The sequence below is a fragment of the Gadus macrocephalus genome, chromosome 10 (genome assembly GCF_031168955.1).
Source record: "Gadus macrocephalus chromosome 10, ASM3116895v1".
NCBI classification, from domain to species: Eukaryota; Metazoa; Chordata; class Actinopteri; order Gadiformes; family Gadidae; genus Gadus; species Gadus macrocephalus.
In genome coordinates, this window is record NC_082391.1 from 11019423 (window position 1) to 11091511 (window position 72089).

At 44.3% G+C, this 72089-nt stretch overlaps 1 protein-coding gene and 3 long non-coding RNA genes across 9 annotated transcripts; 2 read left to right on the forward strand and 2 right to left on the reverse strand.

Moving 5' to 3' along the window:
• The first annotated feature begins 7607 nt into the window (after window positions 1-7607).
• LOC132466306 (C-type lectin domain family 4 member M-like) lies at window positions 7608-39497 on the forward strand. Of its 5 annotated transcripts, none has more exons than XM_060063462.1 (7): window positions 7608-8616; window positions 9320-9484; window positions 12307-12405; window positions 13571-14755; window positions 15787-15929; window positions 16740-16843; window positions 38630-39497. In XM_060063462.1, exons 2-7 carry the CDS (start codon window positions 9430-9432, stop codon window positions 38775-38777), a joined length of 1734 nt encoding a protein of 577 aa, XP_059919445.1. In that variant the 5' UTR covers window positions 7608-8616; window positions 9320-9429; the 3' UTR covers window positions 38778-39497. The 5 variants fall into 5 exon arrangements, with proteins under 5 accessions (XP_059919445.1, XP_059919444.1, XP_059919446.1 ...); XM_060063461.1 differs by having other exon boundaries at window positions 7609-8571; XM_060063463.1 differs by lacking the exon at window positions 38630-39497 and adding an exon at window positions 17979-19411 and having other exon boundaries at window positions 7611-8616.
• A 2055-nt stretch (window positions 39498-41552) lies between these two features.
• On the forward strand, window positions 41553-42742 carry LOC132466348 (uncharacterized). The gene is made up of 2 exons (XR_009527838.1): window positions 41553-41797; window positions 42116-42742. It is a non-coding gene; the product is annotated as an uncharacterized LOC132466348 (long non-coding RNA).
• Window positions 42743-44332: 1590 nt separating this feature from the next.
• On the reverse strand, window positions 44333-51041 carry LOC132466349 (uncharacterized). The gene is made up of 3 exons (XR_009527839.1): window positions 49627-51041; window positions 45097-45175; window positions 44333-44484 (listed from the first exon to the last, which is right to left on the reverse strand). It is a non-coding gene; the product is annotated as an uncharacterized LOC132466349 (long non-coding RNA).
• A 5911-nt stretch (window positions 51042-56952) lies between these two features.
• Window positions 56953-58266, reverse strand: LOC132466346 (uncharacterized). 2 transcript variants are annotated; one of them, XR_009527835.1, is made up of 3 exons: window positions 57881-58266; window positions 57718-57796; window positions 56953-57104 (listed from the first exon to the last, which is right to left on the reverse strand). It is a non-coding gene; the product is annotated as an uncharacterized LOC132466346 (long non-coding RNA). The 2 variants fall into 2 exon arrangements; XR_009527836.1 differs by having other exon boundaries at window positions 57718-57799.
• Between the last annotated feature and the right edge of the window lie 13823 nt (window positions 58267-72089).

The following is a 72089-nucleotide window of genomic DNA, read 5'->3' on the forward strand; positions in this document are numbered from 1 at the left end:
TCATAATAAAGAAAACGTGAATAACGACAACAGAAGCACACACCCTTGATAAGGTATATGATCCCGGCTATGTCCCAGACGACCAGGGCCCAGTTTCCCGATAACGATGGATCTTCGCTCGTACGATCATTCTCACGATGGATCTTGCGAACAATCGTTAATTTCTTTGGAGCGTTTCCCGAAACTCCTCTTAACATGAACGCGCATTCGCTGCACTCACGATGTTCGTAGGAATGTACCTGTCCACTGACATGGTGCTGAAACGGGCTATGACGCAGGGGGAAACGCAGGAATGTCGCAGGAAAATGGGGTTAAAAAGGGTTAAAATATCTCCCCATCAAGGCCAACCGCAGAGTAGCCTACGAAAAGAATAGAGTGCAATGATATGAATGCTAAAGATATTAAAACAACATTGATCAGGCCTAGGCCGACATATATATCAGTCCTAATCCTGAACGCACTGTGCATACATTTATTCACGGCATTTCCCCCCCTGAAATAATTCCACGTTACAAAAATCCAAAATAGCTTGTGTGACAACTACATTTATCTTAATGTGCTGATTTCTGAAACATACTTTGCGCAGCAAGAGAGCCGACTTTATCTGATTCCGCATAAGGTTTCATTGATTGGCTCTCTAGTATAGAATATTTGTAGACATTAAAAATGCAACGTTCCATTCATTCATTATCGTTCAAACACGGCTATTGCTGCTTAGGAGAGCTTGGTCTAGATCCTGCCCATATTGTTGGGCAGGATAGGCTATAGGCAGGGTTCGAGTTATGATTCCATCTCTGTGGGGGTCTCTTAAAGTTGTTGACGGTGGGGGGAGACCGTACCGGCCTTGCGCTGAATTTTGACGGGGGGGGGGGGGGGGGATATAGGACGTAAATATGGGCTATTATGACAAAGCTCTTCTCAATGCCGTGGAACGCTCCGTTCACTTGCATGGGCCCTTCTAAACAACGCCAGCTTCTTCGGTTGCTAAGCAACGTCAACGTCTTTGGCTAACTATTTCTCTGCTGATCAACCCTACGTATGGTAACAAATAAATTGTAAAAAGACACCTTGTGAAGTTATCTTTTCGTTTGGCAAGTAGCCCCTCATTATCGAAAATAAGCCCCTTCAGGTCGAAGCACCTCCGTTTCGCGTCGTTGTCCGGTTCGCCCTGTCTGGGCTTATTTTCCCGATATTGACCGATGTTGCCGCATTTTATCATCCCACTTAACGTCAATATTACTCTGCATGTGGAAGGGAAAATAGTGTGGTGAGCAGTGCGGAAAGGACGAGACGGGAGCCAAGGTTAAGCGATGACGCAACTCTCGTGCCCCATACACCGCACGACTACGAGAGCTGCCTTTATTTAACACCACCACATAACAGAAAACACGGCACACCTGACCAACACACACAACACTCTCACTAATGGTCCCGATCACACTACACATCACAATTAACACACAAACAATAAAGACCCCAAAGCCGTTAACCCAACTTAACCTAATAACAGAACAAGTTATCCAAACGCAATAAAACCCCTTTTCCCCAAACAACATGAATACCCAGACTCCCCGGGGGGTAGGAGTCGCCACACAGCCCCCACCTTAGGGGTCAGACGTCCCGACGACCCCAACACCCAATGCACAGTCCCGAGTGTTCAGGGGGCCGGCGCCGCCGCCTTGGCCCCTGCCAGTAGCGGCCCCGTTGCAGTGCAGCCTTCCCCTTGGGTTGGGACGCCCGTCTCCAATAGTCTGTAGAGGTCCTGGGGGTGTGGTCGGGGACCACCTCCATCGGGGCCCCCACCAGGTTCCGCTGTAGGGGGCCTCTGGAGCGCCATTCGGGCACCCCATCCTCCGCCGCCCTCCTACGTCATGGCCTTCCGACGGCCACGCCGGCGGCTGCGACGAGGATGAGTGGCACGCTGCCCCGTCCACCCGCAGTCCTCGACCAGCCCCAGCTGCCGACACTGCCCACGGGAAGCCTCAGCCATCTCGGTGGCGGGAAGGGTGGCCGTCTGGATCCGGCCCTTCCGCTGCCTGGACTTGTCCCCCAATTTCTTGGTGCCGGGGGGGATGGCTGCCCCAGCCGTGTCCACGGATGAACCACCGCGACGGCGGCAGAGCTCCACCTCAGCCCGTTCGGCCTGGTCCAGAGCCGCATCATGGGTCTGAGGCACGGTGAGGCGGACATGCTGCCCAAGACACTCCGGCTGCAGTCCCCGCAAGAAGGCGTGGAGCGCCAGGGCCTCCCGTGTAGCCGCGGAGAATTCCGTGTAGCCTCGTCGGGTCAAGAGCTGGACGTCCGCAGCGTAGACCCCCAGGCTCTCCTCCTCCCTGCGGCGGTGAGAAGGTATGCAGAACGAGCCCCTCCCTCTTCTTTGCTTGACCACAAAGTTTGAAGGCTGTCTAACCAATCAGAGCTGCAGTGCCTCCATGTTTCGCTGTAACATAAAGCTGTGTTGTCTTTACTAGTTTCACTACAATGTAATGACCACCATTAGCTAGTGGAAAAATACATTTGTGTCTAGTACAGTGATATATTTGTATATGTTAGGCTATATATTGAGATGGCAGTGTGCGAAATACCCGACAATATTCGGGGATGTCCTCATCCCCAGATTGTTCTCGATATGCAGTAGCCAGCTAGGCCATAACATTACATAACATGAACATGAACTGAATAAATGCCAGGTAGGCCTCTATAGCATATCGGAGACGGGCACACAATCAGTGCATTTGCAAATGAGAGCATGCCGTATGACCGATCTTGTGACATCTGGTCGGAGAGAGTCGTTTGTGTGTGTGTGTTTGTGTGTGTAGAGCAAGTTGTTGAAGGAAGTGTTTCTACTTGACGTTACAATATTTCATGGATGCAAGCAAGCCAAGACGATCAATCTATATCTATAGCCTACATGACAACACACACACACACACACACACACGCACACACTTTAAACACACTGGTAAAGCAATAGGAGCCTGCATTGGCTAAAGTTGTTGGGATGCACGTTATTTTATAACAGGGAGGGGCAAAGTAGTGCATTACAATGCAAACACGACAATAATTGGCACCGTTCTTGCGCACTCAGAAGAACATGAACTGAATAAATGCCAGGTATATAGCATATCGGAGACGGGCACACAATCAGTGCATTTGCTAATGAGAGCCTGCAGTATGACCGATCTTGTGACATTATTCACCACGGCAGGTGCGCTCTCTCTCTCGCACATTCACACAATCACTCCAACTTCTCCAACTCCAAGGCAAGGCTGTTTCACTGAGACCACAACTAACCAGCCTACATATCCACAACAATGCACAACAATCAGTTCATTGCGTCTATCTTCTGTTTGGCGCACATGGCTAATTTGCATACTTGCACAGGACTGTCGGCTCCGCTTGTCAAAAAAATAGAACGTATTTGTGAATAAATGCTTTGAATTCTGAATGGTGGACTTGGTGAGCTTAAATAGGCTACATTTAAGTGACATTTAGTGAGATGGCCTAAAACGGAATACAAATGAATTATTCTAGGACAAAGGCTTTCAGGATCAATTCAGAGGTTCAACTGTTCGGGATTCATTTTGCTTAGCCAAGTGATCAGCTGTAGATTCCACACACTGTTAAAAATACTTCACTACAAGTAGGCTATAAGTCCTCCAAATAATTCAGCAGAATTGCATTACTGCCACAAGCATAGGCAGCAGTAGTCATTATGCGCTAAAATGGTCCCTGCCAGGGTTTTTCTATTCTGATGTTTGTGGATGAATCTTTCAGCTACAGATTGTTACATTTCCTTGCGATTGTTTGCTAGTTTAACTATACAGCAATACATCAAATAATGTAAGATGATGTGTCCGTTGCGTGGCTGTCATGTGAAACATGAAAAAAAAAAAAACCTGTAATCAGCGTGACTATGACTTTCCCAGCCGATCCAGGGGGGCTCTTCGCATAATTTATAGAACACTGGCCGGGACCATTTGAGAACACTGGCCGGGACCATTTTAGCGCATAATGGCGGCTGCCTATTATGCTTATGGCAGTAATGCAATTCTGCTGAATTATTTGGAGGACTTATAGCCTACTTGTAGTGAAGTATTTTTAACAGTGTGTGGAATCTACAGCTGATCACTTTCACTGGCAAAATGAATCCCGAACAGTTGATCCTGAAAGCCTATGTCCTAGAATAATTCATTTGTATTCCGTTTTAGGCCATCTCACTAAAGGTCACTTAAATGTAGCCTATTTAAGCTCACCAAGTCCAGTATTCAGAATTCAAAGCATTTATTCACAAATACGTTCTATTTTTTTGACAAGCGGAGCCGACAGTCCTGTGCAAGTATGCAAATTAGCCATGTGCGCCAAACAGAAGATAGACGCAATGAACTGATTGTTGTGGTTGTGGTTGTTTGTGGACTTAGTGAAACAGCCTTGCCTTGGAGTTGGAGAAGTTGGAGTGATTGTGTGAATGTGCGAGAGAGAGCGCACCAGCCGTGGTGATGTTTTGCTTGTTGTGGGCTTATATGTGATCAATGATGTATGTATCTGTCTGATCGGATTAGCTGTAGATGGATGGTTAAATAATGTCACAAGATCGGTCATACTGCAGGCTCTCATTTGCAAATGCACTGATTGTGTGCCCGTCTCCGATATGCTATATACCTGGCATTTATTCAGTTCATGTTCATGTTATGTAATGTTATGGCCTAGCTGGCTACTGCATATCGAGAACAATCTGGGGATGAGGACATCCCCGAATATTGTCGGGTATTTCGCACACTGCCATCTCAATATATAGCCTAACATATACAAATATATCACTGTACTAGACACAAATGTATTTTTCCACTAGCTAATGGTGGTCATTACATTGTAGTGAAACTAGTAAAGACAACACAGCTTTATGTTACAGCGAAACATGGAGGCACTGCAGCTCTGATTGGTTAGACAGCCTTCAAACTTAGTGGTCAAGCAAAGAAGAGGGAGGGGCTCGTTCTGCATACCTAATAGCCGGAGTGAATAACTAATAGCCGGAGTGAATGACTAATAGCCGGAGTGAATGACTAATAGCCGGAGTGAATGACTAATAGCCGCGGCTATTAGTCATTCAAAACCGTACGGAATCCGTACGGAATTCTTGCCAAACCGTACGGAATCCGTACGGAATCCGTACGGAATCCGTACGGTTTTGCACTTTTACCGCGCCATTCTAGGGCCGGATTGTGGCCTTCTTGGCTTTCCATACTCCAGTGCTCGGATCAGGGCCTGAAAGTCTCGCTGGTCCGCTTGGTCCAGGTCGAGCAGCACCCGTGCTGCCGTCCCCTCCAACGCCAGAGCAAGGTGGACAACCGCCTCCTCGGCACCCCAGCCGTTGTGCCACGCAGCAAGCCGGAACTGGGCCAGGTATGGTTCCAACTGCGTTACCCCGGAGAACTTCGGTAGCCGAACCACTGTTCTTGCCACCTGGGGGCGGTGGGCAGCTGCTGGTTCTCCGGCCCTTCCGGTCGTGTCCACAGGGGGGGCGCTGCGCTCCCATAGCGCAGGGTGCGTCGTTGTCCATGGGCTCGACCGTGAAGCTCATGTCCCTCTGCGCATGCGCAAGCTACATCCCACTTCTGACACCAATGTGGCGAGCAGTGCGGGAAGGACGAGACGGGAGCCCAGGTTAAGCGATGACGCAACTCTCGTGCCCCATACACCGCACGACTACGAGAGCTGCCTGTATTTAACACCACTACATTACAGAAAACACGGCACACCTGACCAACACACACAGCACTCTCACTAATGGTCCCGATCACACTACACAATTAACACACAAACAATAAAGACACCAAACCCGTTAACCCCACTTAACCTAATAACAGAACAAGTTATCCAAAGGCAATAAAACCCCTTTTCCCCAAACAACATGAATACCCAGAATCCCCGGGGGGTAGGAGTCGCCACAATAGCGTTATTTGTAATTACAATATTATGCTGCTGTATTTTCAGAAACCCCCACAGATATTTGAGTTTGCTGCTTTCATGGGACCTCTCTCTATGGGAGCTCAGCTCCCACTGGCTCCCACCTAACTCGAACCCTGGCTAGGTCTTTTTACACTGCTGAGCCGGTTCGGTCGCAGCTTGGCACGCCCGGGGATTTCACCTTCTTATCTCAAGTTTCCTGTGTAAAACCGAGGGGGTAAAATCCCCCGTTCGTCACAGCGCGGAGTCTCTCTCTGACCTTTTTAGAATAATTTGTATTATTGCATACTCCCGAATGTTTTAATTTTTTTATGAATAAAGACACCCGCATGCAATAATGAGTTCAATCTAGGCTAACGATGCTCTTAGCGTCCTACGAGTACCCTGGAGCACTCGTTAGCTACAAGCGTTTTCACGAAGTTCGTTACCAACGATGCTTTCGGTAAACTGTTTGAAAACTGTACGATGCTGGTACGACGCACTTCACGATCCACTTAGGCTAACGATGCTTTCGGGAAACTGGGCCCAGGTTGGTTCATCCATAACATATAGCGAAATGTTGGAAATAACACCTCGTATCAGTAGGAGAGGCACTGGCCTGTTTCTAGACTAAGAAATGTGAACACAGAAAGACACTAAAATACACCAACATTCTACATTCTATGAGCTGAATTGGTTCAAGCCTTGTTAAGTTACACGAGCTGAGATAATCGGCTCTATGAACTGAAGCAATAGACTGAAGTTCACAACAGTTCAAAGCCTTAGCTTTGCAGACAACCATCACCTGTCCAGCATCGGGGTCATCTTTAGCAGTGCTTTACAGCCCATAATCAATAATCCTCAAGAAAAACCCATCCCAATATTTATCAACAGAAAATAGTCCCCGACCTGCGGGGAAGGGGAGGGGTTCTAACATCGGAGGACAACATCGGCAAAGATCTGCGGAGGCGCGGAGTGGATGCTCCGTTGTTCAGTTATCCAGCACCTCTCTCCCCTCTCAGTTTGCTGGAGCCTGGTGGAGCAGCGCACTGGTGGCTGGTGTAGCTCGGTGGGATTTGCGTGTGTTTGTGTCTGTGTGTTTTTTTTTTTGTCTGGGTGCGTGCGTGTGCCTGTGTGCATGCGGATGTGTGTGTGTGTGCATATGTTTGTGTGAGTGTGGGTGTGTGTGCCTACGTGCGTCCGTTTGTATTTGTGTGTGTTTGTGGCTGGGGGAGCCCCCCCTCAGCCTCCACCAGCCTTCCATCTTACTGCCCAGTCGGCCCCTGACAGAGGGTAGCCATGTTCGGGCCCTTGACGTCACCCCACCCCCGTCAGTTTCCACGGTGACGGATTCTATACTCCTACCCAGGCTGCTTTTCGACTGAGACACATTGAACATGAACACCAAACACACACACCAAACTCCACCACACGCACACACACTTCCCTCTTCCTTTGAACCGTGTTCCTCCCCAGTCTCCCAGTAGGAACCCTTGAGCAGCAAAGGCTCAGAAAGCTGCAGCATGGAAGAGAAGAGTGTGAGAAACCCTGAGAGGAAGAGGCCTGTGTAACTAGACTGTTTACTTAGTATAACTAGACTATATGTAGATTAGTCTAACTAGACTGTTAATTAGTATAAATAGACTGCTCACTTGGTATAACTAGACCATGCGTAGCTTAGTATAACTAGACTGTGTAGCTTAGTATAACTTGACTTTGTGACCTAGTATATCGAGACTTTATATCTTAGTGTAACTAGACTGTGTAACATGGTATAGACTATGTTACACTCTGGATTCAGAATACAGAATCATCCCAGCGCCTCGAACGCAGTGAGGGTTAGGGTCATCTGCACACTGCGCTCTCAGTCTCTGAGTCCGCCAGCTTGCCCAGTGGCGTGTAAACACACAATCCAAACTTGAGCATCTTTACGTTTGTGGCCGCTATTTGAGAAAGCTCTCTATCTAGGGCATTTTGGAAGGGTGGACCTGGACTGGACAGAGCTAAGATACAGCTGTGGGAGCTGCTTGACACTTGTATGGAATATAATAAAGGTCAATCCATGGGTCTCTGTTTAATGCGTCTAAACCGCCTAGTTCAACAAGATGAACCTAGGGTCTTCACTAACCCACCAAATCCTTGGTAGCGAATGTTGGCATCCCCGATTCATGACTGTGGAGGATGTGTGTAGAACCCAAATTATGTTCATTTCATTTTACAGACCTTGTTTTGTTTCTGTGTGTCATTGTAATGTAATTGCAGAGTGAACTGCCGAACTGGGCTGTGACGCGGCCACAGGTAAGACAAGCCGTAGAGCGGGAGTAGATGGAAAGTCTAACCCCTTTCGATAACAAATACCTCACATACTATCTCTTTGCTGCATAACCATGTGATGCTTTGTCTGCAAAAAGGATCCCTGGTGTCTGCTAATGACCTCTATAATTCTTAACTCAGGACTTAAGGGGGCTGACTTGTGACTTATTGTGAAACTGGAAGCAGTTTTGAAGCCCTAGCTTTAGGGAACTGATGGTCTTCAAAGCCGTGGGTTTGGATGGGGTGTCGTAGTTGTTCGGTCCATGGGGACGGAGATGAGTGTGTGGTCCGTCTCTACCTTCAGCCTCCAGAGTGAGTACCCTTACATTATAGAGAATCCTTTGAAAACGTCACACCGTAAGTATTAACGGGGGTACTATGTTTTGGTTGTAATTAAATCGATTTGATCCATAGATCGAATGTATATATTAATGTGTGATATGAATACAATAGAATGGACCAAGGCTGTGTTTTATTTAATAATCCTCCAAGAATTAAAACTATAGGCTTTATAATATTAATAATAAATTCAATTTATAGAATTTATTCTCTTTGGTAAGAATAAATATTATAAATCTAAATATTTCTCGCGCTTTTTTTCTGGAAACTCAAAGTGCTTACAGTGAAGGGGGTGGCCGCACAAACCACCACCAGTGTATAGCACCGACTTGGTTGATGCACGGCAGCCCATCGGTGCCAGAAAGCTCACCACACCCCATCTTGGGGAGGAGAGTGACGGAATTAATTAGTCAGCCAATTATACAGGGCCAGATTAAATTAGCCAAGGTTTTACCTCTCCTCCGAAGGACGGCACCTTCCACAGAACAGTGTCCCTGTCACTGCACTGGGGCATCGGGGATTGATGTTTCTGGCCAGAAGGAAGAGTGCCAACGCCATCACCCGACACCACTTCCAGCAGCAACTCAGTGTTTCCAGTTGGTCTCCCATCCAGTACTAACCAAGCCCACACCTGCTTAGCTTCAGAGATTCAGCTAAGGCAGGGTTGCCCTTGGTCTGGCTGCTGGCTTATAACACCAGCCTGCAACCCTATGACCTCCAGGAGACCTCATCTAGAGAACCTCCAGACAAGTCCTCCAGAACCTCCAGCAGCATCTAGAGAACCTCCAGAAGAAGTCCTCTAGCTGAAGGTGTCGGACTGCGGCAGAAGGAATGCAGCGGATGGACATGGATAAAGACGGGATCCGAAACCTCATGGTTCCTCATGGTAACTCACCCTTCTACACTTCACCTACTGCTGCACACACTGGAGAGGAGCTTCTTCTCCCTCGACCAAAAGGTTCTGAGTGGGATTCCCAATGTCCTCAGTCTACTTGCAATCATCCTTAATGACCAGGAGTCTGCTGAATGTCCGGTAGTGGGCTGTATCTGGGCAGCATGACAATAATAACAATAATAATAATAATTAATGCTGTGTTTTGTTTTGCAGCATCTTGTCAGTTACTGTGAGGGACCGGCGTGGTCGCCCCACGTATCTGGGATACGGCCAACTGGGAATTCCGAGTGTGGGCAAAAATGAGGGCAACGGACAGAGGACTAAGAAAAAAGTGAAGTTTTAATGTCTCCAAAACATTCACACAAAAATATAGCAACGTTCCAAACGAAAAGGAAATGACTGCATCGGTCAGCAAACAAAACTAAGATACATAACATAGGATATCATAACCTTTCGTACTGGCCTCACGTCAAGCCAGCACCACCTTCAGCCTCTCTAACACCAAATGAGCAGCCCTTAAATAGGGAAACGCCAATTGGCCCAATCAAGGCCGTATGGGCCAGACCATTAGTAGGGGGGGGGGGGAACATTCTTCACCTAAAGCTATTTTACTATAACTATACTGCCCCCTACCGGGACGGAAGACTAACTTCCACCAGCCCAATCTAATATATATATACACAAACACACAATATAATAATAACAATAGCTCCAATGCGAGACAGTGAGAAGGGGGAGGATTTCACCTTCTCACATTTCCCACCACCTCTGGAGTTTCGCCAACAGGATGGCGAGACAAAAAGTCTGCCACAGTATTCTGCCTTCCCGCCCGGTACTGCACCGTGAAATGAAATGGCTGCAGTGCCAAGAACCAGCGGGTGATGCGAGCATTCGAGTCCTTCATGCTACCCAGCCACTGTGAGGCGCGGTGATCCACAACGAAGGGGTCACGACCCCTGTCTCCCCCTTAGCAGCCTCTGTTACACAATCACAGAAAAGGCCGCTTTACCAAGGGGATCAGTGGCCTGACCCATGTTCATCGCCACGTAGGCGCTGCGTGCTTTGCCGGCGAGGTAGGGTACTATAAAGACGGCCCAATCCTCTCTTGGCCAGCCAAAGCCATTGCTAACCTCACAAATGTCATGAGGTACTGCTCAAATGTCCTTATCCTCTTCCAGCCTGGGAATGGCCGCCCTGGGCCAGGTCACGGGCGCTACTGGTGCAGGTGCTGGTGCAGGTGCTGGTGCATGTGCCGGAGCTGGTGCTGGATCTGGTGCTGGATCTGGTGCAGGTGAAGGCCTCCCGCTCCAAGAGCCTACGCACCGCGGCAAGGTCAGACCCCTCAAGCGGGCCTCCGCTGGATGCCTGGTCCTCACCATGGCCGCATCCTCCATCTCCAGTAGACCCCCTCGGGACAGCCTCTGCTCCATTCGCCACCAGATTCGTCCTCGTCCTAGCTGTCCACCGAGTCCCCGTCTTCCCCCTCGTCTCTCCAGTTTCTCTGATGGCGTCGAAAAAAAGATCCCACCACTGCCACCAAATGTGAGGGACCGGCGTGGTCGCCCCACGTATCTGGGATACGGCCAACTGGGAATTCCGAGTGTGGGCAAAAATGAGGGCAACGGACAGAGGACTAAGAAAAAAGTGAAGTTTTAATGTCTCCAAAACATTCACACAAAAATATAGCAACGTTCCAAACGAAAAGGAAATGACTGCATCGGTCAGCAAACAAAACTAAGATACATAACATAGGATATCATAACCTTTCGTACTGGCCTCACGTCAAGCCAGCACCACCTTCAGCCTCTCTAACACCAAATGAGCAGCCCTTAAATAGGGAAACGCCAATTGGCCCAATCAAGGCCGTATGGGCCAGACCATTAGTAGGGGGGGGGGGAACATTCTTCACCTAAAGCTATTTTACTATAACTATACTGCCCCCTACCGGGACGGAAGACTAACTTCCACCAGCCCAATCTAATATATATATACACAAACACACAATATAATAATAACAATAGCTCCAATGCGAGACAGTGAGAAGGGGGAGGATTTCACCTTCTCACAGTTACGAACAGCTATATATAATTAAATATTTGATTTGAAAATATAATTCACTTGGATGTTTCAGGGTACATGCATCAGAAAGGAATGTTTGGTTGAGTTCTACACCATCGCACCGAAACCCCTCCTCCACCCACCGAAACCCCTCCTCCACCTCAACCTAACCCCTCCTACACCCATCCGAACCCCTACCCCACCTCACCCAAACCCCTCCTCCACCTCACTAAAACCCCTCCTCCACCCACCCCAACTCACCGTTTCCTCCAACCCCCCCTCCTCCCCCAGTCATCCTCTCCTCCACCTCACCTTCCTCCACCCATCCCAATGCCAGCTCACCTTAGCCCCTCCTCCATCCTCCCCAGCACACCCTCTCCTCCCCCCATTCCAACTCACCTTCTCCAACTCGACCTACTCCATCCTCCCCCACTCACCCTCTCCTCCAACTCATCCTCCCCCACCCACCCCAACCCACCCTTTCCTCCACCGGCCTCCCAAACTCACCTATCCTCCTCCACCGTCCCCAATTCACCCTCTCCTCCATCTCCCCCACCTCCACCTACCCCTCTTTCGACTTCCCCAACTCACCCAACCTCTCCTCCACCCTTCCCAAATCACTCATCCTCCTCCACCCACCCCAACTCACCATATCCTCCACCCAACCTAGCTCACCCCAACCCTTTCCTCCACCTCGCCCCAAACCGTGATGCCATGCTAGGCTAACAAGCTACCTCCGGGCCGCTCTGTTCCAGGGGGGGTGAAGGAAGGGTGCCGGCCCTCCAGGTGTCTGACCGCTGGGCTGCTGCTGCTGTGTGCCTCATCCCTGGCTGGAAACGTAACTCAGTTTTACTGTGAGTAATGTCTGCATGATGTCTGGTGCTCCTGGAACATGTAGAGCAGGTCTTGGTCATCGATCGTAGATATATATACTTACTAGATATCACATTCGGCTTCTAAGCATGCGTCAACAATGCCGTCATCTTGCTGCGGGGTAACCACCCACCTGCATGAATGTACTTCCAACGGGAAAGAGGTCCTTTTCCAGTCAAAATGACTCCAACGCAGGCTGGTTACACCACGGCAAGATGGCGGTGGATAGGCACACGTCCACTGAACAGCGCAGCTCAGGCGATATCTAGTCAGGTCATCGATAACCACACTGGGATTATAAAGTCATTTATAACATCAATAAAACTCAGGACCCACCACATCGCCCCCTAGTGCCGTATTTCTTTATGTAATAGATGGCCACTAGGGGTGAAACTGTTCGGTACGATATCTCACTGTGGGGTCACAGTTAAAACGAAATAAATGCCTTTGCATTTAGACATTTTTATATAGAACTTCTATTTGTTCTTAACAGTAAAAAATATAAATAGCTTGGCTTCCAGTCTCACTTGACCTTATGTCGATATTTATCTCCAATTAATTCCAATATACACACCAATGGTTTATTAAATCATCTAATAATCAAATTACAAAACCGTTAAAGATGTGACCACATTTAGGGGTCAGGCATGCACTGTGGACCATTAAAGCATGCATCATCTTTAAGTCTGTCCCGCTCAGCCTTCTTGTAATCAGAGAATACCGATTCATACACTGGGAAAAGAATCAAGGCTGGCAACATAAACTGTAAAAACATCACAGAAAATAGAAGCATTCAGGTCATCGGTCTAGGACTTCTCCGGTCGGATTCTGAATAATGACTTCAATGTTCCAACATGTGGTTCGCTTGTTGGAGCGTTGCAGCAGCTTGATGTTGTCCGAATGTACTTATTGTTAGTTGCTTTGAATAAAAGCCTCTGCTAAATGTAAATGTATTAGAAAATGGCAGAATGTGACCCTTCAATGCTTGTGCGTATAAAATAAAATAAAACATTAAAGTAAACCGGCACATAGCTGACAAACCAAAGACCCGTATTACTGTCAGGACTATTAAAGGACCGATAATAATATTGTATGATAATAATAAATAGTAAATAGTAATAAAGACACTATTCATTCTGCTCTCAGATCGAGGTGGTGTGGTCCAGAGGCTTCACCAACTACAGGAGAGATACAGGAACCTGACGAGGAACAGCACGGGTCTGCACGATAGATACCAGACTCTGGCTGCCGAGAGAGCCAGTCTTCAACAAAGTTACCACGCTTTGACCCAAGAGAGAGACCAGCTACAGGGACAGGCTAGCACCCTTACCTCAGAGAGAGACCAGCTACAAGTCCAGTTTGGCATCCTTACTAAAGAGAGAGACCAGCTGCAAGGCCGGTTTAGCACCCTTACTAAAGAGAGAGACCAGCTACAGGGCAGATTTGGCACCCTTACTATAGAGAGAGACCTGCTACAGGGCCGGTTTAGCACCCTTACTAAAGAGAGAGGCCAGCTGCAGGAACAAAGTAGCACCCTTACCAAAGAGAGAGACCAGCTACAGGGCCGGTTTAGCACCCTTACTAAAGAGAGAGACCAGCTGCATGGCCGGTTTAGCACCCTCACTAAAGAGAGAGACCAGTTACAGGGACAGGCTAGCACCCTTACCAAAGAGAGAGACCATCTACAGGGCCGGTTTAGCACCCTTACCAAAGAGAGCGACCAGCTTCAGGGCCAGGCTAGCACCCTTACCAAAGAGAGAGACCAGCTACAGGGACAGGCTAGCACCCTTACCAAAGAGAGAGACCAGCTACAGGGCCAATTTGGCACCCTTACTATAGAGAGAGACCAATTACAGGGACAGGCTAGCACCCTTACCAAAGAGAGAGACCAGCTACAGGGCCGGTTTAGCACCCTTACCAAAGAGAGAGACCAGCTACAGGGCCAGGCTAGCACCCTTACCAAAGAGAGAGACCTTCTACAGGTCCAGGCTAGCACCCTTACCAAAGAGAGAGACCAGCTTCAGGGCCAGGCTAGCACCCTTACCAAAGAGAGAGAACAGCTACAGGGACAGGCTAGCACCCTTGCCAAAGAGAGAGACCAGTTACAGGGACAGGCTAGCACCCTTACCAAAGAGAGTGACCAGCTACAGGGCCGGTTTAGCACCCTTACCAAAGAGAGAGACCAGCTACAGGGCCAGGCTAGCACCCTTACCAAAGAGAAAGACCAGCTACAGGGCCGGTTAAGCACCCTTACCAAAGAGAGAGACCAGCTACAGGACTCAAGTTCCAAACTCAAGAAGGAGGTCAAAACCCTGAGTGATACAGTTGAATGTAAGTGGAGTTGTTTTTGTTACTTATACACGGTATATACATATTATTACTATTATTGACATATCATTTGTTTATCTTTGTGGTAGCAGCAAAGAATAACAACATATTTAGGAGGTAATATAGATCAATATCTACATCTTTGTAGATTCCGAGATGCCAAGCTGGCTGACCTAAAGTTTCTGTCACAATCAAATTAAATTTTTTGTTAAAACCCTAATATATATATATATATATATATATATATATATATATAAATATCGCGCGATTAACACAATACTTTTTTTTTTTTTCTTTGGCTCAAAACAAAGAAGCAGTAGCCTGACTGCTATGTTCAAGGCAGTATGTTTGTATGTTCATCGTTTAATTGCACTATAGGCTTTTTTTTTGTATCGTCTTGATACATCGTTTTGATCAGTATATGCCAATGTTGTTATCAATAAAAAAACATTTGCACAAGGCAAGCCGATGCACTTCTCCATGTTGATAAAAGCATTAAAATGAGAACAATTAATGGGACAAAGAAATCAAGGGATATTTAGCATAGAAAAAACATTTGTGATTAATCGCGATTGCTCGCGATTAATCGTGAGTTAACTATGACATTAATGCGATTAATTACTTTAATCACTTAACAGCACTAATATATATATATATATATATATATATATATATATATATATATATATATATATATATATACATAAACAGCCACTACACTACATTGCTATAGGTAAAATAAAACTGATAGTACCTCTTGGTATAACTTGGTATCCTTTAGACAATTTTACTGATAAATGTGTGCTATCAAGTTTCTCTTTCTCTATAGTTCCCCTATTTTCCCAGCGGGCGTGGTGTTGATGGACAGAGACCGCTGGTAGTCTGGTCTATCCTACGTACATCTGGTGGACACCCGTGTGATTCCACTAGAGGGGAGTTCGTGGCATGGCTCATGATGCCTCATCAACATCACGCCTGCTGGTCAAACAGGGAGCCCTTAATGGTTGTTTTTATAACCCTGTATCTATTTGCAGCCCGGAAGTGTCCTCCGGGATGGATTAAGTTCCAGTGCAGTTGTTACAGAGTCTATACTACTAAGAGGACCTGGGAGGACAGCCGCCAGTACTGCAAGAGCCAACAGGCTGACCTGGTGATCATCAACAGCAGAGAGGAGCAGGTGAGGAGGAACCAACCGGGGCGCACTACTCCTAACATCTAAAGGGGCTCCTGTTGGGCGAGGGGGAAAGACCTTCCAATATGATCTGTCTCATATAGTTTACAATCGGTGCCGTCAACCAAATGTTTCAGTAATTAGCACTGTGTAGCATCTTATCCTAGCTATCGTAGTTGTATACGGGGAATGGGTTATCCTAGCGATTTTTAGTGCTTTGCACTTGCTTATATGAACATCCTTACTGTAACGACAACCATATTTTGTCCTCCTTCTGCTGAGAAATGTACTTATTATTACAAGTCACTTTGGATAAAAGCGTCTGCTAACAGCGACCACGGGAGCACCAGTATGACCAGTGCACCAGGGACTCCTGTGGATGCACTGGGAGACTCTCCTCTCTGGTGCACACCTCGCCCTGTTGCCTCGTTAGTGTGCTGTCTGTTCGCGTGTTATTTCTTCTTTTCTTCATTTATTGCAAAAACAACTCGTCAAAATAAAAAAAATTCAGCCAGCCGGTGAATAGCAGTAATAGGGGCAAGTCATTTGTTACAGCTAAATAAGCTACACCTACTAATGCAGATTGTATTTGAAAGCTTCATGTGATTATTATAATCTCCTAGCCACTAACCCAACTCGAAAATCATTGTGTGAAATCAGTGGGCTCGCCTGCCTCGTCATCATCTTCATGAAGTCATCTATTTATCACCTGATGTCCCAGAATCCTGAATCAAGATGAAAATGAGAAAGTGGAAGTATAATTCAACCAAGCTCTTACACTCTTTCTAATTTCTTCCCACAAAAATATCTTTGAAGACATTTGTCAACACACAGCTCCCGAAAGCGACGCCGAGCTGGATGGGTTTGAGGGAAATCCAACGGGTTTGGACCTGGGTGGACGGAACCATCCCCACCACAACGTGAGTTAACCTTGGGTCATCTCCCTCCCTGCTAGTCGTCTATCCCATCGTTGAGGCTGTTGGAGTCTGGGGGCACCAGGGGGGCTCAATTGGTAGAGCGCGTACCATTAAGTTAACTTTTATTGTCCCTTTTTGGGGGAATTCTTTCTCTGCTTTTGACCCATCCGTGAGCAGGTGAACACATACACACTTGCATATACAAACACAGAGGAGTGACCTTGTCAGAGGTCCACACACATTGGGGCACATTGGCACACCTGGAGCAGTGGGCAGCCGCAGTGCAGCACCCGGGGAGCAGGTGGGGGTTTCAGATGCCATACTCACGGGCACCTCATCCAGGAACCTCATCCGGGCACCTCATCCATGGTTGAGGACGTGGGAGAGTGTTTCAAACCTATAGCCTGGCTCTGCCCGCCTAAGTACTTACACTCAATTGTAATTTCCCTTCAGTACTACTTCTGGGTCTGTGGTATGTTAGTGGGTTTTCTCCGTCCAAACTTTGTGGGTCCAATCAGCAAACAGAGGGAGTGGCTGAGGAAAATGAAGTTAAACTGAAGTTAAACTAAGCTCTCGTTGACTGACATCTTCACGCACGGTGTTTGGTTAGTTTACAGCCTGCGCGCAACGTGATTCCCGGCCAAACGTTAGCGATTGGTTATGGCAAGTAGGCCATGGAATTCTAAGCCCATTATGGCTTAGTACTGATCACAGCGAACCGGGTCGGATTCCTGCCCATAGTCCTTTGCTGCATGTCCTCCCCTTTATCTCCTATACCTTCCTCTCTATCTCACTCTATCATAAAAGTAAAAAAAATAATAAAAATGCAAAACTGTTGGGGTCTGATCTACTCTGGAAGTGAGCAGAAGCGATCCCAGTGCCCCCACTGTGCCCTGGACAAACCCCACCCGATGGCTCCCTGTAGCGGCCCGCATCAATTGAACCGTCAAGCTCGTCTGTTTTTGAATTGTAAAATAGTTCTGCTTAATTTGTGTGTTGGGAATACAGGACCACACTTATATGCTAAGCCGATTTATTTGACCATGTTTAGTAGCATTCTCAGCCTCATGTGTGCCTTGATGACTAGATGTAAAGTGTTAGACGAAATACTTTTTTTGCTTTGGATCCTCTGCTTCAGGTATTGGGGGACGGACCAGCCCAACAACTTCGGTGGCGGGCAGGACTGTGTCTGGTACTTCCAAGGCGAAACAATTGGATGCCCTGGCGGAGCATGGAACGACATTGGATGTCAATCGTTAAACAGCTGCATTTGTGAAAAGTAGAGAGTAAATGTGTTTGATATAGGGATGGATGTGTCTATCATCAAGGGATGTTAGGATGTTGCTAGGGGATTGTCCGGATGTACCTGCTGATGTCTGGATCTGTCTTGTGTTGTATACCGGGAATGGGTTAACCTAGCGATTGTTAGTTGACTATACTGTCACTCGCCTGCCTCTTCTGATCACTTGTGTTCTGTGATTGCACTGTGATTATTCATTGCCTGAGGGATATCTGTAGAATGTGCCATCTGTGAAATTTATATGCAATGATTTGGGTGATTACACATTAGGAATATTTATGTAACAAAACATGTTGCTTCATCGTTAACATAAAGGATTCATTATTCAAGCCTACGATGACTTCCTCAGATCAGATATTGTGTGTAACACAACCATAACAAACCAGGGTTGACTGTGTGGGGGAAACCTTTTCATTCATCTTTTATTTTCATTAGCAGCGGATATCAATACTAATGTCAATAGAATCAGGTGATATTTCGTCCATTATCTCAACATTAGCCTCATATGGGCTGATTTGGCTCAAGCCTTGTTGGTTCAAGTCACTCTGGATGAGAGCATCGGCTCTATGAACTGAAGCAATAGACGGAAGTTCACAACAGTTTGAAGCCTTAGCCTTGCAGACAACAATCACCTGTTAGAGATGTGGTCATCTTTAGCAGTGCTTTATAGTCGATAATCAACAATCCCCAAGAAAAACCCATCCCAATATTCATCAACAGAAAATAGCAAACATTTTGTGATATTAGGTCTTTTAAACTGTGAATATGTGTCGACCTGTGGGGAAGGGGAGGGGTTCTAACATCGCAGGAGCGCCTTCCCTTGGGTTCCACAACCATCCCATCATCAGGAAGATGACTCCACCTCACGGCTGGTTCCACTTGACTGGTCGTTCTGGGTGTCGCATGGCTGGACCACTTAACCACTCCATCAAAAGTTGGAAAAAAGGTTCAGAAGTCTCCATCGATTTGGAACAGTGAACAAAGACCCACGAGTCGGCCTGTGTCAAAACAAATCTTTATTGATCTCCTTTCAGAGGCATAATAGCTGTGCTGCCCTTGATATGTGTGGAGTATATCTTGGCTTTACGCTAAACACCTTCTGTTCATCACAACTCTGAAGAGAGTTGTCAGTTCTCCACAGGTTTAATGATTAGAAAAGGGTGAAACTGAGAATAATCAGAAAGAATAATCAGATAATATTCAATGTAGGTATGATTTAAACACACTGTAAACACACTTGTCATTAATTAAATTACTTATATTTAGATCCTTTTAACACACTTATTTCTAAACATGTATTATGTAATAAACCATTTATCAAAGGTTATACTTTTAAACTGTCACTCACCATAATGGGTAACCCTTCCTTTTACAGTCCCCTAATTACTAGGTATTTACCCGGTACATACATGGTAAATCATAGTGTATTACTGGGTAATTGCCACTGGTAATAAGAAGGTAAATACAGAGGTAGTTACCCGGTAAATACATGGTAAATCATAGTGTATTACTGGGTAATTACCACTGGTAATAAGAAGGTAAATACAGAGGAATTATCCAGTAAATTATAGTGTATTACTGTGTAATTACCACTGGTAATAAGAAGGTAAATACAGAGGAATTACAGCTGAAGTACTAAGTAAAACCTCCACTATTACCCATCCACTCAACTAAGTAGCGTGTAGTTGTAACTGTTTTAGGTTGGTAATAACTCCGATATTGTGTACTTCCTAGGAAATTAGGCAACCAATTCTTATAAACACCTATTATCCAAGGTTTATGTTGGTAACAGCCCAAATTTAATGAAGCACTATCTAGAAATTAGCATAGTGCTTTCCAATAAAATACTATTTCTTAGTTATTATTCATAGCTACACCCATTTAGAAAGGGTTTATTCGATTTACCACTATGGAATTACTTACCTGGTAACAACCCTCTGCAGGAACAGTTTTCCTCTAGTGTCATGGTACATCTTCTTAAATACTGGGTACAAAGCCGTTTGTTTCCATGGTATTACCAGGTTCTTACCATATAATTTATAAGATTCCATTATCCATGCAGTCAACACAAACATGTACCATGTACGTTCTGCGACGTTACCAAGTAAAACACGACAACTTACCCAGTAATTATGCTGAAACTGTACTGTAAAAGGAAGCCTCGTTTGTTTCCATGGTATTACCAGGTTCTTACCATATAATTTGTAATACATTATTCCCTTTTCCATGCAGTCAACACAAACTTGTACCATGTACGTTCTGTGACGTTACCAAGTAAAACACGACAATTTACCCAGTAATTAAGCTGAAACTGTACTGTAAAAGGAAGCCTCGTTTGTTTCCATGGTATTACCAGGTTCTTACCATATAATTTGTAATACATTATTCCCTTTTCCATGCAGTCAACACAAACTTGTACCATGTACGTTCTGTGACGTTACCAAGTAAAACACGACAATTTACCCAGTAATTAAGCTGAAACTGTACTGTAAAAGGAAGCCTCGTTTGTTTCCATGGTATTACCAGGTTCTTACCATATAATTTGTAATACATTATTCCCTTTTCCATGCAGTCAACACAAACTTGTACCATGTACGTTCTGCGACGTTACCAAGTAAAACACGACAATTTACCCAGTAATTAAGCTGAAACTGTACTGTAAAAGGAAGCCTCGTTTGTTTCCATGGTATTACCAGGTTCTTACCATATAATTTGTAATACATTATTCCCTTTTCCATGCAGTCAACACAAACTTGTACCATGTACGTTCTGCGACGTTACCAAGTAAAACACGACAATTTACCCAGTAATTAAGCTGAAACTGTACTGTAAAAGGAAGCCTTGTTTATTTCCATGGTATTACCAGGTTCTTACCATATAATTTGTAATACATTATTCCCTTTTCCATGCAGTCAACACAAACTTGTACCATGTACATTCTGCGACGTTACCAAGTAAAACACGACAATTTACCCAGTAAGTAAGCTGAAACTGTACTGTAAAAGGAAGCCTAGTTTGTTTCCATGGTATTACCAGGCTCTTACCATATAAGTTGTAACTGGTTATTCCCTTTTCCATGCAATCAACACAAACCATATATGTTCTGCAACATCGTTCACCAGTAGTTAAGCACTTTAATTGTTGTTATAAAACCCCAAACCACTGTTGATGAAAGGCATATTAGAATTAAACAAAATCAAAGGCTTATCTTTCAAACAATGCATATCTCACAAACAGGCACTGAACACTGAAGAAATCGGACAAAAAAAAGAGCCGTCCACATCAACTCAATTTAAATGTTACTGAGGGTGTTTTCATAAAACACATGACATTGTTATGGCAAGTGACCACATGGAAGACTGCTTCAACCTCTTCAATTTGAATAAGCGGTGAATGCCATGCAGCAATCTGCCTATGGGAGCATCTTTGTGGTCATTCGCAAACCAATGAGTCCACTCGATGAATGAGAGATGACTCTTTAGTGTCTTCTCTGTGAGGTATCCCTGCAGTCTCCACATCTGGGATTTGAAGGCTGAACAAGACCTGACCAGGTACCTCCAAATCTCCCCTTCCATACTGTAATAAAGAATCAGAAGACAAGAAAATAAACATTAGGACTGTCAATTAATGAACATTTCTAGAACATGTAGAACTCAAAGATTTTTTTTTTTTATTAGTTACAAAAAAGGATGCTGATCCTCTGGCCATTGTGTTTGGTCATATTGAAAAGAGAAAAAGGCATAGCCATAAATACAGTTAATAGGACGGGAGGGGACAGGCTGTTAGCTCCGATTAGCACTTTAGCATCGAGCTAGCGGAGCTTCTGTCATTCAAATAACTCGGACATGTTGTTTAAAACCTATAACACCCAATTTATTAAAATATCCGGATTTAATCGGGCTCTCTCCCATAAGTACAGTTAATAGGACGGGAAGAGACAGGCTCTGTTAGCCCCGGTTAGCGCAATGCTAAAGAGCAGCTCTACCGGAGCATGCCACCTCAACAGGTGCAAGTTAGCCTCCAGTTTGATATTCGCCGGATATTCGGTTTACCACCCAATCGGATTCATCAACATAAGTGCAATACATTACGGGCTTAGTATGTTGAGGACGGTTTAGGACGGCGTATCGCGAAAATCACAAACACATGTTGTCGCCATCGATGTCTGTGCAACAACGTCATTTACGTTCTGGCTGCTACCTGTTTTAGGGACCGTCAACAAGTTACACTCACCGACTGGTGGCAGAGACGTTACCATGGAATTGTTTCAGACAGGAAATTAATCACACAAATATATTGAAATATAGTTAATCATAATGCAGTTAATAGTTTAATATTCGACAAAAATCGACTAAACTATATTTGAAATTATTAATTGCATCCCGTTTAACAATAATGCAATATATTAGCAAAGTTACCTGCAGTAAGTAGCAGCCCACCATTGGCAACTACTACTACAATCAGGTGACAAAATGTATTTTTTTAGTGATTTTTATGTTATTTTATATGATTTATTTCCAGAAACAATTCCATGGTAACGTCTCTGCCACCAGTCGGTTTGTGTAACTTGTTGACGGTCCCTAAAACAGGTAGCAGCCAGAACGTAAATGACGTTGTTGCACAGACATCGATGGCGACAACATGTGTTTGTGATTTTCACGATACGCCGTCCTAAACCGTCCTCAACATACTAAGCCCGTAATGTATTGCACTTATGTTGATGAATCCGATTGGGTGGTAAACCGAATATCCGGCGAATATCAAACCGGAGGCTAACTTGCACCTGTTGAGGTGGCATGCTCCGGTAGAGCTGCTCTTTAGCATCGCGCTAACCGGGGCTAACAGAGCCTGTCTCTTCCAGTCCTATTAACTGTACTTATGGGAGAGAGCCCGATTAAATCCGGATATTTTAATAAATTGGGTGTTATAGGTTTTAAACAACATGTCCGAGTTATTTGAATGACAAGCTCCGCTAGCTCGATGCTAAAGTGCTAATCGGAGCTAACAGCCTGTCCCCTCCCGTCCTATTAACTGTATTTATGGCTATGCCTTTTTCTCTTTTCAATATGACCAAACACAATGGCCAGAGGATCAGCATCCTTTTTTAACTAATAAACAAAAATAATCTTTGAGTTCTACATGTTCTAGAAATGTTCATTAATTGACAGTCCTAATGTTTATTTTCTTGTCTTCTGATTCTTTATTACAGTATGGAAGGGGAGATTTGGAGGTACCTGGTCAGGTCTTGGTCAGCCTTCAAATCCCAGATGTGGAGACTGCAGGGATACCTCACAGAGAAGACACTAAAGAGTCATCTCTCATTCATCGAGTGGACTCATTGGTTTGCGAATGACCACAAAGATGCTCCCATAGGCAGATTGCTGCATGGCATTCACCGCTTATTCAAATTGAAGAGGTTGAAGCAGTCTTCCTTGTGGTCACTTGCCATAACAATGTCATGTGTTTTATGAAAACACCATCAGTAACATTTAAATTGAGTTGATGTGGACGGCTTTTTTTTGTCCGATTTCTTCAGTGTTCAGTGCCTGTTTGTGAGATATGCATTGTTTGAAAGATAAGCCTTTGATTTTGTTTAATTCTAATATGCCTTTCATCAACAGTGGTTTGGGGTTTTATAACAACAATTAAAGTGCTTAACTACTGGTGAACGATGTTCCAGAACATATATGGTTTGTGTTGATTGCATGGAAAAGGGAATAACCAGTTACAACTTACATGGCAAGAGCCTGGTAATACCATGGAAACAAACTAGGCTTCCTTTTACAGTACAGTTTCAGCTTACTTACTGGGTAAATTGTCATGTTTTACTTGGTAACGTCGCAGAACGTACATGGTACAAGTTTGTGTTGACTGCATGGAAAAGGGAATAATGTATTACAAATTATGTGGTAAGAACCTGGTAATACCATGGAAATAAACAAGGCTTCCTTTTACAGTACAGTTTCAGCTTAATTGCTGGGTAAATTGTCGTGTTTTACTTGGTAACGTTGCAGAACGTACATGGTACAAGTTTGTGTTGACTGCATGGAAAGGGAATAATGTATTTCAAATTATATGGTAAGAACCTGGTAATACCATGGAAACAAACGAGGCTTCCTTTTACAGTACAGTTTCAGCTTAATTACTGGGTAAATTGTCGTGTTTTACTTGGTAACGTCACAGAACGTACATGGTACAAGTTTGTGTTGACTGCATGGAAAAGGGAATAATGTATTACAAATTATATGGTAAGAACCTGGTAATACCATGGAAACAAACGAGGCTTCCTTTTACAGTACAGTTTCAGCTTAATTACTGGGTAAATTGTCGTGTTTTACTTGGTAACGTCACAGAACGTACATGGTACAAGTTTGTGTTGACTGCATGGAAAAGGGAATAATGTATTACAAATTATATGGTAAGAACCTGGTAATACCATGGAAACAAACGAGGCTTCCTTTTACAGTACAGTTTCAGCTTAATTGCTGGGTAAGTTGTCGTGTTTTACTTGGTAACGTCGCAGAACGTACATGGTACATGTTTGTGTTGACTGCATCGATAATGGAATCTATTATAAATTATATGGTAAGAACCTTGTAATACCATGGAAACAAACGGCTTTGTACCCAGTATTTAAGAAGATGTACCATGACACTAGAGGAAAACTTCCTGCAGAGGGTTGTTACCAGGTAAGTAATTCCATAGTGGTAAATCGAATAAACCCTTTCTAAATGGGTGTAGCTATGAATAATAACTAAGAAATAGTATTTTATTGGAAAGCACTATGCTAATTTCTAGATAGTACATCATTAAATTTGGGCTGTTGCCAACATAAACCTTGGATAATAGGTCTTTATAAGAATTGGTTGCCTAATTTCCTAGGAAGTACACAATATCGGAGTTATTACCAACCTAAATCAGTTGCAACTACACGCTACTTAGTTGAGTTGATGGGTAATAGTGGAGGTTTTACTTAGTACTTCAGCTGTAATTCCTCTGTATTTACCTTCTTATTACCAGTGGTAATTACACAGTAATACACTATAATTTACCGGATAATTCCTCTGTATTTACCTTCTTATTACCAGTGGTAATTACCCAGTAATACACTATGATTTACCATGTATTTACCGGGTAACTACCTCTGTATTTACCTTCTTATTACCAGTGGCAATTACCCAGTAATACACTATGATTTACCATGTATGTACCGGGTAAATACCTAGTAATTAGGGGACTGTAAAAGGAAGGGTTACCAAATAATGAACCTTTGTCGCCATTTGTCGTCAAACAAACAAATTTTAAAACGACAAATAACGAATAACAATCATAAAATCACACAATACATACAATCATACATAGGATTATAATATTCAAATTACATACCGTCGATGCTACGTATGGCATACGATGTGAGCAGATATTGCTGTTGGTGTTAAGTCAAACCTAGCGGAACTCTGCCTTGTGCGTCCTCAACGTCCTTTCCAACGTGACTTATGCCGCTTTTCCACTGCATGGTACCAGCTCGACACGACTCGACTCGACTCGACTCAGCTCGCCTTTTTTGCGTTTCCACCGCGAAAACATGGTATCTGGTACCTGAAGTGGCTGCTTTTTCTAGTACCGCCTCGCTCTAGGTTCCAAGCGGCTGAGCCGATGCTAAAAGGTGACGTCGGCAGACGGCCGGCCACTGATTGGCCAGAGTGTGACGAAGTCACGAGAGCGACATGGCAACCATGCTGGTAACAGCCATAGCAGCGCCGCAGCCAACATATTCCACTTCTTCAACATGCCAGCTAATAATACGAACACGAATACCATCGCATCGATGTTCTCCATTGTTGTTATGTGGGTTCTGTCCATGTGTGGGTTACGTAGGTGTTGTTTGCGTCGCGTACAAAAATACGTCACGGCCCTTTCGCGCAGCCGACCCCGCCCACGTCCCGGAGGTACTATTTGCGGTGGAAAAGGACCCGCGCTGCTACCGTGTCGAGTCGTGTCGAGTCGTGTCGTGTCGAGTCGAGCTAGATGTGCGGTGGAAAAGCGGCATAATACTGAACTTCTTAAAGGGGCCACTACCGCCTAGTGGCAGGTCACATGAATTGACGTAACACAAAGGGAACTTCATTACGGTAACAGAACAACAGCCTTTATTTGACACAGCGCCACAAGCACCACCGATAGATATCACACATTGGATACTTGATATTGAAGGGGACATACTAGGGATGGGCACATACCTGCCAACATTTGACTAGCAAAATCCGGGAGATTTCGGCGGCGGGGGGCGGGGCCGGTGGTGGGGAGCATGGATGACAGAGCCCTTTTGTGCCCCGGCAGCACGGACATGTTTCAGGGACTTTAAATGTTGACGGACGTCATTTTTACCGCCGTGCCCTATATTAAAATCAACCCGACACGCTTTACAAAAAGCGTGACTATTGTCCAGGTGACTATTTGATATTGAATCATACTCTTTGGTCCATTCCGACTTAAAAGTACACATATATTTAATCTTCTTCGATGGTACACCCGCTTCTGCCATTTTTATACGACCATTTACGGAGTTTGCTCCGCCATGTTTTTTTTTTTTAGCTCTGCGCTCTTGAGAAGTGACCATAGACGTGATCTGATTGGCTACAGCCTGTGCTGTCGTATTTGCTGCAAATGCATTTGATTGGCTGACGCTTGCGTTGCCTCTCATGCTTGCGTTTGATACATGATCTGGCAACTTTAGAACATTCGACACACATTTTGATTTTATTATAAATAAAATAAGTTTGGACATCGTGAAATACGGGAGTTAACCGGGAGAAATGACAAAACAGGAGGGCGGCGGGAGATGGATCAGAAAACGGGAGAAACCCGGGAAAAACGGGAGAGTTGGCAGCTCTGGATGGGCACGAGTAGTAAATTCCAAACTCGAGTGATCGAATGAATTCCTTGAGGATCAATCGAATACTCGTTTAAAACTAATCTATTTTTAGAATGCAACGCATCTGCTGCAGGAATTGGCCTAATGATGAACGGCAATATTAATACCAACCAAACATGTAATGCTTATTCTCGATCAACAGTCAAGAGTTATCAGAGTATTCATTATTTATTTTGGCAAACGTTCAAAACACATTTTCCAAGGCCTGTAACGGTTTTAAAAAAAAATAACGAAACAAGTAGCCTAACCATTGCAAATAATTTAAAGCTGCAAATAAAACGGCAGCAAATGAACTAAAAAAATACTCAGCGCTGTGATCTTCTATACACGGCCGGGATTACAGCTGCGTCTTGCGGCGGTGAAAATAACCGACACACTTAGTTGCTGCGGGTCTGCTTTCCCGAACTCACCGTTGTGTTTCAGGAGCATATGTTGCCGTATAGTACTTGTATTACTCTGGTAGCTAAATTTCGCTTGGCATATTTGACATTTCACCTTATGATCTCCTATTTCTGTAAAGTATTTCAATAATTCGCTGCGCTTTGCTCTTTTTGAATTCTGGCGTTGTGCACACACGGCACGCGCCGCACAGAAATTTGATACATTTCATTTGCTTTGTGCACGGCACGCGCCAGTGGTGCCTCACAGAAAATGTATACATTTGCTTCAAAAAACTTGTCTGTGTGTGTATATGCAAACTCGAGTTTGCCTGTCCACCAACCGAGTTCATTCGTAACGAGGAGTACTTGAGTAATCGATTCCTCACGCCCATCCCTAGGACATACTGTAGCGAGCAGCACGGGAAGGATGAGACGGGAGCCCAGGTTCAGCTAATTATGCAGTTCCATGCCCCATGAACCCCCCAGAATCCTTGGCGCAACTGAATATGCGCCTACACCTGTGGTCGCCACACAGCCTCCACCTTAGGGGTCAGACGTCCCGACAACCCCAACGCCCATCACACAGTCCGGCAGGGCAGGGGCCGCTGCCTCGGCCCCTGCCGGTGGCTGTCCAATTGCGCCGCAGTCTGTCACGCCCGTCTCCCGCAGCAGGCGGAATAGGCCCTCCTCTGCCGAACCCACGGAACCCATCCTGTCCAGTCCGCCCGCAGTCCTTGACCCGCCGACACTGTTCCGGCTCGAGATCCAGTGGCCTGGGTTTCCGGACCCGGTCCTTGTCCTGCCTGGTCTGGGAAACCACTGTCGTTGTGCCACGGGAGAGGGCTGCCCCAGCCGCGTCCACCCGTGCACCACAGTGGCGGCAGCAGTTCTTGGCCGTACCAGATTGGTCCTCGCAATCATCCTCTGTGGACGGCTGCAGGCCGGGTTGGTCAGACAGCTCCCGCTCTGCCTGTTCCGCCAAGTCGAGAGCCACATCGAGGGTCGGGGGCATGTTGAGGCGGACGTGCTGCCACAGCCATGGGGGGGCAAGTCCCTGAAAGAAGGCATGAAGGGCTAACTCATGCCTAGCCGCAGCAGGGAAGTTGGGGTAGCCATGCCGGGCGTACAACAGAATGTCCGCTGCGTAGGCCCCCAACCGTTCTCCCTCCCGGCGGTGGCGGCTCCCGGCTGTGGTTCACGACCGCCCGCTGCCCAAAACGCCTCTCCAACGGGATCAGGGCTTGGAGGTCCCGTTGGTCCTCTGGGGCCAGGTCGAGGAGTGCCTGCACCGCCGTCCCCTCCAGCGCCAGCAGCTCAGCTCTGGGAGTGCAATCCCTTTCTCTGCCGGAATGCCGCCGAGCTACCCTCGCCGGCGGCAATCTGGCCGCCGTCTAAGTTTTGGCGGCAGTCCGGCAGCTCCGGCGGTGTACTCCGGGAGCTGAACTGCCGCCGATGCTGGAGTACAATCCCTTTCTCCTCCATGTTGCCGTTGATGGACTTCAGAGAATCAAGGCAAAAGTTCCTTTCCCCCAATTCTTCTCAACCATGGCCGAGATATCCCCCACTACGAGTCTTTACTTGTTGTGGAAGTACCCGAGACGTCAGATGCAGTCTTTATGATTCATAATATCATCCGAGGCGCACATAGCTTTTGGCCGTGATATTCAATATAATACTATATAAATACCCATACATAATATTGTTATTATTATATTATAGTATATTATATAGATATAGAGCTCCAGGATTCCGCAATGCCGCATGCTGTGGTTCAGTCTGACAGAACATTGGTCAATAGGCAGCAGCTCATTTGCATTAAAGCTACAGACACCAGAAACAGAGCATTCTGAAGGGACTGACACGGAGGGAAGAGCGGTAGGTGAGTTTTCTTTTCCTAAAAACTATTTCCAGCCAACAGCTTCAAAAACATGTTTTCTGGAACTCAAATACTATGTTTACTTGTTGGGAAAACACCATAATATGTCTCCTTTAACATTATTATATTGCTCTCGTCCCCGGTCACACGAGCACCAAGTCATAATATTGAATATGTTATCTATCGATATTTATCTTTTATCGTTTTACATTTTAAAGATATTTTATTTTTATTTTAATCCTTTCCGTCCGAGTTTTGGCGTAGACCGGCGACCGGCCAACGTTCATGTCCTGGTCTCGGAGGGATTCATGTCCTGTCTCAGAGGGATTCATGTCCTGGTCTCAGAGGGATTCATGTCCTGGTCTCAGAGGGATTCATGTACTGGTCTCAGAGGGATTCATGTCCTGGTCTCAGAGGGATTCATGTCCTGATCTCGGAGGGATTCATGTCCTGGTCTCAGAGGAATCATGTCCTGGTCTCAGAGGGATTCATTTCCTGATCTCAGAGGGATTCATGTCCTGGTCTCAGAGGGATTCATGTCCTGGTCTCAGAGGGATTCATGTCCTGGTCTCAGAGGGATTCATGTGGGGCTCAGCAGCTGATCATGAATACAGGAGTAGAATCCTCCCTCATCAGGATCAGTGGAATCTGTTCATGAACTGAGTTATATTGTGCTATCTCCTTTATCTAGTTTATTACAAGACATGCAAAAATTGCTGCGAAGGAGCTGGGGCCCAAAACCCCGGGGCCCGGAGTGGATGCTCTGTTTTTCAGTCATCCAGCCCCTCTCAGGTTGCTGGAGCCTGGGTGGACAGCGCACTGGTAGGAGGTGGCTGGGTGGGATGCGCGTGTGTTTGTGTGCGTGTGTGTGCCTGCTTGCGTCCGTGCGTATTTGTGCGTGTGTTTGTGTGCGTTTGTGTTTGTGCGGATGTGTGCGTTGGTGGTGTAAATGAAGGCTGGCTGGGGGTGCGCCCCCTCAGCCTCCATCCAGCCCTCCATCTTACTGCCCGTCAGCCCCTGACAGAGGGTAGCCATGTTGGGGCCCTGGACGTCACCCCACCCCCGTCTGTTTCCACGGTGACCGATTGTAATCTCCTACCCAGGCTGCTTTTCGACTGAGACACATTGAACATGAACACCAAACACACACACCAAACTCCACCACACGCACACACACTTCCCTCTTCCTTTGTACCGTGTTCATCCCCAGTCTCCCAGTATGAACCCTTGAGAAGCGAGGACCCGTATCTGCTGAGTAAGAACAGAAACAGGAACAGAAACAGAAAGCTGCGGCATGGATGAGCAGAGTGTGAGGAACCCTGAGAGGAAGAGGCCTGTGTAACTAGACTGTTAACTTAGTATAACTAGACTCATCCCAGCGCCTCAAACTCATCCAAGCGCCTCGAACGCAGTGAGGGTTAGGGTCATCTTCACACTGCTGCGCTGTGTAGAACCCAAATTATGTTCATTTCATTTTACAGACCTTGTTTTGTTTCTGTTTGTCATTGTAATGTAATTGCAGAGTGAACTGCCGAACTGGGCTGTGACGCGGCCACAGGTAAGACATGCCCTAGAGCGGGAGTGGATGGAAAGTAGAACCCTTTTCGAATGGCACATATCTCACATACTATCTCTCTTGCTGTATGAAGAAGAAAGACTCAATTTATGTAGAAATTTTCAATCACCACAACCAATGTGTAGCACCCACTTGGGTGGTGTACATCAGCCATTCTGCACCAGAACGCTCACCACACACCAGCATGAGGTGGAGAGTGAGGGAATTAACGAGTCAGCCAATTAAACAATGTATGACCATGTGATGCTTTGTCTGCAAAAAGGATCCCTAGTGTCTGCTAATGACCTCTATAATCCTTAACTCAGGACTTAAGGGGGCTGACTTGAGACTTATTGTGAAATAGTAGCAGTTTCGACGCCCTTGCTTTAGGGAACTGATGGTCTTCAAAGCCGTGGGTTTGGATGGGGTATCGTAGCTGTTCGGTCCGTGGGGTGATGAGTGTGTGGTCCGTCTCTACCTTTAGCCTCCAGGGTGAGTACCCTTACATTATATAGAATCCTTTGACAACGTCAAAACGTAAGTATTAATGGGGGTACTATGTTTTGGTTCTAATAAAATATCATAGTAACTTTTATTTGGTTGTTTTGGATAAAATATTTTTTACTATACTATATAATATAGTAAAATAATTTCAATATGAATAAATATAACTTTCTTTTATTCCCTAAAATCGACTTGATCCAAAGATTGAATGCATTTATTACACGGCTCTTCTCAATGCTGTGGAACGCTCCGTTCACTTGCATGGGCCTTCACAACTCCCGGCGGTGAATTATTTTTGGATAATTCACCGTTCCTAAGCATATAATGACCGCTGTCAAGGAAAGTGAATTTTTTGCCGTCTTTCCTATTACTCCGCAAGTAGTCTGATAACTTATCAACACCAGCGTACTCAGTTGCTTAGCAACATCAACACCTTTGGCTGACTAATTCTCTGCTGATAATCACTACGAATGCTGGGTAACAAATAAATTGTAAGAAGACACACTGTGTGAAGTTATTTTTTAGTTTTGTCAAATAGCCATGTAATAAGCGGGATAATGTATGGTATTCACCTGTCATTAAAATAAGCCCCTTCAAGGCAAAGCAAGACACCACCTTCGCTTCGCTCTCCGGTTCGCCCTGTTTGGGCTTATTTTTCCCGATAATGAACGGCCTTCTATACATTATCCCTTACATATAAATTTGTGATATGAATACAATATAATGGACCAAGGCTTTGTTTGATTTAATAATCCTCCAAGAATTCCCACTATAGGCCTTATAACACCAGCCTGCAACCCTATGAACTCCAGGAGACCTTATCTAGAGAACCTCCAGCAGCATCTAGAGAACCTCCAGAAGAAGTCCTCTAGCTGAAGGTGTCGGACTGCGGCAGAAGAAATGCAGCGGATGGACATGGATGAAGACGGGATCCGAAACCTCATGGTTCCTCAAGGTAACTCACCCTTCTTCACTACACCTACTTCAGCACACAGTGGATAGCAGCTTCTACTCCCTCGACCAAAAGGCTCTGAGTGCAATTCACAATGTCCTCAGTCTACTGGCAGTCATCCTTCATAGTCCAGACAAAGTAACTCATTTGGAGCCAAAAATAGAACTAATTGTAAAATATCTATATTTTTCAGTATTGATCATTTCTATGAGGTGTCCAGAACAACATACTAAAAGTCCTAAGAATCCTAGTTCAGGAAATATGTTTAATTCTTATCAATCCAAGATGTCAGACAAGGCCAGACAACAATCCACCGCAATGGGGCTATTTTTTACCTTCACTCCTATCAAAATAAAACTTTATGTAATGAAAGTGTCCATGATAAGTAAACAAGTTTCTTGGAAAAATCTATTTAAATATGCAAATGAGCTCAACAGTAGGCCTAATTGACTTATGGCCAAGAAACCATGAAGTCACGTGAAGTCGAAAAAACAGTGGCCAAAAAACTAACTTCATAACTTCAATCCAGTAAATTAATTTATTCATAAACACAATCATTCGAATGCAGGTGAGATTTAATTTTGGGCTGGTCAATTTACAAATGATTGGTATTGGTAAGATTACGAGATTATAGACAGAAGTCATTCTTACCAACTAAACAATTCACTCTCACGCAGAAGACAGATGAAAAACCAGATAGACACACTTTCCAGACATTTCAGCTCTTTAAAATAATTTTGCCAGACACCAAAACTTCAAGTATTTCAGACCAGGCGGGCCACACATCAGACTTCTACCGTTTGTAAAGCAGCTTTGCAGTGTTATGAGGAGTGTATTTGTCATACATATGAATGGTGTTTCTGCCTATGCAAATGAGGACATTCAATAATTTCGGAACGCATGTGCATATTCAAATTCATTTCAAAAGAATCTTGTGATCCAAAAAATGTTTACTTTACATGGGTACTTTCAATGTGTAAAGTTTCATATTCATAGGAGTAAAGGAAAAAAAAATCGCCCCATTGGGGTGTATTGTTGCCTGGCCTTATTGGCACACATCTTGGATTGATGATAATTTTACATATTTCCTCAACTACAATTACTTAGGACTTTTAGTATTTTGCTCTGGGAACCTCATAGATATTATCTAAGCGATAAAAGAATATTTTACAATTAGTCGTAAAACGCTACTTTGCCTGGACTGTAATGACCTAGAGTCTGCTGTTACGAACAGCTATATGTAATTAAATATTTGATTATGATTTCCTAATATAATTTACAAGGATGTTTCAGGATACATGCATCAGAAAGGAATTTTTTGTTGAATACTACTCACCTCACCCAATCCCCTCCCAAACCTCACCTAAGCCCTCCTCCACCTCTCCCAAACTCCTCCTCCACCGACCCAAATCCTTCCTCCACCGACCCAAACCCCTCCTCCACCTCACCTAAACCCCTCCTCCACCTCACCCAAAACCGTCCTCCACCCAGCCCAACTCACCCTTTCCTCCAATTCCCCCTCTCCAACTCCCCCTCCTCCCGTCACTCTCTCCTCCACCTCACATTCCTCCACCCATCCCAACCCCACCTCACCTTAACCCCTCCTCTATCCTCCCCACTATACCCTCTCCTCCCCCCATTCCAACTCACCTTTTCCAACTCACCCTACTCCATCCAGCCCAACTCACCCTCACCTTCACCCAACCTACCTCAACCAAACTCTCTCCTCCACCTCATCCTCCTCGACCTTCCACAATTCACTCATCCTCCTCCACCCTCCCCAACTCACCCTCTCCTTCACCTCCCCCTCCTCCAAACCCTCCTCCACCCTTCCCAAATCACTCATCCTCCTCCACCCACCCCTACTCGCCATATCCTCCACCCAACCTAGCTCACCCCAACCCTTTCCTCCACCTCGCCCCAAACCGTGATGCCATGCTAGGCTAACAAGCTACCTCCGGGCCGCTCTGTTCCAGGGGGGGTGAAGGAACGGTGCCGGCCCTCCAGGTGTCTGACCGCTGGGCTGCTGCTGCTGTGTGCCTCATCCCTGGCTGGAAACGTAACTCAGTTTTACTGTGAGTAACGTCTACATGGTGTCTGGTGCTCCTGGAACGTGTGGAGCAGGTCTTGGTCATTGAACATAGATATAGATATACCGACTAGATATCACATTTGGCTTCTAAACATGCGTCAACAATGCCGCCATCTTGGTGGCATTGTTGGTGGGGGATGGGGTAACCACCCACCTGAATGAATGAAAGTCCACTGAACAACGCAGCTCAGGCGATATCTAGTCAGTATATATATCTATGGTCATCGAAGACCACGCTGAGATTAAAAAGTAATTTATAACATCAATAAAACTCAGGAGGGATGTTTCACTCCTCTCCTACCAATATTGCCCCCTAGTGGCGTATTTTTTAATGTATGTAATAAATCGGATAGCAGCCCAGGCCACTAGGGTTGAAACGGTTAATAAAACGGACGGTTTGGTACGATATCTTACGGTGGGGTTACGGTTCGGTAAGGTTTCGATACATCAACAAAATCAACACACTTAAAATAAATCTTAACAGTAAAAAACATAGATAGCTTGACTTCAGTCTCAATTGACCTTATGTCGATATTTTCCTCCAAATAATTCCAATATTCACACCAATGGTTCATTAAATCATCAAATTATCAAATTACAAAACCGCTGAACGTGTGACTACATTTAGGCGTCAGGCAGGCACTGTGGACCATTAAAGCGCAAATCATCTTTAAGTCCGTCCCGCTCAGCCTTCTAGTAATCAGAGAGTAGTGATTCATACACTTGTTGGAAAAGAATCGCGGCCGGCAACGTAAACTGTAAAAACATCACGGAAAATAGGAGCATTCAGGTCATCGGTCTGGGACTACTCCGGTCGGATACTGAAAAATTACTTCAATGCTCCAACTGTGATACGGACAACAGCTCTACGTTTCGGACGGCGATTGTTTTAATCAGTTATCTCTTGTATCAGGCACTCTTGCGCACTTATTGTATGTTGTACGTCCTGGCACTTAAAAATAGTACTTAGCATTGGGTAGCATCTTTTCATAGCTTTGTTGTAGAAGGGGAATAGGTTAACCTAGCGATCGTTATCACTTAGTCCTATGAACATCTTTACTGTACCGTCAGCGATATATTGATGTTTCTCTTTCTTCTGATGAATGTACTTATTGTTAGTCGCTTTGAAAAAAAGCATCTGCTAAATGTAAAGTTATTAGAAAATGGCAGAATATGACCCTTTAATGCTTGTGCTTGTAAAAAGACACATAGCTGACAAACGATATACCTGTCTTACTGTAAGGACTATTAAAGGACAAATAATAATATAGTATGATAAAAAATAAAATCATTTAGAGTAATAAAGACACCATTCCCTCTGCTCTCAGTTGGAGGTGGTGTGGGCAAGCGGCTTCACAACGCCTTCACCAAGCAAGAGGAGCAACTACAGGAGAGATACAGGAACCTGACGAGGAACAGTACGGGTCTGCACGATAAATACCAGACTCTGGCTGCCGAGAGAGCCAGTCTTCAACTAAGTAACCACGCTTTGACCCGAGAGAGAGACCAGATACAGGGCAAGGCTAACAGCCTTACCAAAGAGAGAGACCAGCTACAGGGTCAGGCTAGCACCCTTACCAAAGAGAGAGACCAGATACAGGGCCGGTTTAGCACCCTTACCAAAGAGAGAGACCAGCTACAGGGACAGGCTAGCACACTTACCTCAGAGAGAGACCAGCTAAAGGGCCGGTTTAGCACACTTACTAAAGAGAGGGACCAGCTACAGGGGCAGGCTAGCACCCTTACCAAAGAGAGAGACCAGATACAGGGCCGGTTTGGCACCCTTACTAAAGAGAGAGACCAGCTACAGGGCCAGGCTAGCACCCTTACTAAAGAGAGAGACCAGTTACAGGGCAAGGCTAGCACCCTTACCAAAGAGAGAGACCAGCTTCAGGGCCGGTTTAGCATCCTTACCAAAGAGAGAGACCAGCTACAGGGCCGGTTTAGCAACCTTACTAAAGAGAGAGACCAGCTACAGGGCCGGTTTAGCATCCTTACCAAAGAGAGAGACCAGCTACAGGGCCGGTTTAGCAACCTTACTAAAGAGAGAGACCAGCTACAGGGCCGGTTTAGCGCCCTTACCAAAGAGAGAGACCAGCTACAGGGCCAGGCTAGCACCCTTACCAAAGAGAGAGACCAGCTACAGGGCCGGTTTAGCACCCTTACTAAAGAGAGAGACCAGCTAAAGGGCCAGGCTAGCACCCTTACCAAAGAAAGAGATCAGCTACAGGGCCGGTTTAGCACACTTACTAAAGAGAGAGACCAGCTACAGGGCCGGTTTAGCACCCTTACCAAAGAGAGAAGCCAGCTACAGGGCCAGGCTAGCACCCTTACCAAAGAGAGAGACCAGCTACAGGGCCGGTTTAGCACCCTTACTAAAGAGAGAGACCAGCTAAAGGGCCAGGCTAGCACCCTTACCAAAGAAAGAGATCAGCTACAGGGCCGGTTTAGCACCCTTACTAAAGAGAGAGACCTGCTACAGGGACGGTTAAGCACCCTTACTAAAGAGAGAGACCAGCTACAGGGCCGTTTTAGCACCATTAGCAAAGAGAGAGACCAGTTAAAGAGCCAGGCTAGCACCCTTACCAAAGAGAGAGACCAGCTACAGGACTCAAGCTCCAAACTCATGAAGGAGGTCAAAACCCTGAATGATACAGTTGAATGTAAGTGGAGTTGTTTCGGTTATATATACACAGTATATACATAAGATTACTATTATTTACATATTTTTTGTGTATCTTTTTCGTAGTAACAAATAATAACAACATATTTTGGATTTAGTAATATAGATCAACATCTACATCTATGTAGATTCCGAGACGCCAAGCTGGCTGATCCGATATATATGGCACAATCAAAGACATTTGTGTTAAAGGCCTAATATATATTTATATATATATATATATATATATATATATATATATATATATATATATATATATATATGCACACACACAGCCGCTTTAGGTTAAATAAAGCTGATAGTACCTCTAACTAGGTATCCTTTAGACAATTTTTGTGATAAATGTGTGCTGTCCAGTTTCTCTTTCTCTATAGGTCCCCTATTTTCTAAGCGGGCGTGGTGTTGATGGACAGAGACCGCTGGTAGTCTGGTCTATCCTGCGTAACTCTGGTGGACACCTCAGTGTGATGTCACCAGAGGGGGGATCGTGACTTGGCTCATGATGGCTCTTCAACATCACGCCCACTGATCAACCAGGGTGCCTTTAACGGTTGTTTTTATAACCCTGTATCTATTTGCAGCCCGGAAGTGTCCTCCGGGATGGATTAAGTTCCAGTGCAGTTGTTACAAAGGCCATACTGGCGAAAAGAACTGGAAAGACAGCCGCCAGTACTGCAAGAGCCAACAGGCTGACCTGGTGATCATCAACAGCAGAGAGGAGCAGGTGAGGAGGAACCAACTGGGACGCACTATTCCTAACATCTAAAGGGCGCTCCACCCAGTCATTGGTTACAGCTAAATAAACTTCACCTAACAATGCATATTGTATTGGAAAGCTTCACGTTCAAATCTCCTCGCCACTAAACCAACGGGACCCTCAGTGTGTGAAATCAATGGGCTCGCCTGCTTCGTCATCGTCATCATCCAATCAATTATCACCCGATGTCCCAGAATCCTGAATCAAAGAGATCTGGGGGCAACTTCTGGTGCACTGCCTTCAGCATCACTGACGCAGAACCGTGAATGAGTATGCAGAAGTATAATTCTATCAAGCTCTTACACTCTTTCTAATTTCTTCCCACATAAATATCTTTGAAGATATTTGTCAATAGTTTGCTCCCGGCAGACACGGACAACTGGATAGGTTTGAGTGACATATGGATCGAAGGGGTTTGGACCTGGGTGGATGGAACCAGCCCCACCACAACGTAAGTTAACCTTTAGTCATCTCCCTCAATGCAACCATAATAATTATGCTCTCTGTTATCTGCTGGCTGTGTCCCGGTTGTGTCCTCTCTCTCTCACACACACACACTTCCCCCCCCCCCCCCCTTCTCTCTCTCTCTCTCTCTCTCTCTCTCTCTCTCTCTCTCTCTCTCTCGTTGTCTTCCCATCGTTAAAACTGTTTCTCCAATATTGATTGTGTGCTTTGAAGGTTCTCAGCCTCATGTGTGCCTAGATATAAAGTGTTGTGGTAGAAAGATTTGTTTTGTTGTGGATCGTCTGCTGCAGGTATTGGGGGAGGAACCAGCCAAACAGCCACGGCGGCAATCAGGACTGTGTCGAGTTCCTCCACAGGGCAGCAACAAAAACATGGAACGGCGGAGGATGGAACGACCTCGACTGTAAAGAGTTAAGCGGCTGCATATGTGAGAAGTAGAGAGTAAATGTGTTTGGTATGGGGATGGATGTGTCCATCACCAGGGGATGTTAGGATGTTGCTCGGGAAGGTCTGGATATACCTCCTGTCTCCGAACTGTCTTGTGTTGTATACCGGGAATGGGTTAACCTAGTGAATGTTAGTGCTTTGCACTTGTTTCTATGAACATCCTTACTGTACCGTATATTGCTGTTTCTCTTTGTCCTGTCAAATGTACTAAGTTGCTTGTGGTAAAAGCATTTGCTAAATGCCCTAAATGTAAATGTAGCGATGTTTGGATCTGTCTACGGATGTCTGGATGTGTCTAGTGATGTCTGGTTGTGTCTACTGAGTTCTGGATGTGTCTAGTGATGTCTGGATGTGTCTACTGAGTTCTGGTTGTGTCTAGTGATGGATGTGTCTGGATGTGATCTCTGATTGTCACCAGATGTGCACAATGACGTTTTAATGCTTCATGTTTTTGTTGTAATGTCGTCAAATCTATACATTTATCAGATCAAATGTTGAGGTGACTGAACTGGTTTACTATACTGTCACTCGCCCCCTCTTCTCCTCGCTTGTGTTCTGTGATTGTACTGTGATCATTCATAACCTGAGGCATATCTGTAGAATGTGCTATCTGTGAAATTCATATGCACTGATTTGGGTGATTACACATAAGGAATAATCTATGTAACAAAACATGTTGTTCATCGTTAACATAAAGCATTTATTATTCAAGCCTACGATGTCTTCCTCAGATCAGATAAGTGTGTTTAACACAACTGTAAAAAAAACAATGTTGACTGTGTGAGGGAAAACTTTTCATTCATCTTTTATTTTCATTAGCAGCAAATATCACTACTAATGTCAATAGAATCAGGTGATATTTCGTCCATCATCTCAACATTAGCCTCATATGGGCTGATTTGGCTCAAGCCTTGTTGGTTCAAGTCACTCTGGCTGAGAGCATATTAAGTCTTTTAAACTGAATATGTGTCGACCTGTGGGGAAAGGGAGGGGTTCTAACATCGGAGGAGCGCCTTCCCTTGTGTTCCACAACCATCCCAACATCAGGAAGATGAGTCAACATCACTGCTGGTTCCACTGGACTGGTCCTTCTGGGTGTTGCATTGTTGGACGACTTCCAGAAGCTCTACTTACTCCATCAAAACTTGGAAAAAAGGTTCAGAAGTCTATCGATCTTGAACAGTGAACAAAGACCCACGAGTCGGTCTGTGTCAAAACAAAGGTTTTGGTTTTGGCTCTATCACTGTGTCAAATATTTTGAGCCAGATCTTAATTGGGATGTCTAGTTTGATATTTCTTTTTATGGCATAAAATGCCCTCCTTGCCTTGTCTCTCAGGTCATTAACAGCTTTGTTGAACTTTCCTGTGGCGTTCATGTTTATGCCGAGGCAGGTATAATTTTTTGTTTGCTTTAGAGTAACAGTGTCTAGGTGGAATGTGTATTTGTTGAGGCTGGGTCTTTTTTCAAATATCATTAATTTGGTTTTACTAAGGTTCACTGTTAGGGCCCAGGTTTGAGAGAAGCTATGTAGAAGATCAAGGTGCTGCTGTAGGCCTTTGATTTTGGTGTCTACCACTACCAGTGTTATGCCGGTGGCTGCAGATCTGTTCCAATGTCCTTGCTAGTTGGTTAATGTATATGTTGAACAGGGTTGGACTCATGCTGCATCCCTGTCTCACACCCCGGCTTTGTTGGAAGAAGTCTGTGTGTTTCTTTCCTATCTTAACTGCACATTTGTTGTTTTGGACTTCATGATGTCGTAGGTTTTTCCTCCAACACCACTTTCTATTAATTTAAACAACAGACCATCATGCCCAATTTAGTCAAAGGCTATTTTAAAGTATACAAAGCAGGAGAATGGTTTGCTTTTGTTTTGTTTTATTTGGTGGTCAATGAGGGTGCTTAATGTGAATATGGTCTGTTGTACGATAATCTGGTAAGAAGCCGATCTGGTCTTTGCTTATGGCATTATTGTCAGTCATTGCCTGTCATTATCAGTCCTTGGTTCCAAATATTGGGGAAGATCCCAGAGCTAAGAACAGTGTTAAGCAGTTTTAGAATTGCCATTTGGAATTTGAGATCTGTATATTTAATCATTTCGTTTAGAATACCATCAACACCACATGCCTTTTTTAGTTTAGGATAACTTATTTTGTCCTGTAGTTCTTTTAGGGTGCAATCACACTAGGCCATCTGGCCGTTGCCGTTGGCCGTTTTCACACCTAACCGTGCTCAACTGGCCCCATTGTTCTCTGGCCTGTACTCACACTAGGCCATCCGGGCGTGGCCGTTCAATTCATAAGGTTCACGTGACGTCACTGTAGCTTTGCGCCGCCATCTTGACGACCGATCCCACCCACTGACCCACTGATTTCAGTGGTAACTCAGCACCAACAACAACAACACCTACGACCACAATCAAACAATGAGGATGCGCTCTTTTATTCTCTTTAGTGCAGGTAATGAAAAGTTCTGAAAGATGGCATATCCATGTAGCTTACTAATGAATAAAATGCATACAAAAAACGTTGACTTATGACCCACTATGTTCTGCTCCATATACCCAATGTTGACATCGTCCCAGCCAAAGAGTATTGGTATTAATACCTCATTCATTGTCCAAAATAATCCATAATAATTCAAATCGGGTTTTGTTGTGGGTACAAAATGAATCTTGAAGAAAACTCGTCCTAAGCGTCCCCGGCAAAATTATCGTCTATGATTTGATGAATGATTTCAACGATCAATGATAGTAAACGCATGAACTATGTGCTTATTAGTAATGAAACATTCTTTATCCGTTTACTTTTCGATGTCCGTCCATTGTCAGAGATCATCATCAGGCGATTCAACGCCGGTAGGGAGAGGAAGAGGGAGAGGGAGAGGACAGAGAGGCAGTGGATCGGTGGGAGCTAGGCGAGGAGGACGACGAGGAAGAGGAGAACGAGAGTCAAGAGAAGATCTTGATAGGATTGAAGGTTTCCAAAGGCAGAGAAGAGAAGCGACAGAGGTTTGTACAATTTATATGGCTAGCAGCAAATGAACAGGCTATGAATTTCCAATCCTATGCACATAACGAGACCATAGTCACAACGTGAGGTAATTGAGTGTTTTTGAAAACAAAGGCTTTTAGAAAATGTTAGAGAGCATTTGTTTATTTTGCACACCAATGAAGTTGTCTTTTGTCAACATTGATAAATATGAGATCCTTTACACTGCCTTGCCTCCTGTGCACTATATTGCAAAAGATGTTTTCCAACGTGTTGGCTTTATGTCTACCTGTATACCTAATGGCCTAACCCCATCTTATTTCCTTTCATTTCTTCAGAGATTACTGCAGGAGATGAGCCTTGATGATCACAGACGCCTCGCAGCAGGAATGTTGGAGAGGCAGCCGGGTCAGATTTTTGATCTGCTGCTGGAGCATCAGCAAAGACATGGTGCTCCTACATCTGCGGAGGTACCGGGGGTACCGTGGTGTACCTGTGGCAAGTGCAGAGACATGCCGACGGACAGGGAGAGGAAATGCTGTGGCCAAGACCCTGTCCACTGTGTGAGCCTCCTGCCCCATTTCACACAGTACTGCCTGGATGAGGGTTACCTGCGGATCCATAGGCAGTACCGGGAGAACCTCACTGCCTTAGGAAATGTAAGGGAGCCCGGCGAGGACAACAGGGAATGCAGGCATGCAGCTTACAGACATTATATTTTCTGGCAGCATGGCGCATTAGGACAGGGGAACCGGAGAGTGATTCCCAGCTGCTGTGTTTGGAGAATTAGGGACAAATTCCCTGACCCTCAGGGACAATACACAGGCTACATTCCAGGGATCTGAGAGATTGGCCTGAGTAGTGTTGTAAATATTTGGAGTAAATAGTAAAGTTATATTTATATCTATTTAGTATTCTTTTGAGTTCTGTTTTTTGTTACGAAGAATAAAAGATTTGTTATTTGAGTCTGTGCTGTATTTGTTCTACACTAGGGATCGAGAAAAATGTCAAAATAAGGTTCAATAGCAATTTCATGAACAATACGATTGAAATTTATGTTTTTTTGAAAAACAAAAGTGATTTATTCATATTTACAAACATTTTTACACCTCAAACACCAGCAACACCAAACAACTGCTCAATCGGCCTCCAAGTTGCTAGCAGCATCGAGGGCTGATCCTGTAAAAGACATGGAGTGCCATTAGTCATGTGCACACAATGGATTATCATTAACATGCATGTGCACACAATTAAGTATCAGTTAGAGGCAATGGCCTGTGCTGAAATAACAGCAAGTAGATGTGTGTCACTTACCTAGGCCTCTGCTGACACAACCCAGTTGCCAAGAAAAAACGGTGACGGTGTACGTTTCCAAGAACACTGGATACGTAGCATTTCAACGTAAAATAGCGTGTTATACCTACAGTATCCACGCGTGCCGCTGTGGAGGCGGGTTTCGGGGTTTGGGTTTCACGGGTTTCGCGGCAAATTGTGGACACGATTGTTGAGGGGGGGGGGGGGGGGGGAGGTAGACTGTGGTTGACAGGGGAGGGGGGGGGGAAGACACGTTTGTTGAGGGGGGGGGGACACGTTTGTAGGGGGGGGAACACGTTAGTTGAGGGGGGGGGGGGGGGGGGAGACACGTTTGTTGAGGGGGGGGGGACACGTTTGTAGGGGGGGGGGACACGTTTGTTGAGGGGGGGGGACACGTTTGTTGAGGGGGGGGACACGCTCGACAACGAGAGTTGGTTTTTATTGAACGCTCGACAACGAGAGTTGGTTTTTATTGAACGAGACTTCAACACGGAACAGCTGCCCGAAACGATGGTCACGTCACTCTCGGTGACGGTGTCGACAACAATGAACACACGAACAATGAACATGTTAATAGAACAACACACAACCACATAACATCCCGAACCCATTAAACCCACTGAATCCTAACAACAAAACAAGTTAACAAAAGCCCCTTTTGTCAACTGACAACCCCAATTCCCAGAATCCCCCGCGGCTCCGGAACACGGCGTCCACACCCAAGTACCCCTGACTGCAGCCCGCAGACGGAGCCCACATGGAGGGGGCGGGCACTCAGTCCACATGGAGGGGGCCGGCACTCCGCCCACATGGAGGGGGCGGCCACTCAGTCCACATGGAGGGGGCGGCCACTCAGTCCACATCGAGACGATTGAGCAGATTTCCGCTGCTCTTGTTAATGCAAGTGTAACCAATTTTAGGAGTGTAAAAGTGAATTACAGTATAATATAAGTTGGACTAACAATAAGACCAGGACCAGAATCAGAAGAGACCAAATTCGAGAGGAGCCACTGTACTGAGCAACAACAATGAGGCAGACACAAGAGTAACAATTGAGTAGCCACTCTTATATTTTACAGTGAACAAAGTAATTTGTCTGGTTCGTACAAAATGCAAAATATTATACCAAACAGTAAGAAAAATAAAAAAAGTAGTGTGCACACTTAAAACAAAAATGTCTGTTGGGGCCCTTAAAATAAAAGGAGTGTTGCAAGTTCACCTGATTCCAAGGTTCCTTCCTTGTAGTGTAATGTGAGTGTATTATTTGTGTGAATGAGTGTGTACGTGAATATCTCCTCGGTGCTAATCTTCAATCAGGGTAGTTGGCTCGCCATCTTTTACAGCAGGAAGTTGTCCTGAACCTCAGACTCTTCAGTCCTCTAAAAAACCTGACCTGTAGACAGGGTCACACAATACATTCAACACTATCCATTCTCAGATGCATCATTAGGGATATCAGATGTCAAAAGATGCACACAATTACATCTTATTCTGACAAATCTTCATCTCTATTCAATTCTCAAATCTCTGTCTTTGTTGTACACCGTTCAATCTTTAGTGTATCATTCATGAGAACTAAATATTAAAGTGCTCACATATTTACCTGTTCATGTGAACAGTTTAAATAATACTTATGGCAAGTAACCATTAACATACAAAACCATTAATTATAAACATCTGAACCATGTGCAAATAACATAACAGTACACATTTTGAGTTAGACTCAGAGGTATTAAAGAATTGTACTTAGTTCACTCTTACACTATAGGCCTATTCATGTCCGAGATCTGCACCAAAAATTACCCTCTAATTGCTTTAAACTCAGTTGGAATAACATAAATGTCTTCAATAAATTGCACAATACAAAATAAACTATTGTTTTATATTCATCACATTCACAACATATCAAATTACTCTTTTTTTTTAATATCACCGCTGCTTTCTTTCAGCACACGGAAAACAACAGGAAAATAGCACCAGAGCAGCTAAAGAGCAAATTTCTCACCATTGCTCTGTGTATCAAGGTGGAGCATGCCGATGCCGAACCTCGTAGCAGCTCTCCGGAGGACAGGCAAGCAGTTAGCCTGCTGAGCAGCTGAGCAGCAGAGCAGCAGAGCAGCAGAGCAGCAGAGCAGCAGAGCAGCCACCATCCACCTTGCCCAGGCTACCTCCAGCAGCCCAGACTAGGCCCAGCAGCGCAGGCTACCTCTAGCTGCCCAGGCTACCTCTAGCAGCCCAGGCTAGGCCCAGCAGCCCAGGCTACCTCCAGCAGCCCAGGCTACCTCCAGCTGCCCAGGCTACCTCCAGCAGCCCAGGCTACCTCCAGCTGCCCAGGCTACCTCTAGCAGCCCAGGCTAGGCCCAGCAGCCCAGGCTAGGCCCAGCAGCCCAGGCTAGCTCCAGCAGGCCAGGCTAGCTCCAGCAGCCCAGGCTAGGCCCAGCAGCCCAGGCTAGCATCAGCATCAAACTCAAGCACTACCGGTAAAAACTTCTTTTTTTTTTTTAAATTACTGTTGCTATCAAATCAATCCACATCAATAAACATGGGCCCAAAAAAACCCCAACAAGATGAGGAATCTCTTACTTTAACCACTGTGCATGAGCTTCTTGAGCAACAAAAAACTTTTTTCAAAGATCTGATGAATCAGCAAGAATCAATCTTCAAATCGTTTGTGAAAATGTTTGTCGATGCCACCAACCTAAGGGTTGACAACATTTTAAAAGATGTACAGGATATCAAAAACAGTTTGCAATACTCTCAAAAGGGCATGGATGATTTCCACAAAAAGCTGTCCGATAACTCTGCTGCCCTCAGTAAACTATCGAACCAGTGTCTTCTGGTACAACCCTCTATGGACAAAATCACTAACAAATCTGAATATTTGGAGAGTCAATCAAGGAGAAACAACATCCTCATTGATGGAGTACTCGAGGAGAGGAATGAGACATGGCAAGCCACGGAAGCTAAAGCAAAACAACTGCTGGCTGAGAAGCTCGATCTTGACCCTAAACTAATCGAGATTGAATGTGCACGGCGCAATGGAAAATATAATGCGGAGTCCAACAGGCCTAGAACAATTTTTATGAAACTTTTGCGATTCAAAGATAAGGAAGAAATCCTGAGAAAAGGAAGCAAACTCAAAGGTTCTAAAATCTATGTCAACGAGGACTTCACCGAACGTGTGCGACAGAAACGCTCCGAACTGTGGCCACAGCTCAAAGAAGCACGGGACAGGGGAATGGTGGCCTATCTGCGCTACGACCAGCTGATAGTTCACCCACCTCGAGTCACAACACCTCGCCCAACTTAAATTGCTGTTAATTCCTTCCAAACTCATCTTTTAACAGTGATTCTCTTATTATGATGACCAACAACCTAGATATTTCTCCCTACTTACATGCTGACCCTGATAGTGACAACATTGACCCTGAGAACACATTAAACTCATGTAATTATTTTACTGAAGACTCTTTAAAATCAGTCTGTGTAGGAAAAAATATAAAAGATTTTAATTCCTTCACACTATTTCACTTGAATGTGAGAAGCTTACCAAAGCACTTTGAGTCTCTAACTGACTATCTTACATTATTACCTCTTCATTTATCGATAATGGGTTTTACTGAAACTTGGTTAAATGATTCTAAAGTGTCTTTTTATTCCATGAACGGCTATGATCATCTCTATCACCACAGAAAAGATAGACCAGGGGGTGGTGTATCACTCTATGTGAAAAATTCTATCAAATACATCCTGCGACAAGATCTATCAACTGATATTGCCAATACAAATTCTCATGTTGAATCCATCTTCATAGAGGTAGTGAATGCACCATGTTTTTCTGGCCGTACTGTCATTGGCTGTGTTTACAGACCACCAAATGGAAATGTTAACTCCTTTGTTGATAATCTGGACAAGCTTTTGAATTCCATTGAGAAAGAAAAGAAGCCGTGCTTCATACTAGGGGATTTTAACATAAACTTACTTCTCGCCAATTCAGAAACATTTTTGAACACGTTATTTGCTAATGCTTTCTTTCCCCTGATATCACAAGCCACTAGAATAACTTCATCAAGTAAATCTATAATTGACAACATCATTACCAACCATACAAATAAAAACGGATTATCTGGTATATTATTAACTGATATATCAGACCATCTTCCTATTTTTACAGTTTATCACTCCCATGAAATAGGTCAAGATATTACCAGAGTGTTGTTAAGGAACTTCAAGATGTCTAATGTGAAGAAATTATTTGACAGACTATTTGACAAATCCCTCTCCCCTGAACTTTAATATGTATCCAAAGTACAGAAATAAACTCAACCATATGTTGAGAAAATCTAAGAGAAATCATTACCAACAGAAATTGAATACATCAAAAAATGATATGAAGAAGACATGGGCCATTATTAATGAAGTTATCAACAAACCCTCATCAAAAATTAATTCTCAGAGCATATTTTACAATAACGATTCTAGTATTGAGGATCCCATTGAAATTGCTGAAGAATTCAATACTTATTTTGTCAATATTGGTCCCGCTTTGGCTGCAAAAATCCCTCTAACACCACTCTATTCTAACAGTACAGGACCTCCTTCCAGTCAATCAATGTTTAATTTTTCTACTGTGGATGAAAAAGAAATATGGGATATTGTATCAAGTCTAAAGTCAACAAGTGCTGGTTTTGATGATCTCAAAATGAAATTAGTGAAGCAGTGTCTCCCCACCATTGTAAAACCACTGTGTCATATTTTTAACTGTTCTCTTCAATCAGGTGTAGTACCAGACCAACTGAAATGGGCTAAGGTTATTCCCATATTTAAAAATGGGGATCCATCACTATTTTCAAATTATAGACCAATTTCTTTATTACCTTGCTTCTCCAAAATTCTCGAAAAAATTGTATATAATAGATTAATTGCACATCTTAAAGATAATAACTTATTGTATGATTATCAGTTTGGTTTCCGTGCCAAACATTCTACCTCTATGGCCCTGGTCCAATTAGTTAACAGAATATCTACAGCTTTGGACAACAAGGAACTCACAATTGGAGTGTTCATTGATTTATCCAAGGCTTTTGATACCGTTGATCCGAATATATTATTAACTAAGCTACAGGCTCATGGGGTTTCTGGGACTGAGCTTAATTGGTTTAAAAGTTATCTGTTCAACAGGAAACAGTATGTAGTATGGAATGGAGCTAACTCGACTCACAGTCATCTACAGTGTGGAGTTCCTCAAGGTTCCATACTTGGACCTCTTTTATTCCTTATTTATATTAATGATTTGCATTTAATATCTGATGAAGCTCTTTTTATTTTGTATGCCGATGACACAAATATTTTCATTACCGATAAAGATGAACACAAGTTGATAGATCGAATGAATAGCGTACTCGATCGGCTGGATAACTGGTTCAAATTCAACAAATTATCCCTTAATGTAGAGAAGTGTGCTTATATGATATTTAAGCCTAAAAATATTATTCTATCCGATCCTATCCAGCCAATTTTTATGGAGAACAAGGTTTTTATTGACCATAAGCTCAATTGGAAAAAACACATATCACAGGTGTCCAATAAATTGGCTAGAAACATTGGGGTTATTAGACGAGTAAGACAAGTGCTGTCAAGGAAAATTTGTATGGATTTATATTACTGCCTTATTTATCCCTTTATATCCTATGGTAATATAGTATGGGCTAGTACATACAAAACCAGTCTAAATTCGATTTTTCTGTTACAGAAAAAATTTGTTAGATCTGTAACCAACTCCAGTTGGGACGCTCATAGTGCTCCATTATTTCGGAATCTGGAGTTGCTAAGCATATATGATGTGAATACTCTTCAGATCGGCACTTATGTTTTCCAGTTTTTCAATAATTTACTTCCTTCTTCTTTTAACAGTTTTTTTATAACCAGGTCACAGATCCATAGTCATCAGACTAGATCTGTAGATCTCCTTCACCGGCAATTTTTCAGAACAAATCTGGGACAGTTTTCTATTAGGGACAGAGGTCCAGTCGTTTGGAACAGTTTTCCAGCTACTCTACGTAAACACTCATCTTTAGCTACTTTCAAAAAATATCTTAAAATGTACCTAATTTTAAAAGCCTATGATAATATGATAAACTGAATGTATGCTGTATTGTCTTTTTGCTTGTTAGTTATATCTTTACTTTGCTTTTTTACTTTTACTCAAATGTATTCTCATTTTTGTAAAATGACTTTGTAGTTGTTTTATCTCTATAATTTTACTTTTGTTTGTCTTTTCTTTTCTTTTACTTTCTTTTCTTTACCTTATTGTATTTTAATGTCAGGTGGACATCCTTAATAAGCCCTTCGGGGTTTCTTTTGTCCCACCCGTGCATCTATGTATGTCTATGCAAATCTTCTTGCCTTTTTTAATCTTGTTTATTTGCACAAATAAAAACTAAACTAAACTAAACTAAGCACAGAGCTAGCATTAGCATGGACGACGACGGTAAGCGTCAAGCTATCTTTTCATCGGATAATTAACTCGTCTTACCGACGTAACTCTCCTTCGTTCAGCCACTTGGCTCCGGACCTCCACTGGGTAAGTGCTCCGACTCTTTTTCCTTTTTCACAGGTTTCACTCTGGGTTTTTTCTCTGGTTTTCCTCTTCTCCTTAACACACAGCTGCCCTCGCTTCTCTGGCTGAGATCCGAAAAGACTGGAAGAGCAACGCGACTGCACTTCCTCTCCGAGCCGACAGGCTGAGCGTGGCCTGCGTAGCTTCTGATTGGCTGCTGAGAACTAGGTACCCTACGTGGGACCATGCGAGTTGAGCGGTGCATTCAAAATAAATAAGATAATTAAAGTAAACAGTCTCTCTTCTTTTATGGTACTAAATTAACAGTGTTTCTTACACCTGGTTACACCCTCCCCTCCTGAACTTATGCACGTCCCTGTGCATAGTATACAGTTAAAGGAAAATTATTCGAGGGGTCAGGGCAGGGGGTTGGACAGATTCTTCTCTTATGACTTCTTCCCAAGCTGTGGACAGTCCTTGAAAGAATGATTTCACTGCTGTGATCAAAGGATTTCCTAGCTCTGTATAATCAAGCCGTCGTGGTGGTTGACGATTTCTTTCAGATCTCCTGACAGAATCATTTGTATCTGTGTTCTCCTCTGTATCCATTGGGATTGTTCCATCCTTTCCTTCCTCAAGTTCTGCTCCTTTAAAACCATCTTCCTCAACTGGAAGTTGTTCTCCTTGGACATCTGGATTATCATCCTCAGGTAAGTCATTTTGAATCAAGGCTGGTTCATCGGCTTGCTCGGTTGGTGTGACTCTATCGGCGGATAAGTACTCAGTATCACTCTGATGAGAGTTAAACTTGATGTACATCAAAGGACCATCTGAAGTACTATTGGACATATCAGGTAAATTGTCAAAATCGGGTTGGGTGTCAAGATCGGTTGGATTGTCAAATTCAGGTGGATTGTCATCATTTTGAGCATTTACAGGACTCTCGACAGGACGAACGCCTGGAGGTTCAGTATGCCGAGTGTCTTGGACATCGGTCATGGACAGATCCGGGTACACAGGAATCTCACTGACCTTGGGGACAGGGGAACTTAACCAAACAGGAATGAGTGCATCATCCTCTTCATCTGAGGAATTCTCTTCCTCTACAGCAGGGTTTGCACGAGTTCCTGGCCTGCGTGGTACCGGCTTTTGCACAGGCTCACTATTTTCCTCCACAGGTAGGTACCCGCACGGCAGCAACAGGTCCCTGTGTAGCGTCCTTAGGGGACCATCCGCGTTTTCAGGTTTAACAGTGTATACAGGGAGAGTGCCTGCTCTTCTCACCACCACATGGACAGTGGGTTCCCATTTGTCTGAGATCTTGTGTTTTCCCCGGATGCGGACATTCCTGACCAATACTCGATCTCCAGGTTCCAGGTCTGAGACGGTAACATGTTCACCGTCTCAGACCTCAAACCTCAAACATCAAACCTTGTTTTGTTCTTGAGAGCGATCTTTGCAGCCTTCTCCATGGCTATCTTGTAGCTCTCCTTGAGACGTGACTTGAGGTTTTGCACATAATCAGAGTGAGATGAATGTTGACCCTCTGGTACTGGCAACTTGAAGGCAAGATCAACTGGCAGGCGAGGTTGGCGCCCGAACATCAGTTCGTACGGGGTGAAGCCAGTCACCTCGTTCCTGGTGCAATTGTAGGCATGGACCAGGGGTCTCACATGATCATGCCAACTGGACTTGTCTTGATTTTGGAGAGTGCCCAACATATCAAGCAGGGTACGATTAAATCGTTCCACGGGGTTGCCCCTAGGATGGTATGGGGTTGTCCTCACCTTGTGGATTCCAGCCACCTGACAAGAGTTCCTTGATCGTGCGGGACTCGAAGTCTGGACCCTGGTCACTATGTAACTTCTCCGGGATACCATAGTGTACCATAAAGTTTTCCCACAGACACTTTGCTACTGTGCGGGCCTTTTGATTCGGTGTTGGGATGGCGACCGCAAATTTAGTGAAGTGATCTGTGATCACCAGTATATCCTTGGTTCCACTTTTGTCAGCCTCCAGGGACAGGTAGTCCATACAGAGGAGCTCAAGAGGTCGAGTGGTCCTGATGTTGACAAAGGGGGCTGCTCTTTCAGGTCGTGCCTTCCTCCGCACGCACCTGCCACATGTCCTCACTTTCCTTTCCACACTCATGACCATCTTTGGCCAATAGAATCTGGTCCTTACAAGGTCCAGTGTCCGGTCGACTCCCATGTGACCCATATGGTCGTGCAGACTGGTGAGGACTGTGTCGCGGAGCTCAGCTGGAAGAACAAGCTGGTAAGTTGTCTGTGGCCCCACTTGGCGTCGCCTGAACAGGATGTCGTTATGGAGCTCGAGACGATTGAGTTCTCGGAGGAGGAGTGGGAGATCAGGAAGTTGGGTGAGCAAGGTGTGAGGTGGTGTGTCCCCATGTTCGATCTGGGTGATTACATGCTTTATACATTGGTCAGCTCTCTGTTTAGCTGCTATCTCAGCTTCAGTGAGATGGGGGACGGTTGGAAGACCTCCAAACTGTTCTTCTTGTCCATAGCTGTCGGGAACAGCACTAGGGTACATGGCAAGAACCTCCACTAAAGCAACACGATCTGTATCTCCCTCTCTCTCATCATCAGGACTGACACTGTAGGTGAGCTGTCTCTCACAGATTGCTTTCACAACAGACTGATCGACTGCATTGATGTTGTTTGGATCAGAGAGGTGATCTTGTGTGAACTGCTGTATACGTTCTCTCTCTTTTTGTGATTTCAGATCGTCTGCTAGTATCCCATGTGGTCTGCGTGATAATCCATCCGCATCTCCGTTCTGCCTTCCTGGACGATAGAGGAGTTTGAAGGAGAATGTGGATAGTGCTGCTAGCCACCTAGCTGGTCGCGTCAAGTTTGGCCGTTGTCAGGATGTAAGTTAGCGGATTACTATCCGTTACAACGGTGAACTGGTTGCCGTACAGATAGTCGCTGAACTTTTCGGTGACCGACCACTTGAGCGCCAGGAACTCTAGCTTGTGAGCTGGATAGCGGCTCTCGCTTCTTGACAGCCCTCTACTGGCGTAGCCTATGACTCTGAGTTGGCTCTCTTGATATGGCTCCTGATATAGCACAGCACCGAGCCCGGTGGTACTGGCGTCGGTGTGCAGTATATAGGGTTTCTGGGGGTCAGCGAAGGCTAGTACAGGGGCTGTAGTGAGGCTCTGGATGACTGCCTCAAAGGCTTGCTGGCAAGCTGGCGTCCAGCGCCCCCCGAAGGGCTCTTTTGGGTCATGGTATTGGTTTGTTTTCTGTCTTATGTCTGTTAGTTTCGCTTTTGATTTCTTGTGGAGAGGTGGGTAGCCAGAGGTTAAGCTGTGGAGGGGCTTTACGATGCTGGAGTACCCCTTAACGAACCTCCTGTAGTACCCAGCGAAACCGAGGAAGGATTTCAGCTCCCGTAGGGTCTGGGGGACAGGCCATGTCTTCAGGGCTGAAATCTTCTCAGGATCTGTCTGAACGCCACTTCTGGAGACTATGTGACCCAGATAACGGACTGAAGAAGACACATTTTTCTGGGGATAACTTCAACCCAAACTCTTTGAGACGAGTTAGCACTCTCATGAGTCTTTCTTCGTGCTCCTCAAGGGTTCTGGAGAAAACTCAAGGAAGACCACCGCATCTTTCAAATGCATATCCCCCATGCACCGCTCCATTAACCTTTGGAACGTGCTGGGGGCATTCGTCACTCCTTGAGGCATTCTGTTGAATTCCCAGAATCCGAGCAGACACACAAAGGCCGTCTTCGGTTTGTCTGCCTCTTCAACCTCGATCTGGTAGTACCCCGACTTAAGGTCGAGAACTGAGAACCATTGAGAACCATTAAGGGCCGAGAATGTGTCCTCCAGCTTTGGAAGGTTGTACGCGTCCTTTATAGTCTGGAGGTTTAGACGCCTATAATCGATGCACAACCGGACTTGGCCGTTCTTTTTCCGGACTACCACTATGGGCGATGCAAATGGTGACTCTGACTCCCTTATAACTCCCGCATCAAGAAGCTCTTTAATGTGCCTCCGGGCAGCTTCAATGTCCTGTGGGTGGATTGGTCGGGCACGTAGTTTGAAGGGACTTTCATCTGAGAGTTTTATGTGGTGTCGCACCTGGTCCGTCCGGCCAAAATCCTGGTCATGATGTGCAAACACATCAGCCATGTTGTTGAGCTGCTGAGTGATGCGTCGCTTCCATTCGAGTGGGACTGGGGAATCAGCGAAATTGAAATTCAAGGTGGGTTCTTGAGATGACTGGGTCTCTGGAGGTCTCTGGAGAGATTCTGATTGCTTGGCTATGCTGTGCTCCTTTAATATGATGGTCTGATAAGCACTAACCTCTGCAATAATGCACTTAGCAGGAATGACGATGTCATGGTCAGACTCGTTGCTTATGACGACTGGTAGCTTATGGGGCCGTAGCTGGGGGAAATCAACGAGACTAGATTTTACCAGCAGGCCACCTGGCAAGGGGGATGATGATGGATACTCAATGACGACGGATTTCTCATCCTGAAAACCAGTGACAAGGGCAACTCCCTCCACCACTACAATTTCACCGGCTGGAATGACTTGAGGCGTCTTGCCTTGCATCTTTACTACCCCCTGGTGGTTGTTGCTTGCCTGCTTCCGTCTTAACTCAATGACCTTGAAAACTACTTTGTAGCCGTGTGGGAGGGGCTGGCGATTGGTTAAGTCAGTCTCTGAGTAAATGTCAAACAGTACATCTAGAGTGTTAGTACCTATGAGCATGAGGGACTGTGAAGTGTCAGGAACAACTAAGGCAAGTGTATTTACATCTATTGGGACTCCTACAAAGTCTTTTGGAAAGGTTATGGTCATTTCTATATAGCCAAAGTAAGGCACTAGCTGGCCATTTGCACCTTCCACTTCTAAGAGGTCATGAATCGGCTTAATCTTCTGCTCTGAAAGGTGCTGCTTGTAAAATGACTCAGGTACAGTGGTAACTTGTGAGCCTGAATCAAGAAGGCAGTTGACCTCTTCACCTCTCACAGTCACTTGGGCTGTGCTTTTGATGCCAACCAGCCGTTTGGGGAGTCTAAACGGTTGGTCCTGCGTTGGATGATGTAAGCTGGAACATGTTTGAGCTTTAATGTTCTCTGTATGTGTAATGTCTTTGTTGATCTCAGTAGGGGTTTTGTCTTCCTTGTTTACGTCTGAGGGACGTTGTTGACTCTCCTCAGCCCCTGTTTGTCCCACAACAGGAACTGTTAGTCGTTTAAAGGTAAGTTTGAATCATTTTGAGCTTCCCACTGGCGCTGTTTTTTTTCCGACTGCCTCTTCTTTTCTGCCACTAGGTCGGGGTTTGCGGGGTCGGTGCAGCAGGGGGCAATGTGCCCATCTTCGCCGCAGTTAAAACAGTACCAGGGCTTGGGTTTGTATGTCTGTTTCTTTTTGATTTGTCTTTGCATGTCTGTATCATTTGGCTTTGACATCCTGCTCTGTTGCTTCCCTGCAGATCCCTTGCTGCTAGCTCCTTTGGTGTTTTTCTGTGACATGTATGTAGTTAGTTGGCTTTGCAGACTTGCCACTTGCTTTCTCAGATCCTCAATAGCACTGATACTGCTCTCATCTTTCTCCTCTGGTTCACAAACATATGCGCCATGGAACTGCACCTGAGCTCTTTGCTTTGTGATGCCAATATGTTTTTTCATACGACAGGATTTTGCTTGCTGTCGATCTTCTTCGGAGCGAATCATTAGCAAGAGGTCTGAGAATGGGGGTGGGTTGCTCTTCTTTTGCTCCAGTTGCAGGGCACTGAGCAAGGTGTTATCCCAACACCCCCTGCAGAACTGCTTAGTAAGATGTTTGTCTACTTCTTCATGTGTAACTCCCCCCCTTTTTGTTGCTCTGTTCAAGGCTAACTGGAGCCGATGAAGGTAAGTGGATGATTTCTCACCTGGGTCTTGGAGGGTGTTCAGGAATTGAGCAAAGAGCTCCTCTCCATCTTCCACAGTACCGAAGGCTGAGTCTAGGAGCTGTAGGTAGGCTGCAGGAGGTGACTCAGGCCGTAAGCTTTTAACTACATCAGCTGCTGGTGGGAGCAAGCTTTCATGGATTTTTCTGGATATTTGCAGAGGAGACATGCTAGGATCATTCTGGAGCAACTCAATGTGTATGCGCCATGTGTCATAATCAGTTTCATGATTAGGTCTGGGAGTCTTGCCTGAGAAGGAGCGGAGTCTCACTTGGGATTGGATGTGTGGGACAACGTCTTGCCTCCGCACAATATGCTCGACCACGACCTTCTGGATGTCCGGTGGGTTCAAGTCACTTACTGATAGGGACGGTGCTCTCTTTCCATTGGTGAGGGGAACATGGTCAGTGGCACCGTTGCTGCTTGGTGTGGCATCTGGAAATGAGGTGTAAGACTGTTGCTCTTGATGAGTGGGTGGGGATACGACAGTGGTCTCAACATGTGTGGGGGAGGATTCTTCAGTTGTGGGCTGCATAGTTTCAACATCTTCCCCGATCTGAGACATCATTTCCTTCAACACCACGCAATAGTCTTTGCCACTCATCTTAGCTAGTTGCTTGAGCTCAGCTAAGTATGTCTTGGTAACATTACTTCCAACCTTGGTAGCGTACACGCTACTGAGTGTTTTTACTTCATAGACAACAGTGGGGTCATCTCGTGCTATGCACATGTACGTAAGCGAGGTTCTAAACCTTCTAAGGCTGAACCGCTAGCATATTCAACGATCAGGTTTTGAAAGAACTCGGACTGTGAATCATCAACCAAAAGGATTCTCTCAATTTTACCATACTGTTTTAGAAAGTCAATCACTTGTTCATCTTGTTCAGCTACCTGAGTAATTCCACTGACAGTAACTGCATTTGGAATTTTGACACCAGACTTTTGTATGAAATCCATATTGGTCATTACTTCAATATTGATGCTCAAATCAAATGGCTCCTGGCTGGCTCGCCACTTCTGTAACCAATTTTAGGAGTGTAAAAGTGAATTACAGTATAATATAAGTTGGACTAACAATAAGACCAGGACCAGAATCAGAAGAGACCAAATTCGAGAGGAGCCACTGTACTGAGCAACAACAATGAGGCAGACACAAGAGTAACAATTGAGTAGCCACTCTTATATTTTACAGTGAACAAAGTAATTTGTCTGGTTCGTACAAAATGCAAAATATTATACCAAACAGTAAGAAAAATAAAAAAAGTAGTGTGCACACTTAAAACAAAAATGTCTGTTGGGGCCCTTAAAATAAAAGGAGTGTTGCAAGTTCACCTGATTCCAAGGTTCCTTCCTTGTAGTGTAATGTGAGTGTATTATTTGTGTGAATGAGTGTGTACGTGAATATCTCCTCGGTGCTAATCTTCAATCAGGGTAGTTGGCTCGCCATCTTTTACAGCAGGAAGTTGTCCTGAACCTCAGACTCTTCAGTCCTCTAAAAAACCTGACCTGTAGACAGGGTCACACAATACATTCAACACTATCCATTCTCAGATGCATCATTAGGGATATCAGATGTCAAAAGATGCACACAATAACATCTTATTCTGACAAATCTTCATCTCTATTCAATTCTCAAATCTCTGTCTTTGTTGTACAACGTTCAATCTTTAGTGTATCATTCATGAGAACTAAATATTAAAGTGCTCACACATTTACCTGTTCATGTGAACAGTTTAAATAATACTTATGGCAAGTAACCATTAACATACAAAACAATTAATTATAAACATCTGAACCATGTGCAAATAACATAACAGTACACATTTTGAGTTAGACTCAGAGGTATTAAAGAATTGTGCTTAGTTCACTCTTACACTATAGGCCTATTCATGTCCGAGATCTGCACCAAAAAGTACCCTCTAATTGCTTTAAACTCAGTTGGAATAACATAAATGTCTTCAATAAATTGCACAATACAAAATAAACAATTGTTTTATATTCATCACATTCACAACATATCAAATTACTCTTTTTTCCCTAATATCACCACTGCTTTCTTTCAGCACACGGAAAACAACAGGAAAATAGCACCAGAGCAGCTAAAGAGCAAATTTCTCACCGTTGCTCTGTGTATCAAGGTGGAGCATGCCGATGCCGAACCTCGTAGCAGCTCTCCGGAGGACAGGCAAGCAGTTAGCCTGCTAAGCACAGAGCTAGCATTAGCATGGACGACGACGGTAAGCGTCAAGCTATCTTTTCATCGGATAATTAACTTGTCTTACCGACGTAACTCTCCTTCGTTCAGCCACTTGGATCCGGACCTCCACTGGGTAAGTGCTCCGACTCTTTTTCCTTTTTCACAGGTTTCACTCTGGGTTTTTTCTCTGGTTTTCCTCTTCTCCTTAACACACAGCTGCCCTCGCTTCTCTGGCTGAGATCCGAAAAGACTGGAAGAGCAACGCGACTGCAGTCGCGTTGCTCTCCGAGCCGACAGGCTGAGCGTGGCCTGCGTAGCTTCTGATTGGCTGCTGAGAACTAGGTACCCTACGTGGGACCATGCGAGTTGAGCGGTGCATTCAAAATAAATAAGATAATTAAAGTAAACAGTCTCTCTTCTTTTATGGTACTAAATTAACAGTGTTTCTTACACCTGGTTACACAAGAGTAAACGGTAATACTATGTTAAGCTAGCGGGAGCCCATGCTGTTAATTAAATTATACAAACAGATGGTACAGGAGTATTGTAACGGGGTATCTTTCTTGCTGCGTACCATGGAACTATTATAAAGTTAAGCATAGCCTAAACGACTTGCAAATACATTTTCTCTTGTTTATTTTTTTTTCGCTGAGCTGTTCCACTGGACCTATTTAGGTTCCACTTAAGAGTTCACGTTACAACCGTTCGCCGTTGCTCCATGTTTAAATCACAGTGCCTTGTTCGTGACCAGTCTCAAATTCACTAACTGAAATAGTGCCCCCGAGTGATCTTTTTTTTTTTTACTCAGTATTAATAGGCCTACTATTGCTGTTTTCGCTTGATTGCTTCGACAATGCAACATTAAAAGTTACTAACAGCGACTTCACACAGAAGCTCTGGCTTAGGGCCCCCCACCGCCCTTGGGCCCCTGGGCATGTGCCCGGTGTGCCCGTGCGATAATCCACCCTTGCCTGTAAACAATGCAACGTGTGCGAACTCCTGTACCCGTCTGTCTGTGAGAGTTACAGGCCCAGTAAGAGCCAAAATAAGATTTGGGGAACTATGAAGACTGGGACCCAAAGGTATGACCTTAACCGATGTAAGGTGAGGAATAACGAAGTGACCACATCTAAGGGCAAAAAATGTACCTCAATAGACATAATGAAAAGCTACATGTGTGAAGCACATTAAGTTACACCAATCACAGGAGCACTAAGAACAGTCTTTTTATTCAACAAAACAATTAAAAAATAACAACTACAAAAAATAGATTGTAAACTATTAACATAAAAGATAAATCAATAAAGAGTAGAACAAACAAAGTCTCAAGGGGGGGGGGGAACACACTGACGCCTTCCTCAGTGAGGTGGACGCCACTCTTGCTTCACGCTCTGTCGCCCGACATCGCCGTCACCGCCGCCATAGCTGCCAAGCGCCGCCATTATTCTGCATTATCAGACTACATTGGAGTCGTGTGGCGCAGGCGTCACGGGGAGGGGGATGGGGAGGGGGGACGGGGAGGGGGAGAGGTGTTTGACTCAAAAGAGGCAAACACCTTCAGGTTTCTCCTGTCCATCATCTCCACACAGAACAGTTCATAGTCAGTATGTAATCTGAATGAGAATTTGAATGGTTTCCACGTTTCTTCCTCATCCCCGCCGTCATGGGATTTGCGCTGTGTTGATGCTGCCATCTGCTCCCAACCTTCCATCCCAATGACCTCTGGGAGAGAAACGCTGTCCTTGAGGACTGTAACTGGCACCATGCTGCTGCCTGAATTGTGTCCTTCAGGACAACATCATCTTCCTTGAAGAAGAAAGAAAAATTATTTGTGTCTGTACTTGACACCCTACTCTCCCAAAACCACAAAATGGTATGCAAACAAAGGCTACTACTACTGATGAGTTTTCAGTGATAAAAAACACTATTCAACTAGTCATCAGACTATTTCATCTGGCTATACATACAACCTCCAGCATTACACACATATTACATACCAGGTTCCCAGGTTCCAGTTCCTGGTCTTCAGTTTTGTCAGGAAATAAAACAGATTCAATCTGTTTTACAACAATCATTGTTGTCTGTAATGTTGAGGCTAATAGGCTAATACAATGGAATAGTAAAAGTAGGCCCTAGTAGTGCAATAGATCAGCCATGGAGTAGGCTATAACTTGTATATTGATGGTGTCTCTAAAAGTCAAAGAAAACCAGTATAAACGAATAAAGGACTTAAAAAAAAAAGCAGTTTTCTACAAAAAAACATTGCAGCGTTTCGGTTTTCTATTTTTCGGCTGCTTTGTATAAGATGGCTTGTGCATACACAATGTAATTAGACTAAAATAATATTGATATTCGATTTCTGTGGACTCTTATGAACATTTCAAGACCCAACATGAAGTATCAACTCATTGCTAAGGATATCTACAACGACGATAAAGTAAGAATGCACCAAGGTTGGGGGAGGGTGAGGGGGGCTATTTTGACCTAAGACACTAGGATATATTTGATCTATATTCACTAAATATATTTATTCCACCGAATGGTTGACATTGGTTGACATTCCTGAGATTCTAAGCTTTCAAACGGTGTATGACATGACTATATCACTCAACCTTATGATGCTGAGAATTGACCTAGCATGTTGGGGGGAACATGCTAGGTGTAACTAAAACTTTCTCGCCGGCGGGATTTGACGATTAAGTAACAAGACATAATACACAATTGCATGAATTTTACTAAATATATTAAGCATTTTGACAGTCTCACTTACTTGCATGTTTTAGGCATCACTCGCTCGGGCGGGCACACTAATTTCAGGTAATTTCAGGTACATTTCAGCTAATTTCAGGTGAGAAACAGGATCAGAAATGCTGTTTGACCAGTCCTCAATGTGAACTGAGTGGCCGCCCCCTCCATGTGGACTGAGTGCCCGCCCCCTCCATGTGGGCGTAGTGCCAGCCCCCTCCATGTGGACTGAGTTCCCGCCCCCTCCATGTGGGCTCCGTCTGCGGGCTGCAGGCTGCAGTCAGGCTTCTCTCCACACCAGGGCTGTTTCCCAATGTCAAGGAAGCATGCTCAACGGCCGCCCTTTTAAGGACGCTACGTCATAGAACGCCGACAAGCACTGTTCCAATGTTGAGGACACTCGAAAGCCGCGCCATTTTTGCGTCCTTTGTTTTTGAGAATTCCGAGAATTTTCAAGGATGCATCGCTGCATCCTAGACGAGCCAAAACTACCCACAATCCTCTGCGTTCACTGGGCGGGTTCTTGAAAATGGCAGAGCAGTACACGTTCAAACGAAGTGAAGTTATATTAGTTTTCAGAAATATTTTGTGCCGTATTGCTTTTTATAGATTCATCATGTTAATGCAAATAATCAAGCCTAAAGACCTGTGCCACTTTTCAAACGTTTTTGCAACTTAATGATACGTTGCTATATTTTGCATGGACGTAGCTGGTGTTAAACACCACTGTCACCAACGTCAATTTACTCGCTCACAAGATTACATTATTTATGTATACCTATTTATTTTTGTGTTGAATCGTTTTTTTAGGGTCAGCCCAGCAAACGGAGGCTTTTGTGCGCCTTAGGGTGGCGCACAAACATTTGTTTACCGGTGGAAGGGATAGTGCCACTATCCAATGTTGTAAAATTAATACACAACCGATCATTTGCAATGTTTGTAATTTTTAATGAACGTATATAATTGTATTTTATATGATATACGTATGTGTTCAAAGCACTGGTAGATTGTAGGCATATATGAATGAATGAATCAAATCAGTTAAATAATATATCCAAATAAATACACGTTTATCATCTCTTTCTTTGTCTTTTTCCCCCTGCATAATAGTAATCAACCGTACTGTAAATGTGATGCATGAATTAAGTTCTCAGACAATTTCACTTAGTTTTATAAAAATTGAATGGATTTTCCTTTTAATAAAGACAATTCGATCAACCACAACAAAGCTTTTGTGACTTCCCCAAAGAGGCTCCATGCGAAGGAGACATGACCGCATTCATAACAGACAAAAGTCAAATAAATATCGATCAGCTTGATTGCTGCCATGTTTTATTCATAAGCGCACATGTGTTTACAAGCGGACACGCATTATTAAAAAGCGGAAGCGCTTCCACACTACCAAGTCGTTCCCAAAGTCCGACGTTACAAACGCTAGGAAGCACTCGAGCTAGCACTCTAGTCTCATCTCCATAGGACGCGACTAGCAAGGACGCGTCCTAGCAAGGCTGCAGCCTTCACTTTGGGAAACAGCCCAGGCCCCCAGGATAGGCGCATACTTCCGCAATCCACCAGTGCTCAGAGGCCAAGCCTGGTATTGCAGCTGTTTAAGCTGGCTGTGGACGGGGGTCCGTCATTTCATGTGGCCAAGAAGTAGATATCGCCGTCCACTCCAATACAAGTGGGGAACAGGATTGTGTCTCCGCAAAAAATGTCTGGATATCAATCAAAGGCTCATAATTATATTTCTACCCTGTTCTAAAAAAAATTACGTTTTTTCTTTTCAAAACGCCTCCTCAAGCGTTTTATTAGCAGTTTATGTTGGGTGGGCAGCTGAAAGGAGTCGTACTGAAACAAACGGCTCCTTGCTATGGACCTATTTTGAAGTGCACGGCTCCATTAACTTCCGAATTAAATTAAATTCCTAATTAACTTCCATTAACTCCATTAACTTCCAAAGTCTGAGATTTGTCCCTTTACTTAACATGAATGGCGTTGAACACGGATATATAACACACATATCATTGAAATAGCTGTAACAGGCACGGACGTATTGATTACCTGAATGATTATGGGAGACCTACGTAATTTTCATAATATTGTTAATTGTCTAATGTTAACATTTCAGTTGCGTTGGTAGGTATTTCATTTTCATTTGCTTGTTTAGCTATGTATGACAGGGTTATGGTTAGCTATGTATGACAGTTGACAATGTTGGTGTATTACAATTCATTATTTGGGTAGGCTACTCCAACTTCGTTGCTGGTCGATATGTAAACATTTACTTTTATATAAATTGGCCTGCACCTTGACGTGGTGAGTGGGCTTTAAACTAAGCCAGGCCTTTTATATTTTTTCGTTTGTTATTCACAGTCTATCTTATTAATGATACAAAGCCTTAATTAAACCCCTTCTCTTCTGTTTGCAGAAACTGGAAACTTCAGAGTATATTTTATCTTAAGTTAGATACTCTTTTTTGTTTCCTCATCAGATCCCAGTCCATCATGCTCCTCTACTTGTCTGCCGTGCCACCATCATGCCTCATGCATCACCTCTCAGCGCCTTACCAGCTGCATCTTATTCCATTTCGAAAAAGCGAGCATCTCACCAAGCAAAGTTTGGCTAATGCCTGCTCAAGTTATTTAAATACTTCATTCTATTGATATCTGAAAATATTTACAGATGGTTCTAAAGATCCCAAAGGACAATGTGGTATTGGCATATATATTCCAGAATTTGAAAAAGGATATGGATATAGAGTGGGTGACTTTATCAGTATACTCAATCGAGATGGCCACAATAATAAACGCTCTTAGATGGGTTGTAGATACTAAGTTTTATAACAGATAATTCAATACGTGAAGATTTGGTGATGGAGGTAAAGCATCTTCTTTTAAATATTATAAGCCTTGGTTTAGTTATTCAGTTCTGTTGGATTCCAGCCCACCATGGAATATATGGCAATGAAATTGCTGATAAATTAGCTAAAAGATACTAACCTAATTAGAAGAATTTAACCTTAAGTATATATATTTTTTATTTTTATTTATTCATTTCTTTTGTTAGTTTGTTTTATTTTGTTTCGTTAGTTTGGTTTTTTCTTTTAATTTATTTTTATGATTTAAAGTATCATTTGCCAACGTCCTTGTCACAAACTCCTGTGTAGTAGTCCAGTAGGTGGCGGTATATGGGGAAAAACTATGATCCTTTTTGCGGAAGCAAATCGCTCCTGTATGTTACCCTGCGCCACTGAGCAGTTTGTATAGGAATGAATGGGCGGCCATTTTCCAGTCTGTGGTCCATCCTTTATTATGTCCATGGTCCACACCCGTGATCGCCACAATATATATATTTTTTCATTTTACTTTCCCCTCTGCCTTGGAGCAAAGCGTGACCCTGAAAACGTTTTCTTCTCCATTCGAAATGAATGGGGGAATAGCACCAACAGGGGGTCATACGTTCTCCTAGCATTTGGTGAAATTGTTACGTAGCCTATATTAATCTTTATTATCTGAATGAGAAATGCAATATTTTAGGACAGATACACCATTAAACGCGTTTCTAATGACATTTCTAGCGAGAAATGTACATTTTCCTTACATAATCTTCAGTCAGTGAATGTGTATGATCTTTATTAATCTTTATTATCTGAATGGGAAATGCAATATTTTAGGACAGATTCACCGTTAAACGTGTTTCTAATAACATTTCTAGCGAGAAATATACTTTTTATTTGCATAATCTTCAGTCAGTGATTGTGTCTGATCTTTAGTTTTATAGTTATTCGGAAGATTTTATCGGCTCTCTCGCATGTTTCAACGGCGTCAGGTTGTTAGGAACGCTGCTTTCGCTAAACTAGCAGCTCACGTGTTTCCTGCGTTTGTGTTATTAAACCGTTACTTTATGTAACTTTTAATGATATCATCTTGTTAGAAACACGTATATCTGAGAGCCAACCCAGTCGCCAAAAGCATACGTTGACAGTGTACGTTTCGTGAACACTGGATTACGTCACATTTCAACATAAAATAGCGTGTTATACACACACACACGCACACGCACGCACACACACGCACGCACACGCACACACACGTACAGACACACACACACACACACACACACACACACACACACACGCACACGGTGCATTTCGCTGCTAAAACAACAACAAAAAATTATTCCCTCAAATATTATTACTTTCAAAACATTGGCCAAAATGGCCAATAGTATAATTTTTATTTGGGATGCTTCTAGGACATTTTGGGTGGATTTTGAACGGCATGTGGGCAGCACGTTTTTTGCAGGACCTGGCAACCCTGCGCTGTTGCCCGAGGTGCTGAAATGCTCCGAAACAGATCTGGATCCACCACCCCCCTAAATAAATACTATGGCAGAATAAAGAATAAATTCATGCATTATCATTAAACTTGAACATTTGTTTTTACAGTAGAGTGGTGGAGGGATGAAGTATGTTGGCCAACCCGGAAGTTAGCGTCGCCCTGGGTTCTCTTGACATAAAGCCAACGGGTTTTTCCATTGGATTTTGGATTATTGCAGAAAAATTTGCATATTTGAAGCACCTCCTCAAAAACTGAAAATAAAAAAAATAATAAAAAGAACCGTGCTCCAAAGAACGAAATGTAAACCAATGCATTCTGAATGGGAGTGTTTCTCAGATTTTTCCATGCTACACAGAACGAAATGTAAACCCATGCAAATAAAGACTTCATGGTCATAATAATTTAAATATCATTAATCTCCTGAGTGTGTTGGGTGGTATTCTATTTTTTTCAACGGGGCTGCATCCAGTCACTTGACCGTCGTGGTTACTATGGTGGTTGCTATCGACCGCCCCCTCTAATCCTTACATGGCTCTAAAAACCACGCGGCAAAGGAGCTGCCGTCAATTGTGTTGTTTTTGTCGTAAACTGGGGTCCGACGGTTAAAAAATAGACAGATATTCCGAGGTATCCTTAAAAGGCAGCTTGGATGTTTTTATTTTCTGCAGTTTAGACTTCTTCTATAACCTATTTTTGAAAGCAAAACACCAAGCTCATTGATTTAACGAGGCAGGGTTATTTGAAACAATTTATTAAATAAATATTTGTGAGAGGTCATTCCTTCTCCTGAGTTTGCTTCCTATTTATGTCTAGTGTACAACCCTACTGTCCACAAGCATCACCCCCCCCCCCCCTCCCCATATGGATTTGGAGAATTGTTGCCACGTCCCAGTGGTGGAGGCATCATATATATGACAGAGGATATTCAATTATACTACAATGATCAATTAGGAGGCCGAAGCCCTAAAGGAAGTGATGCAATAGGTGACTGAGTCGACAACATTTAAGTAAGCTGGGGTCTCTTATATATCAAAGGGGGTCTCAAAGGACGCATACGCTTCAACCTGTGGCTCCAGCCCTGAAGGAAATGACTCAGCAAGTGCTCCATCTCGTTGCACCCCACCCAGCGGCTCGCTTGCAAGATTTTGGCCTGAAGTTCTTTTGGCCTGAAGACAAAAATTTATAAGAGAAACACACATTAACTTTTTGTCATCTCATAAGCGGAGTGGTGCCGGCTCCTTTCGACCCCAGACTTCAAAGACGTGGCCACAGGCAGTTGTGTCTACACACATTAAGCCACAAATGTACACCTCCATCCCGCAAAAAATGGGGCCTAGAAACTAACCTCTGTCTTATGTACATTAACTGTACTGTTGGAGGTCACGCCCCTTTTCTGGCCTTTTCGAGATAGCTAGGGCTGCTAAAATGTTTACACACTTTTCCCGGGGCCCCGAGAACGACATATCCAAGATTTGTAGTTCTAGCCCATAGAGAAAAAAAGTTTTCCCAAATGGACTGTCATTTGGACAAAGCCCCTCAGAAGTGTTGCCGGCAAGACCTAATGGTTCAGAATGTGGTGGAAAAACAGTTTTTGAGATAGGAAGGTCCTACCGCCCTGAAATTTGAATACCATATTCTAGGGCCTAACTGGGACCCCCGCACCGAAACTTGGCCCGGTCGGACCCCGAGGGCAGGAAGGGGGGGCCCTTCCTGCCCGAAACTTGGCCCAGTCGGACCCCGAGTTCAGGAAGGGGGGGCCTGGACTTTCATAATCTTCGCTCGGTGAATGTAAAGGATGTTTGGTCGGATGTTATGACGAAGGATCATAATGTGAATGGGAATATTCTATAAATGTCTTGATATAATCTTTCGTCTCAACACTTCTGCTGCAGCCGCTTAAAGTCTCACTCCGAGAACCTTAAAATATGAATCAATCCATTAGAAGTATGAAAATATCTTCCCGGTCGCGTAACGGGGCAAAGAAGGTGTCCTTTGACATCTAAGTTTCGAGGCGATTGCAACAGTGCCACATATGATCATATTTGAATATGTTTCGGGGTAGTAATTAGCTGTCGATTTTGGAGGCCTTTATCAATAATGACCAGCTATAGATTTGCTTCTCGATGGAGATTTTGGACAAATTACATGTTATTTAGCATCTACACGTTAAGCTGAGTCCAATGAGATCAAGCTCGCCCTCTTGCTACACCGAGATCATGTCCTAGACCTAGGTGTACCATGTAAAATACATGTTACCATTTGCTAGAGTGTCATGCTCGGTGTCATTGGACTCAGCTCAACATGTAGATGCTAAATAACATATCATTTGTCACAAATTTCTATCAGGAAGCAAATCAAATTTCGACAGCTAATTACTACCATTAAACATGTTCGAATATGCTCATGTGTGGCACCGTTGCAATCGCCTGGAAGCGTAGATGTTGAAGGACACCTTGTTCGCCCTCTTACGCCACCGGCAAGATATTTACATGCTTCTGATTGACTAATGAATTGATTCAGCTATTCCCCCAGAAGTCTGGGGTCAAAAGGTCAAAAGGAGACGGCACCACGCCGCTTATGAGTCAAAAGTTAATGTGTATTTCTCTCATAACTTTTTGTCATTATTAAAGAGAGGCCTGATTCTCAGATATGCAGGTTGGATGGCTACGGTGTAGGTCTGGGAAGAACTTCAGGCCAAAATCTTGAAAGCGAGCCGCTGGGTGCAGGTGCAACGAGATGGAGCACTTGCTGAGTCATTTCCTGTAGGGCTGGAGCCACAGGTTGAAGCGTTTGCGTCCTTTGAGACCCCCTTTGATATATAAGAGACCCAAGCTTACTTAAATGTTGTCGACTCAGTCACCTATTGCATCACTTCCTTTAGGGCTTCGGCCTCCTAATTGATCATTGTAGTATAATTGAATATCCTCTTTCATATAAATGATACCTCCACCACTGGGACGTGGCAACAACTCTCCAAATCCATATGGGGAGGGGGGGGGGGGGGGGGTGATGCTTGTGGACAGTAGGGTTGTACACTAGACATAAATAGGAAGCAAACTCAGGAGAAGGAATGACCTCTCACAAATATTTATTTAATAAATTGTTTCAAATAACCCTGCCTCGTTAAATCAATGAGCTTGGTGTTTTGCTTTCAAAAATAGGTTATAGAAGAAGTCTAAACTGCAGAAAATAAAAACATCCAAGCTGCCTTTTAAGGATACCTCGGAATATCTGTCTATTTTTTACCCGTCAGACCCCAGTTTACGACAAAAACAACACAATATACGGCAGCTCCTTTGCCGCGTGGTTTTTAGAGCCAGTAAGGATTAGAGGGGGCGGTCGATAGCAACCACCATAGCAACCTTGACGGTCAAGTGACTGGATGCAGCCCCGTTGAAAAAAATAGAATACCACCCAACACACTCAGGAGATTAATGATATTTAAATTATTATGACCATGAAGTCTTTATTTGCATGGGTTTACATTTCGTTCTGTGTAGCATGGAAAAATCGGAGAAACACTCCCATTATGAATGCATTGGTTTACATTTCGTTCTTTGGAGCACGGTTCTTTTTATAATTTTTTTTATTTTCAGTTTTTGAGGAGGTGCTTCAAATATGCTAATTTTTCTGCAATAATCCAAAATCCAATGGAAAAACCCGTTGGCTTTTTGTCAAGGGAACCCAGGGCGACGCTAACTTCCGGGTTGGCCAACATACGTCATCCCTCCACCACTGTACTGTAAAAACAAATGTTTATCCGCCTGTATTTTACAGGCGGATAAATGACACTTGCGTCGCGGCGCAAGTGTCAAAAGGGTTGGTCTGAAGCAGCCTAATTACCCGTAGGTGTGGTTTGGGCGTAACGTCCAACAAACCAATGAGAGTGCCAGCTCCCATCCCCTTTAAGAGCCATGAGCGCATTTGAATCGGACGAGTTGATATTTTGACAGCGCGTCTGCAGTCTCCGATGAGACAGATGCACATGAATTTCAAACTGCAAATGGCTCAGTTTATTGTCAAATAATATGGCCTAATTCACACATGGAATAAGGGGTTTTCTTCCACAACTTCAGAAATACTGAGTCCTCAAATAAATTTCGGCAAAGAAAACGTATATGATATAACATATGATATGCGGTAACTGTGGTTCTATTTAATGATATACGCAATACATTATAAACATTGTTTCTTATCAGTATTGTATGCTATCCTAATATGCATGTGTCCCCGCGGTAATAGACATTGCCATTGATTGTATTATGCGTTACGTGTTTAGTTTGAGTGCGTTTAAACCGAGCACACACGCGCGCTCGCATTCATTCATTCTTTTTAACACTCACTCGCGGTAAAACAATGTTTTTCACAATCAAATACTCATCAATCCTAAAAGTTATGGGCATGTAGGCCTACACGATGTCTGTGTCAAGAAAATATGTGTTTGCAGATGCATTGATTTAAAAGTACAACTTATTACCGCTGGTAATAATTACAGCTGTTCTTTCCTGTTACGTATTTTAAGAATCTAAGCTACCTTCACATAGCTCCAATGATGCAGGACCAAACATATAAGCCGTAAATACCATACATAGCCACAAGGGGAGCAAGACCCTACTGAAGACTGTAATAAATACTTTAGCCACAGAAGGCAGCATCACAGACCAGGCGAGAAATTACCGAAGATTATCTCACATCGGTTCCCCCCACTACTTCCGGACCGCGCTGATCAGATCATAACAGCCTACAGACCCACATTGACTTCAGAACTCTCCAGGCAGCGATAGGACATACGTGGGTTTATGTTTTGGATCAGCTAGGAGAATACTCTCGCACGTGCTTAGAATACATCTTCAACCTCTCTTTGCTTCAGAGTATCAGTTTACCATACCGAAAATACTTTATACAAATAAAGTCTCTTTAAAGCTATTCCTTTGGATTCGAATACTTTCCCTGAAGAAATACGTAATAATTTGGTGACCCTTTGACGTACTTGGGAAGCTCCGGACCGAGACTCGAGTCACGCGACCACCGAGACGCATAACAAGCTCTTCGCAGGCCATTCAAGAATTAGGTAAGCAGAGCCCATTGTCTTAAAGATTGAATCTGCAATAGAATTAGTTATAGAAACGTTTAGGTGAAGAGCTTGTTGGGCCTCCGTCTCGTCTCGAGGCTCCGTAGTCTTGGCCCGGATTGAAATTCATACAACCGGTTAGATAAACGGTATAGGATACGCTAACAGATTGAAATTAAAATAACGAGCTCACGAAGCAAAGGGCTAGGAGTGTATTTTATATGGTTTCGTAGATAGACAGTATCCGATTCCACTAGATCTAATGTGTGTACCAACGTGGGATACGTACTACGTGTGGTTTTTATGTTATATGGTGATATGCTCCGAAGTTTAGCCGGGCCACCATAAGGTATATTTATAAAAGGCCATAAACTTCCGACCTCTTACGGTGGGGGAAGGAAAGGTCAAGTTTTTAACGTTAATCTAGTTTAGTTGCATATTAAACCGGAGGCTTGGCCGTCGTTAGCCAAGGAGTTCAAATTGAATTGATTCCTCACAGCCCGGTTCATGTAACATCTAATGTGCAATTTTGGTTAGTATTGAACGCAGCCGTAGAGGTAGACTTACGCAGTAATAACCCATCTGCTATCAAGTGCCTCGCTAACCCGCTGTGGGGACAAACTTGCAGGAATCTCATACTTCTTATAGAGATCCAATAAATGCTTTTGACTAGTGCTACCTGGGTCAAAACTAGTTTGTCTCTACAGCCCTTTGGGTGTACCACGTGGTGTACGATTTAAAGGGACCACGCGTCTTGGAAACGTGCGTTTCCTTTGTTCATACCTTCAGTCGTTATAGTCGAACCCCTTTTTTGAAACAAGCGCCATCTAAAGCAACGGGGGGCTCAACTTAAGTGTTACATCCTATCTCTCTCTCTCTCTCCCCCTCTCTCCCTCTCCCCCCCTCTCTCTCACTCTCACTCTCTCTCTCTCTCTCCCCCTCTCTCCCCCCCCTCTCTCTCTCACCCACTCACCCACTCTCTCTCTCATCTCTCTCTCTCTCTCCTGCAAGTCAGTAGGGTCTGCAATGGTAAGTCTTTTGTTAAGACTACATGATCTCTGACCTGGGACAAAAGCAGATCTCTCTCTCTCTCTCTCTCTCTCCCCCTCTCTCCCCCCCCTCTCTCTCTCACCCACTCACCCACTCTCTCTCTCATCTCTCTCTCTCTCTCCTGCAAGTCAGTAGGGTCTGCAATGGTAAGTCTTTTGTTAAGACTGCATGATCTCTGACCTGGGACAAAAGCAGATCTCTCTCTCTCTCTCTCCCCCTCTCTCCCCCCCCTCTCTCTCTCACCCACTCACCCACTCTCTCTCTCATCTCTCTCTCTCTCTCTCTCTCCTGCAAGTCAGTAGGGTCTGCAATGGTAAGTCTTTTGTTAAGACTGCATGATCTCTGACCTGGGACAAAAGCAGATCTCTCTCTCTCTCTCTCCCCCTCTCTCCCCCCCCCTCTCTCTCACCCACTCACCCACTCTCTCTCTCTCATCTCTCTCTCTCTCTCCTGCAAGTCAGTAGGGTCTGAATGGTCAGTCTTTTGTTAAGACTGCATGACCTCTGACCTGGGCAATAGCAGGTCTCTCTCGCTCTCTCCCCCCCGCTCCCTCTTCCACTCACTCACTCACTCACTCACTCACTCACTTTGATACTCACTCACTCACTCTCTCTCTCTCTTCTGCAAATAGGTAGGGTCTGCAATGGTAAGTCTTTTGTTAAGACTGCATGATCTCTGACCTGGGACAAAAGCAGATCTCTCTCTCTCCCCCTCTCCCTCTCCCCTCCCTCTCTCTCTCACCCACTCACCCACTCACTCTCTCATCTCTCTCATCTCTCTCTCTCTCTCTCCTGCAAGTCAGTAGGGTCTGAATGGTCAGTCTTTTGTTAAGACTGCATGACCTCTGACCTGGGCAATAGCAGGTCTCTCTCGCTCTCTCTCCCCCGCTCCCTCTTCCACTTCCTCTCTCTCTCTCTCTCACTCACTCACTCACTCACTCAAGGCAACAAGTGTCATTTTTGACCTGGCAGGCAATAGTAGCCTGCACAAAGGGACCCCCGGTGTGCTCTGTCTGTCTGTCTGTCTGTCTGTCTGTCTGTCTGTCTGTCTGTCTGTCTGTCTGTCTGTCGAAATATGTTCTCTCTCCA

Coding starts and splice junctions, on each gene's coding strand:
- LOC132466306 (XM_060063460.1), top strand. CDS start 32,291: ATGCAGCGGATGGACATGGATGAAGACGGGATCCGAAACCTCATGGTT. Junction 32,346..34,318: donor AAACCTCATGGTTCCTCAAG/GTAACTCACCCT, acceptor GCTCTGTTCCAG/GGGGGGTGAAGGAACGGTGC. Junction 34,418..35,762: donor AAACGTAACTCAGTTTTACT/GTGAGTAACGTC, acceptor CTCTGCTCTCAG/TTGGAGGTGGTGTGGGCAAG.